The following is a 53,891-nucleotide window of genomic DNA, read 5'->3' as shown; positions in this document are numbered from 1 at the left end:
GAATATAAGACACATTTAACACAAAGTTCTGCGTAGGTACCCCATGGCAATCCATACATCATAAATGCTTTAACGCTGTAAATACAACCATAGAAAGCGACGCATATCTCATAACTGCGCTTTACAAAAAAAATTAAACCATTCCAATATATTTACTTGTACGGTTTTAAATTACAAGTGACACACTGCGCCCACGCGTTGAATGTCCGGTCTATCCACAGTTTTCACGTGCAATCTTGACCTGCTGAGGGGTCAATCTAACGTGACGTGTCCCCCTATGAGCCCGCCTTCCTCCTCTTCCCATTGGACGTTTGCAAAACAATCGTCTAGGACCCGGATCTTGGGATTCGCTGTTTCATACGTCATGCAGTTTGGTTGTAACAAACTACGCCAAACGTGTCCATCTGTGGATCGCTTTACTAAGTATTTCTTATAGTATTGCACCGGTCTGTTTAGCCAGCCGAGGTGTGCTATTTAGCCGCTTTCTTAAAATAGCATTTTTCTTATATACAAGTAGCGTGTTCAGCTCTCCAAACTTCTACACAATGAACAGTATAAAAGATGGTTGGTTCACAGAGACATGTACGCTATGGCCTGGGCAAGCAATGAGTCTCCAAGTAGAAGAGGTCTTGTATCATCAAAAATCAAAATTTCAAGATGTCATGGTATTTAAGAGGTTAGTTAGTTTCTTTATGTGTTTCTTTCATGTCATTGAACACCTATGTAATATCAACTTGTTTAACAATACTGGGTGTATTCCGAAATGATTGTGTCGCGCGCTTTCTACAATTGTATTAACACAGCTCGAGAAGTTATTTTTGTTTTCTCGTCTAATCAAAACTAGTCCTGTTATCAATGGCATTTACCGCTATTTTCAGTAAGTGTAGCTGTTGTAAAACGTTCTTGTCGGCTGGTGACACGCCACCGTACGGGATTGTCAAACCGCGTGCAGTTACATATTGCGTCATAGCGCATACTATAGCATTCGTGTCATTGTTTCAGTCAGGAACATCTTTAATGTGTTCGGCTGGAATGGACATTATTTATTAAAACATAACGATTATGTTTACAACGGACTACATGGATTGTCATATTTTGTCTTGTTTTGGGCGACAGATTGCAGGATGCAGGGCTCAGGCTGTTCATGTTTGAAGTTATGGTTCATTCCTCCGCTAGGTCCCGCGTCCCCCCAGCTAAAATTTACAATCTGTTTCAAATAACTGGATACGCATCTTATGATGAAATGCATATCTTTTTGCATGACGTGTGCATTTGTGTTGGATTTGCTATACGTCAGTATCTCCTCCATAATGATACATCACCTTTAACTTGAGCATTATATACCCAGCGATGCTTGCAGTGAGTGTGTTGGGCTGATACTTGCTTGAATCAATCCATTTTAAAAGGAAAAATATGTTCACTTAAAGAGATGTCAGTGCAGGCTGTGAAGAAAGGAGGTTTGTTTTTGACTTTAAAGCTGACAGCTTACATATCAGTGCAGTACTGCGAATTCGATGTCAGAAACGAAAATGTGAGACTGGTGGCATTTGCTGAAAGATGGTTAAAAGACAGTAAATTTAAAATTTAAAGGGAAATGTTTAATTTTGTGTATTGCTTGAATTTAGAATTGGGGAAACATAATAAATCAACTGATTGTTTGGCTCCATGCCAGCAGAGCAGTGGTGAGTATTCTCTCCTCAACCACGGGAGGTGTCAAGGCTCATGATGAGGTGGAGGATCTGCAGGAATCCGCGGGACACGCTCCACAAAACACTGTCCGGGGGCTTGCGGAATCGTGACAGAGCAAAATTTATCTGCGTGCCGTGCAGTGAATTTTTGCCATGCTGTTACATGCTATTTTAGAGAATATTAGGTTGGTCTTGATCGATAAATAAGCTAGAATTGAACTTCAGCTTGACCTGCTTTAGCCATCTGCAAAATTAGCTGAGAAGTTGTGAACATCCCAAAGAATTAAAAAAAAAAAAATTGCCCCAAAGTCTCCCTTCAATATCCTATTTCCCAGCTCATTCTTAATAGTTATTAAAAACGCATTTTAACAGAAAATGTCATTTAAAAAAAAATCCGGTTTGTATAATGTTAATAATACTAATAATATCCTGTTGAAGCATGTCCTTTTTGTGCTACTGAGGATTTAATTAGGTTTATATTAGCAACTTGGTTTATAAGTTTTACTTCCAAAAAATGGCTTTGACATTGAAGGAGAGGGTGGTTTGCCAGTGCGACTAGAAGTTCTTTGTTCTGTCATGTAACTTGTATCGGTCAGATATCCCATGGAAAGTTTTCTGTGTTTCTAACAGCTTCTCGATGTCACTCTTGTTTCTGTTCCCCCTTTAACCCGTCGTCATCTCCTTTGAATCTCCACAGTAAGACCTATGGAAATGTTCTGGTCTTGGATGGTGTTATCCAGTGCACTGAACGTGATGAATTTTCCTATCAAGAAATGATTGCCAATCTACCTCTGTGCTGCCACCCGTGTCCTAAAAAGGTATTGCAAACAGATGGAGTGTCTGTCCCCCTGTGGGATACTTTGGAATATTGGATATCACTTTGTCCTTTGGGCCTTTTATTGGCACCTAAATTAAAGTTGCCTAAATTATTACTTTTTCAATAGTCATAATTCCAGCTGGGTAGTGGGGTTAGACATTTCTGTTTTGATGCTGCTCCAGTCTTCATGTGTCACTGCCACCCCCAGGTGCTGATTATCGGTGGTGGAGATGGCGGTGTCCTGAGAGAAGTGGTGAAACATCCTCTAGTGGAGTCCGTGGTTCAGTGTGAAATTGATGAGGTGAGGAATGGAGAAGTACGTCTCTCGCGTGGGGCTCCAATGTTGATGTTTTGCTCGGTTACCAGTGCCGACATCCTATAAATCCGTCACTCCCTTTGTCTTCATAGGATGTGATAAATGTCTCAAAGAAGTACCTGCCCGGAATGGCGAATGGCTTCTTCAGCCCTAAGCTAACTCTAAATGTGGGAGATGGCTTTGAGTTTATGAAACAAAATCAGGATGCCTTTGATGTCATCATCACCGATTCCTCTGACCCCGTTGGTAAGAAATTCCAGCTTCGACAGGATGCGCTGCATTGCTTTCTGCTAAACACCATAATTCATACGCTGCTGTTGGCATACGAAGTTGCTAAGCAACCTAACATGGATTTACACCTTCAGTGAATTCTTCAGAGGAATTTCAGACTACAGACGCTCCTCTACTTACGAACAAGTTACATTCCGAACGGCTGCATGTAACTTGAAATGTTCATGAGTCATTATTCAACATCATTTTAAGGGTATACGTAAGTACAAAGAACTAGGATGCTGGGAGTACGCACGCTAGGCTGCTGCGCGGCGGGAGTAGTGGGCAGAAGTCGTACTGGGCAGACATGGCAGAAAAAAAAATTGAGGTAGCGGACAGGAAACAGGAGCCCAAGGAAAGCAATTTGGACTTAGTCCTCTTTGTTCGTATGTCTGAAAGTTCGTAAGTTGAAAGTTTGTAAGTAGAGGAGCGTCTGTAATCACAGTTTAGTGTAAGGGTACAATAGTTTTGGTTTCTGGGAATTTAATTGCTCAGCCCATGACACCACCTGCTTTATGTTTACTTTCATTATCTTTCTCATCACATCCTGAATTTACAGACTTAAATGGTATCTTATTTATGATGCTGCCTTTTTTTTTTAAAAAAAAGGATGTTTTATTTATCATTGCTTTGGAATTGAGCCTGTGTTTTGTCTCCTGTCATTGGGGTCTTCAGGTCCAGCAGAAAGCTTGTTTAAGGAGTCTTACTACCAGCTCATGAAGACAGCCCTGCGAGAGGGGGGGATCCTCTGTTGCCAAGGTAACGTGAAGCTGGGCGTCCAACTTCACCTTACTACACCTGATTTGTGCACATGTTCTTCATATGCTGTTTAAACTCCCAGAGGAATCCTAGAATATGCCCGTTAAAAGCGAGCTAAAAATCTCATGGGCTGTGGCCGTCCTCCAGAGAGTTCTGTTAGCCCTGTTGCCATGATCCCCAGGTTTGGTTATTTAATGCTCGATATAAATAACACTTCACTTTCAATCAGCGATATAAGTACACCTGGGATGTACACTTTCTTTGCTCCCATAAAGGAATTATTGCTACCAAGCAGACCAATCGCAGTTCTTATGGTCTGCGACGCGTACACTTCTTGGAAGGTGCGCGTCAGGCTGCGGCGTAGGGTCCTTGGCTTGGTCGTACTTGCGGCATCTAATCGACTCAGAAGTATAAATCAGCCTTAAGGCTGCATTGGAAGTGTGATTGCATCACAGCGGTGCGACAAGGCTGTCCCGTTTGGAAGGCTCCTTCAGATTTGGTCTGGAAATGCGTTGTCCCTTTTGTCGAGTTGTGAACTATCCGCCCAGTGGATCCACGCAGCTCCTACGCAGCTCCACATATCCCAAGATTCATTGCACAGAGTGCAAGTTGGGGGGTGTCCCTGCTAGATGATGAGGGCCACCCTGTGACCCAAGGGAAGAACAGCTGGTAATGGCCAGACTGTCCTATTTGAAGACGTGAAAAAAATGCGACCTTCAAAGGCGATACTTTTCTCAACCGTGTCTTTCAAGGGATGCAGGCCTCCGGACACGGTCAAGTACTGGGCAGCTGCTTCTGCAGGTTGCAGACCTGCAGCCGTGATGGGGGTGGGGGGGGACCTTCAGTGTACTGCAGCACAGGAGGTTTGCCAGCTTCAGTGTGTCCAGCAGTGTGTCCACCAGGTGCAGGAGATGTTGTTTGTCTGTGCAGCGGCTCTGTGGCAGAAATGCATTTCAGTTTGTCTGGAATTAGTGTGACGAAGGATGTTCTTTACAGGTGAGTGTCAGTGGCTCCACCTGGAACTCATCAAGGAGATGTACAGCTTCTGCAAGACTCTCTTCCCCGTCGTGGACTATGCGTACTGCACCATCCCCACCTACCCCAGTGGTCAGATTGGCTTCATGCTCTGCAGTAAAAACCCGGTGACTGACCAAGATTATATATCTACAATTATTCATACTGTGCCCGTTTTTTGCTTAGTGAAAAATTCCAAGGCTGCCACAGTTTGTTGCGCTGTGTGTGTGTGGTCAGCTCCTCTTCCCCTTTGCTGACGTGTTTCTGGACACTTAGGTGACCAATTTCCGTGAGCCTGTGAGAGAACTGCCCAAGGAGGAGGTGGAGGATATGAAGCTGAAGTACTACAACTCGGACGTGCACCGGGCAGCGTTTGTCCTCCCAGAGTTTGCCAGGAAGGTAATGAAGCCATCGTTAACAGAACGGCAGGGCTGTGGCGTGCGTCTGAGTATCAGGGCCGGATCCAGGTAAAGGTGAATTCGGCATGGGGGGCCCCACACAAAGTCATGCCAAGAAAATGTTTATGTACAGGCAGAAACATTGCCAGCTGAAGGCAGAAGGGGGAGCAGCTCAGGACCCCTGAATTACCAAGTGAAATGATTATCAGTTTTCTTGGGTGGGGGGGCCTCTCGACTAGAGCTTGGTTAGGGCACTGAAAAGATATAGCTAGCAGTGCCTGGTCTAGCTTAACTAGCAGTGCCTGGTCTAGCTTAACTAGCAGTGCCTGGTCTAGCTTAACTAGCAGTGCCTAGTCTGGTTTAATGGAAGTAGTGACTTAAATCTTCAAAATAACAAACCTGAAGCTGTCCTTACTTTGGTTTCTGGACATGGCCTTTAGTTAAATGCTCATTACCCGTCTGCAAGCTCCTTAATGGCCAATCAGGTCCTTCTCGCTGGTTCTTCCTACAGGTGCTAAGTGAAAGCAAGTAAAAGTGGCTCTTTCAGCAGCGTCCGTGGCAAGCACGGCCTTTCATGCAGACTGAACAAAACCTTCACCACCAATGCTGAACTTGAAACCTCTTGGAAGCTGCATCTCTGCCCAGAGCTGACTGGAGATGGGGGACTTCGGATGGAAGTGCTGAAGTTAGGCTGAGACGTGGAAGGTCACCTGAGAGGGAATGGCAACCTCTGTGTGGAATTCAGGTTTCGCTGCAGCAGTAAATTCCAGCCCCTTCCTGTCTTACAGTCTTTTATTGTTTCTAATTTATTCTTCGGGTTTTGACGTCCGTTTCATCTGTACGACCAGTGAGCGACACCTGCTGGGTCAGTCGTAACAGAGAAAGTTTTGTCTTCAAACTGCAGATCATGTTTTTAAGGTACTATATAACTAAAATGTACACTTCCCACACGTGTCAGTAAGTTATACCCAGTGTTAATAACTAACACATCTCAGGATTACACATCTTAATATTAAGAAAATCTATGATGGATTCATTATTCCACTGTTTTATTGTACACTTACTGTTGTAAGGGAGATGTTTTATTGTATTTTTGTTCTGTATATCATCTTCTGGTCGCTTAACATGGTTACATATTACTGGTGTCACAGTTGTTGGGAGGTGTAAAATGATAAAATATAATACTGTATGAAATTCAGCTATGATTATTAATATTATAACATTACTAACTTGGAAATTGATGGAGTAGGGTTAGAAAGTGAGAGGTCTTGTATGAGGTTAACAATCATGCGGATTATAGGATAATTAGTATTAAGTATGTTCTGTATACAACCACTATGTGATGGCAAGGAGCAGGAGTTAAAAGGTTTGCAGACGGCAGAACGTTTTACTTACTTTATTTTACAGTCAGGTGTGATACAGCACTCATGTGGGGGATGGCGTGGAAATGAGGTCATCCAGCCTTGAAGCAAGAAGCCATGATTTCCAGTAAATTTGATAATTAGCTTCAGAGAATGCTAACAATTGCAGCGTGTCTGTGTTCAAGCAGTTCCATGTTGATTTTTGTAAAGTCTTCTACGCTAAATAAAAGGGATGAAAGGAGGACCTCGAATGAAAGCGCTTGGCTTGTTAACCCTCTGGAGCCTCTTCGGAAACAGTCTAATGCGGCGTTTCCCAGTGAGGAACCCGCAGACAGTCCACCTTTTTATGAAGGAGCTGGGAAGAAGCAAAAATGTACTGTGGGTCCTCGAGGACTTGGTTGGAAAAAAACTGGTCCAATGCGGGGGTGGGGAGCTGTTGTGGGTGCAGGTTTTTGGCATGACCTCTCGATCAGCCCATAATAAAGCAGTGGTTCTCAACTCCAGTCTTGGGGGCCCTCTGTCATTGGCTGATTGAGAGGTCATCCTAAAAACCCGCACTGGCCCTCCAAGGTTCCCCACCCTTGGTCTGATGCAGTAAGAGTTTATCTTTGGTCACTGCATTATAAACTGGCCAGTAAAACAATCTGCTGGCCACATTATTTCAGCACTGAATCTTTAAACCAAAGATATTTTTTGTTTTTATACCTAGAAATTCTACGACCCCTGACAAAATGTCACCTTGGTCCCCCAACCTAATTTTATGTATATTGTATGTATATATTTTACATATTAATGGCCCCCTGTCATGTGTTGGGCCCCTTGAATCTGCCAGGGTATTCATGCCCCTCTGACACTCCTGTACCCAGGTTATTGAACCAGTATATTAATTGCTGCCCCGAAAGGTTTGTTGGTAATTAACATTATTCAATTTACCAGTGGAGATTTTGTGGGTTTTGTTAATCTCATTATGCTATAGAAGACTAAGAAAAAGTTTGTATTAAAGTATATGTATCTTGTAGCTGATAATGACTTAAACGTGCGACACTTTGTCAGTATTCCTGATATCTCTTCAATGTGACACATAGCTAATGCAGGAAATGGGAGAAAATCTTTGATGCTTTAACGATTCTGTATTTACATTGTTATTGTTTGCGGCCTATGCAGTTGCTGACAGAGACTTAATATTAATCGCAAAGAACACTAGATTCAGCGTATTTGCTGTTAAATATGACCAAAAACAGTTTATTACGAGGTCAGAGACAAATGGCTTAAATGAATTCTGTAGTCTTGGAATATTTTGTGTTCACCAGTTAACCACAAGATGGCGCCCTCCTCAAATGTGTTTTCTGACACTATTAGCCCTGAATGAGGCGTTTGCACGTCCGTTTATGTTTTCGTGCTACTGTAAGGAGCCTTCATATAGAGTGCACTTGAAGTCACCAGAAAGAAGGCATTTTGCAATAATAATTGTGAGCTGAAATTCCTGTAACCAACATTTATGTAGGCCTATAACTATGCTTCGTTAACCATACGTTTAAATAACGAGGTGTTATATAACCTGTATATGCAATTTGGTTGTTTAAAAGTTCATGCTCAGTAAATATGTCACAGTTGAAAGCATATGCACTTCAAAACATATAGTGCAAGTAATGAGTTTATATAGGAGTTACCAAATCATAAACCGAGCAAGTAAGTTTCTTTACCGGTTCCACCTGTGACTGATGCCTCGCCGATTACCGATGCCAGATTATTCGGTTGTTATACAGCATAACGTAAATTATCCTCTGACGTAAGTGTTTGGCTATGTGACGTCTCATTTTTGTGCATCACTGCATGTGTGCTTTTCCCTATAAAATAATTTGACGTTGCTTAAAATAAGTGCGGTATCCATGTTTGTGGTGATTCTATTTCTGGCTTAATGTCAGTCTGCTGCAGGTGAAGACATCATGCCATTTTGGTTCCACGCACTTTCAAAGCGCATAGCCGGTGCGGCGGCGGCGGTGGCGGTGCCCGCACGGCCCGCGGGGTCGCGCCTGACTCCTGCTATGACGTAACGCGTTTGCGCGAATCGCGCGTCGGCGCCTCCAACTATCATGCCCGATGCTACGGAACGCGCAACTTAAAATCAATTAATTGATGGATAAGGTGAGTAAATCTTTTCCCAATGATTTTCTAATAGAAAACGACAGAATAAACAGAAAATCTCTCGCGCTTAATTATGTGATATGCATTAAACTTTTATCTTTTGTTGACCCAGACTGGTACAGTTATAAAACTCTGTTATCCGCCAGGACAGAATAAATTAGGCTATACGAATAATTTGAACAGGTGTGGCCGAGATAAATGTCAACGTTCTGATTATAAAACGTGGAATCAATTTATACTATTATACTGAGTAACTTCAAAATTCAGTTGCAAACCTCAGCGTTTTTCTGAAGTGTTCGTTGTTCTACACCTTACATCTCAGAAATCACCATTCTTTGCTATTTTCCATTTGCTTTTGGGTACGGATTTATACTTCCTTTCTTACCTTTCATTCCTTTGTTTTTCGTTTTCGATTTTCCTTTGTATTCCAACCAGTTCACTTTGGAGTTTGAAGAATTTTTTTTTCTGTTGTGAAGTGTCTCGGTTTATCTACAGCATACGAGTGGAGCCTTACCTCACTACACAAAAACAACATTTCTTTCAGGGTGTTAAGTGCTATAAACATATAGTGTTTATCCAGGCCTCTGTCTGACTGTTTCATCACAATGCAGACATGGATGAATTCATAAAAATTCAGAAACGTTATTTTTGAATTGCTTGTATCCCACTTAAATTCGACAGTAGAAATACTAAAATTCATCACATTGGCCCTACTGTAAACTGTAACTGAAAATTACCCATTGCTTTCTTATAGACGGCACGAATAGATTATTCGATTTTCTGCACGTTTTATATTCAGCAGACCACTTCGATTCCCCTTTGACTTATGCTCGCATTGACTAAAAAGCCTAATCGACTGAATTGGCTAAAATTGCTCCGCTGTTTCGGTCGCTTTGTCATCCATCAGAAGCGCTTCCACAGGCGGGGTTCTCCTCGCCTGTTTCGTCGAAGATGAACGCACAGTTTCAATCCCGGTTAAGAGCCCAAGTCACCCACAGATAGATCATCTTTGCACGTTGTAGACGTTCAAATTACCGGAAAAAGGCTGAAGTTTCCTGCGGCAACATGATTGTACTCGTGGCGTTTCCTAAGGGGATGTAGATGGCCATCAGTACGCACCAGAAAACCCTTTAGTGTGTTTCAAGCGTTATTCCCATCACATTAGGCCAAGTAAAAATGGTGTGTTTAATCAACAGCTCACAGCCATGATTTTAAGAACAAATTAGTATTTCTTTATCGCTCAAGTATTTTGAGTTTAACTTTAGACGCGATTTGTTTTTAAATGTTGCAGTGCATTAATAAGGCATCGCCGTAATTAATTCCAGGAGAGCAAGTAATTTGTCGGTTATCTGTGACAATGCTTCCAGTGGTAACCTAGTGTTGTTAAACCAAGACTAGGTTACTAGTTTAGGCTACTAACTCGCACCACAACAGCTTCTAATTGTTGTTTCCTGTCATCCCGTATGAGGCGCGTCTGTGCCTAGAATACGGGGCGGAAAGGGGGAGTTCCGCTTTTAGGCTGTACTGCGTCTCCTTTCCGGACGCGGTTTTGGGATTTGAGCATATAGCCGATGGACGGCAAGCCAGGCGGCACTGGAGCAGGGCAAAGGCGCGGCTGCAATCCTCAGCATCACCGATCAAGTCCAACTAATCCGTGAACATCAAGAAAGTCTAATAAAAAATAAGCAAAGATAAAAGTACGTGTAATTAACGAGATTACAATGTAGCCTAATTGCTGTGGTTTTATTTAACTAAATCTGCAATCATATGCCTGTTAGCCTCAATTTATTTCGAAGTATAATTTACTAACTTATAGGCCTACAGAAAATTGGGTATTTAGTATTTCTTGCTGATTTGACGTTACAGTTCACGCCAAAGTTGTTCTGTTGCTCTCGGGGGTCTTGTGTTCACTACAGCAGTGTTTTAATTGATCTCCTCAAATCAAAATATCATCACATATCTTACTTATATTCCATTTCTTGAAATATATTTGAACTGTTGGTTTCATTCTTCTAAATCCACATAGAAAGGGATGTAAAACATTAGGCCTAATTATCAGTTCACTCAATTAATAACTTTCAACACTTATTTTGATCTTTAAAGTAAGACAAAGATTGATTAACTATGACAGATAATCTAAACTATGTTAAGGAGTTCTGCTTTACCTTAAACTGTAGGCTAATCCATTGACAGTGTTTAACTCTATAGGACAACCGTTACAATAATCCAGTATGAAAATAATAAGGAAGGCCATTTTTCCTGGGTAATTTCCCGATTGGCAGACAGAGTCTAAGTCATTCCACTTTATTTTCATAAAATAAGCACATATGTACATATCGCATTTTTTACAGCCCGTGTTCATGTGCCTAACATCCCAGTCTGTGAGCAGTCTGTCTCCTGTGCTGCATGGGCTCAGCTTTGCTACCAAGTGGGTGTTGGTTCGATCCCCGGTTATGGCACTGCTCTGTTAAACAATTTAGGGCTATTTAAGGTGCTAATTGTGTCAATGTTTAGATTTCTTATTGTGCACAAAGACGGAGTACGCTATATTTGTAGGACATTATAGGAACATCTGTTACTTGAGAAAAATAATCTCTCTTATAAATGTGAGATATATATATAAAAAAACGCAATCATGTTTTTGTGGAAAATAGTGATATCTGTAGTCGGGTTAATTCCTTCTGGAACTGAGTATTGACGTCACCCTGGAGCTGTGAATGATTTCTTGTTATCCTTTTAATTTTTGCTCTCTTGGGATTGCTCTACTCGCCTATAAGGTACCTGTTCCAAATAACGATTTCACGCATGTATATAACACACACACACATACACATTCAGTGAGGCACACACATACACACACACACACAGGTTTTGTTGAATAAAAGCGAGCGACCAAACCAGCAGGTCGCTTGACGAGGCCGCTGGACCGGAGCACCATCTCCAGAACATCTGGCAGACTGCAGCTTCCTTCCTTTTAAACACAACACGTTCTCCCTGAAATTTAACTCATGGGCCTGCTGACTGCCACCTGCCCCATACTATCAGATTTTATCTGTGTTTGCTGGGGGGGGGGTTATGTTCATCCATAATTTACTGCATTTGGCGCCCTTGTCATCTCAGGTGCCAGACTGTTCGATTTTAATCTGAAGGTGTAGCTCTTTGCTGTATATCCTCTACCTTCTGCCAGAAACGAAAACCACCCTTGTTTTCTTTTACTGCCAGTTTTTCTCTCCTTGTCTGAATTTCTCACCTTTTTAAATCTCGTTGTTTTGCTTTCACATTTATATTTCACATTTGCTTTCACATTTGATATATGAAGTTTCACATAATATCCATTCATCACTCGACAGCTTTTCCTGAGCAGGGTCCCTGGAGCCTGGGCATTACAGGGCATAAGGCAGGGGTACACCCTGGGCGGGGCAGGGCAGGGGGCCTCCTCACAGGCACAGAGACGCACACAACCATACAACCACGGGCAACTTAGAGATAAGCCTAACTGCACGTCTGCACTGTGGTAGACATCTCAAGTACCTAGAACAAACCCGAACAACAGAGGGAGAACATTCAAACTCCAAAATTTTATGTAACAGAAATAAAGCATAAAAATGAATGGAACATAATGTCCATTTTATTAAACCCGATGATTTAAAGCTCATTCAGTATTTCAGCTGCTTTATTCGCTCAGGATTAATGGACACAGTGTAAAACCACGAACCTGCAGGTTATCTCGAATAAAGGGCTTAACTGAACCAGCGGAATTATTTTTAAACAGTGACTCAAAACAAGGAATGTTTTGTCTTGCCATTCCCGAGTACCTGCGACCTGTAAAAAATACATTTTTACTCTGCTGTTAAATAACAGTTGCTGGGAAATAAGATCTATTACTCTGTATATTGTTATTTTTAATGTTGTGTACTTATGTTTGTTGACCTTTTGCTGATAAGTAGCTGTCCCCGCAACGACGTTATTATTACAAATTACACCGATATTAATAATCAAACAGCCTAATGCAGTGTGTCTATGAATGCTCTAAGGCATCGGGTTTGGGTGCCTGCTCTTCACGACGGAGCGTACTACATTTTCTGCTTTTTTTTTCCACATGAGCGGAATGAGCACAAGAAACAGATCTATCCTCAAAATGTCATTGTTTTACTCTATGATCTTTGTAACAAAATCAATCACCCGCTGAAGCGGATTGAAATTATGCACAGGTCAACAAACAAAAGGAGAAAAGCATGAAACACTGCTGTCCGATCGGCGCGAGCACTAACCATTCTCTGCAATCTGATCCGTGACTTGTTATGCTTTTTGGTTTGAGTTTATGTATGTATGCATTTATTTATTTTTTTCTGCCCCCACACGCCCCCCTTGTTACCCACCCCCGACAAGCCCTGCGTCATCCCCATGTCCAGTCATGGACTGTGAGAGGCTCGTATATATAAAAGCTTTGCACCCTGGTACATGAGCTGAAGCGACCGTCCTAGGAGGATAAGTGCACCTCTTTGCTGGTCTCTCGCTGCATCACCTGCTCCAAGCCTGGTCTCTCAACCTGTATTCCTCTCTCTCTCTTTTTCTCTCTCTCTCTCCCTTTCTCTCTGTCTGTCTTTCAGTCACATCTCTGCACCCACGAGCCACCCCTGCACATCTGCCTGTGTCACTCCTTCTCTCTCTGTCTCTCCACACTCTCCGGCTCTGTCCCCTGTCCCTCTGGTGTGTCAGCATGCAGCTTGCGGCCAGCTTCCTGTCCCTGGTGCTGCTTCTGTACACCGTCAAGGCGGCCGCTGTGCCTGCTGTGGAAGAGAGGAGCTTGGCACATGCAGACAGGGTGAGTGACCACTTGCCACTTTGCTTTGCGCTGATTGTCTGTTTCCTCCATTGCTTCTTTATAGTGCACAGTTATATTATTTCTGTATAAATATATTGCTACAACTTTCCTTTTTTATCGGGGAATTTTAATACGTCACAGCAGGTACAAAATAAGCAACAGCTGTGAGACTCAGACAGGCATAGTGACAGAACATTTGACACATTAAAAAAAATGTGTAGCTCTGTTTTGCATTGCAAAGCCTGAAATGGGGTCCACGGTAACCGAATAAGCCAACTTTCAGTGAGCTCTGCCAAAATATTGCGAGAACAATGCCACATGCAGAATGTCCGAGTTAAGAATCTGCAACAGTCCAATTAATACTGAAACTTTATATCAGCATTAATATGATGATACAAAGTGTCTGTGTGTGTGTGTGTATAAGATCATGTTAAGAGTGATTCTACAAATGAATAGCTGAAAGTGTGGGTTTAACTTGGCGCGTCTCTTCAGTAATGCTTGGGATTTTATTTGTCGTAACTCCATGGGAGTTTGCTGGGAGGATGTATTAGATGCAGCAATAAGATTTTGTACATGAGACAAACTGTCGCTTTTCTGTGAGAATTGCGCCCGGTAATCGGAACTCGTCCTCAGTGTTTCCTCGCTCCCCAAGCAGGAACGCTCCGCCCTCCGCTTCCTGTAAGCCCGGCTCACTGTGTCTCCACAGGAGCGGAACAAGGAGCGCATCCTCAGGGTGGTCTCCAGCCTTTTGGACGGGGTGGACAGCAACATGCTGGGGGTGGATATGACCCCCGAGGGCATGGAAGAGCCTCAGGAGTCTCACCTGGAGGAAAGGGCCATCTACAACCGGCTATCCCAGCTGCCACAGCGAGACCGCAAGGCTCCTTGTAAGAACTTCTTCTGGAAAACCTTCACCTCCTGCTAACAGAGCCAACCCCTCTTAAATCCCGCCCCCTGCCACACCCCCCCCACGGCTCGACATGAACTGTGGCAGACCTGTGCTGTACACACCACCAGCTCCACCCTGCACAGACTCTCTGTGGACTTTATCGGCGCTGTCTTGTTCGTTGTAAAGAATAACAATTATGAGATCTATTTATTTATGTATTTCTTTACTTATTTATTTGTTGATGGTTACAACTGAAATAACAATAAAGCATGTTATGGTACTTTTTGTCCAGTGCGAGAATTCTTTTGGTTCCCTTTTATGTAAGTCCCCTGTTGAATAAAGGGATTCTTCTGGTGTGATTTAACAATAAACTTGTTATTTCATTATTCCATTATGTGAAATGCTTTTCTTTTTTTTGAAATGTTATTTGCATTTATATTTTTTAATAGAACCTTAGTACATTTTTAAACTGCCTTTTTACTTACTATTTGATAAACATTTCTGTTTTTCATGGATGACTTTTGAACAGCACCTTCAGTCTGACTGAGAAAACAAACGTGTTCATAAACCATCAGCAAGATGGACGTAAACACATAAACAGGCCAAACAAACAGGCTACATTTCCTGCTTGGATGTTTGATAAATAATGTATTGATCAAATACGTACTGATTTCAGTTATCATGAGGAATGTATTTATAATATAACCGTAAAAAGCTCATTTGAAATCCCTACCACACTTTCTGCAAAAAGTTCTTTCTCACAAATCTGCTTCCCCACTGTCTCCTTCTGAAATGTTAGTTTAATTATTTGCCCTTAGGACGCGAATGAGGATCAGGGGCTCCCTCATTCAGGACTGAATAGGTCTTATTCTGCTAAACTGTCACTGTATGGCAGCCCTTCTGAGGGCAGGAATCGTTTCTGCTGCTTTTGTCTTTGATTTGCTTTAATGCAGCAACGCCGGTTTCCAGGGACCAGGCAGCTGAGAATCACGCACCTTGCAGTAGGTGAGGTGGCACTGCTGCGTCATAGCAGCCCCTTCCCCTTTTAATTCATGTGCAGACGAATCTGCCTTATAACCGTGATTTGATGAAGAGCAGTGATGCATGCTGGTTTGCGGGGTTAGATGTGTGAAGTTCTGCCTGTATTTGCGTGGATTTTCACGATGGTGTTTCTGTCCAGTGTGTGACGATGTGATGTGATGTCAGTGTGAGATGGGGTGGCACCAGTGGCGTAGTGGTGTCTGGAGAAGTGGGTTTACTGTAAATTTAGCCCCCAAATTTTTTAGCGGCCTACAAAGCAAAGTGCCCCGTTATTGATAGTGACAGTCGTACAGATTTAGTTCCCACTGGAAAGGGACGGTACTATTCACATCTGCTGCCTGACTTCATTCAGGGATCATTATGAGATTAACAAATCGGAGATGCAGATTTTGCAAATCCGTCTGGTTCATACATTACAGTGATTCAACTGCATAATTTTCTTAGTCCATGGGGAAAGTAGATTCAACAACAGATATTGAAGGCCAGAGAGTGACACTATTATAAAATTAAAATGATTTGTCAGTGGCAGTATGTGAAAATTACTGGTGGTACAGAGGCCCATTTCATTAATAGTAGATATTTTAGATAATAGTAGATATTTTTCCCGGTTTAGCAAAGGAATGGCATGTCCCGCCCTACTCTGCCTCTGATTGGCGTAATCCGTTTGCTCTAACCAATCGTTAGTTCTCCCAAAACGTAACAATGGGTAGGTTCGACTTGACCGTGGTGACGTTTTGCAGCGCTGGCTTAAGTCGGACAAAAAAAATGTAACCGTGTTGCATTGCGTCACGACAAGAATGCATTGCTTTAAGCCATTGTTGTAAATGGCTGCATGAAGTCGAACACAACCAATGGCAGAAAAAAATTAACGGGCCGGCAGCACATAAATGCGTATCAATGTACGTGGATGTGTGGACTGAAAAGCGCCGTATGCCCGCACGGGGCATTTACAAGCGTACGCCATATACCTGCGTATACCCTGGACTACACTACTGGATGGCACCCCTTCCAGGAGGTCCTCTGCCTCGTGCCCTGTGCATTGTGGGATAAACTCCAGGTAAGTCAAACAGAATATGGATTAAATTAATGAGCATAAGAATGCTTCCTTCACAGCAAAGGGAGTTGTCTCTGAATTTTCCCTGTGATGCCTGTAACATTAGAGATGACTGTTTTGCATTGAAAATGTTTTACTTACATATCTGAAGTTTAAATTGAATGAACATCAGTATTAAAAGCACTAAGAACCGCATTCAACTGCACCGAGATATGCTGTTTTAACATGCAAACATTATTCATTAGAATGCTATTGTTCAAGAAATGTTAGATTAAACTGAATTCTAGTCTGATAATATTCTATAATTCTCACAGTAAAGTCTATTTCAATTATTTTGCATCGATAATACAATAAATAATAAAAAAAGTTCAATCAATCCAATATTGTCATGACCTGCGCGAGCAGTCCTCGTGTGTGCCACGCCCCCTGATCATCCACGTGTGCTTCCCCGATTGTGCCCAGCTGCTTCCTGTTCTTTTCAACTTTCCTTGTGTATATCAGTCCGCGTCAGTTGCCCTGGTCTGTCATTAATATTAGTTCGTCGCTGTCTGCCCTGCCTTCCCCGTACCCGAAATAAATCCCCGGTTCTCCCCGTAGTTTGACTGCCTGTTTGCCCGTCCAACCCGCGATCGTCACAAATATGCTTTTTTTTCTTAAATGTCATAAATTAATTAAATCGTATTTCCCGTTACTTAAACTATTAACAGAACCTGCTAAAGACTTAATAATGAATGTTAATGAGCAGTCTCAAATGATTGTGTGTCCTATTCAGTAAGCATAGATCCATTTGTATCAGATTGTATTTGTGTTTCTAGACTTCCATTTGTGCATAATTTCTTCACATTGCCACTGGGGAAAATAGATACTTTTAGCTGACCATTTGTTTGGAACAGGCTTCGAACACCATGCTAATGAAGAGTAAATGACCTGAAATTGTGTTCTCACCATAACAGGGAAACCTCAGATTTTGATGTTCTCGGCGATAGATAGTCTCTCAAATAAGTTCCTGACTGAATCTGAGACATTTCCACTGCATAAATATCGTCAGCATTCCAGCCAAACCTCGTTAACAGTAAGGCCATCTGGCGTCATTAGCTTCAGTGTTGAAGCGGTGACTGAGTTTGATTCAGACCTGCAATTTGTCAGTCTTTTTCCCTAATTTCAGCCCAAAAAAATACCCTGCAAAATTCTGGGCATATTCATTCCTGGTCGTGATTTCAGTCACATAATCAGTCAGTCAATCAATCAATCAAATTTCATTTTATATAGTATGTGAAATGAAAATTATTCCCTGTCCATTTCAACCAAGGCCATTATTCCCTATCCATTTCTTTCTTGAAAGAAATGTCCAAAAGTACAAAATATGCCAATGAAACAGTCAAATGAACTCCTAAGGGGTTTGCGGTTAATGGGGTGGCAGGTACTGGGAGTGAGGGGCTGGTTTTATGTTTTGGAAGAAAAATTGAATAGAACAGGAAAATATACAAAAATGTTACTTTATCCCACTTTTGCACACTGGTGCACATGATGACAACTTTTTTCACATAACCAAGTTGAGCTGCTGTCACAGTTGTGTCAGGCACGAGACCGTGGCCCCCCAGGAGGTAAAAAGCATTATTATGTGGATACTGTCCTACGATAATATGTCCGCATCACCAATTCTGTTTGGTCCCAAGGGGGTTAAGACAGCCCGAGCAGGAACCCAAAATGATTTCTTCTCTCAGTGCAATTGCAAAGCGACTGTGGGTGGAAAGAATGCATCCGTACAGTTCCGAAAGCTGTGAGATGACAGCAGGGCAGTGTGTTCAGTATCGCCATGTGTTCCTCAATAGCAGTGTTCAGCATCTGGCCAGGGTGTGAATACTAATCATGACTGCAGTGACATCAAACCACAAAGCAGACCAGCCATGCCTGACATCATCTGTTTATCAGCAAACGGAATAATTCTGTGAGAAAGGCTTCCCCTATAACAGGTGTAATAATATTCAAGTGATTAGACATTTTTCAGGTAACAAAGGGTTTACCACAGGTTTCCGGTACAGGATGTCGCAAATGTGTAAATGTTCAAGTCCATTGGTCATATTCCAGACAGTTTCCGGAATTCGTTAATCCACGGCACACCTCTTGTATTGTAATTAATGTATCTATCCAATCATCATCCAATGGTTTGACCTGGATAGGGGCATGGTCATGGAGCAGCACAGGAGGCAGAGCAGAGGCACAGTGATGGAGCACCACAGGAGACAGGGCTGAGGCACAGTGATGGAGCAGCACAGGAGACAGGTCGCAGGTACAGTGATGGAGCAGCATAGGAGACAGGGTGGAGGCACAGTGATGGAGCAGCATAGGAGACAGGGCGGAGGCACAGTGATGGAGCAGCACAGGAGACAGGTCGCAGGTACAGTGATGGAGCAGCATAGGAGACAGGGCGGAGGCACAGTGATGGAGCAGCACAGGAGACAGGTCGCAGGTACAGTGATGGAGCAGCATAGGAGACAGGGCGGAGGCACAGTGATGGAGCAGCATAGGAGACAGGGCGGAGGCACAGTGATGGAGCAGCATAGGAGACAGGGCGGAGGCACAGTGATGGAGCAGCATAGGAGACAGGGCGGAGGCACAGTGATGGAGCAGCACAGGAGGCAGGGCAGAGGTACAGTGATGGAGCAGCACAGGAGACAGGGCGGAGGTACAGTGATGGAGCAGCACAGGAGACAGGGCGGAGGTACAGTGATGGAGCAGCACAGAAGACAGGGCGGAGGCACAGTGATGGAGCAGCACAGGAGACAGGGCGGAGGCACAGTGATGGAGCAGCACAGGAGACAGGGCGGAGGCACAGTGATGGAGCAGCACAGGAGACAGGGCGGAGGTACAGTGATGGAGCAGCACCAGAGACAGGGCGGAGGCACAGTGATGGAGCAGCACAGGAGGCAGGGCGGAGGCACAGTGATGGAGCAGCACAGGAGACAGTGCGGAGGCACAGTGATGGAGCAGCACAGAAGGCAGGGCGGAGGCACAGTGATGGAGCAGCACAGGAGGCAGTGCGGAGGCACGGCCTGACGGGGATGCCAGGGCATAATTGATTAATATTAATACCAAGTATACATTAGATCTTGGTAGAGCAGATCTGTTTTGTTTTATTGAAAAAACAAACAAAAGAGTAGTATAGTGGATATGGCTGACATAGTGAGGACCCACAAACCACCTGCTCCCGGCCACAAGCTGATGAGATGTTTGGATTGCAATGAAGACTCCGGCTGCTTCTACCCAGAATAATAATAGCAGTGTAACACAGTAACTGTGGTGCTGATTGTAGTGTACAAACAACCTGGGAAAATGGCAGCTGCACAGCGGGAGGATAATAAGCCGTCCTGGGTGACCCCTTTGACCTGGCGGTCGATTTGTGAGTCCGCAGATGCGAGGCGGTGACCCCACAGCGCCCCCTGTCTCTCTGTGATGCTAACACATCGCTGACAGCGTGAGAGCACGAGATTAGAAGGGGTCCAGGCACCGCGCCAGCTGCCAGTGACGGTGCCAGGGAGGGGCCTGGGGGGCTCTAGCCCCTCCCACACTGAGCACTGCACATCCACAGCACTCATTTTTTCCTTTTGAAATGTCTGCAAAATCTGTAAATTACCGCAGTGGAGAAAGACAGTGCAATATCATTATTTTTGATAATGGATATAATGTACTTGCCCCAACAATGAAATTTATCTGCTGCAATCAGACACTCTTCCGGTTTCAAAAATTGAAGTTTGTGTTTCAAGTGACTACAATAGTTTCTGTTATGTTATTATTTCCCATTTCAATATACGCATAATATATATATTTTTTTAAATAACATGCAGACACATGAAGGTGAGAGCATTCCTGTCACATTATTGTGACTTTACTTCCCCAAACCGGCATGACGCCCGGGAGATTGCATGGTCATTTATAAAAGGGCCAGGTAGGGCGGGGCAGTATGACCTCAAATCAACATCACGATTAATTGAACATTTTACCTCGATTATGATTAATGAACGATTATTTCATTTTTTGTTTGTTTTTTTTTTGCCCTTATATTTTACTGACAAAGTCTGGACTGTAAATCTGCCTAACTATTAAAGTTGGGATATTTTTTCTATACCTTTATGATTTTACAGTAATTGAAGGAAACACACACAAATATTTATTGAATATTTCAAACGGCTGAAATCAAAGCACAAATCTGTTGAAATGAAAACGTCTTGTCACGCCCAGCTCGTACGCTCCTCGTGTGTGCCACGCCCCCTGATTACCCACGTGTGCTTCCCTGATCGTCTCCACCTGTGTCCGATTACTTTGATCAGTCTTGTCCTATTTAAGTCTTAGTGTCTCCCTTGTCCCCCTTACGGTGTGGATCTATGTTTCCTGCTCCCCGTTTCCGAAATAAACCCCTGGTTTGCCCCGACTTCGACCCGTTTGCCTGTTCCTTGCCCGCCTACCCGCACGATCGCCGCACTGTTCACCGGTGATCGTGACGCGTCTTATGAAAAAGGTCACATTTTAAAGTAAAAAGCAAGTTCCCTAAAAAGGTAGAAAATTAATAGTTTGCATTTCTTGCAAATAAAATAAGCCATTTATAGTGATCACGTCTGTCTGGGTGAAATTGATCAGCATAAGCTGTTGGTTATTATAACGTTTTTTTTTTCTTTTTATGTCTCAGGCCGATGACTTATAATTGACATTTGTATTTTTATGCCAAGAATATAAGGTAAAACGCATAGCAATGCTATTTACTGAATGTTATTGACTAAAAATACAGTAGAGCTGTTCCTAACGCTTTTCAAATGACAATAATGCACAAATTAAATTACTGAACTGTGTATAATTCACATACGGTATAATACAGTACAGTATTGTACATAAAATATAGCTAATGATAGTTTCGCTGCTGCATCTTCGTGTCCCGTTTTTGGCAGTTAACTTTCAGAAACTTTGATGAGTCTTTCATAATTGACAGACTTTATTACGTCATGATTTCCTTGCATGCAGCATTAGTCTCAGATAGCTGATGAATTACAGCAGGTAAAGTAGGCAAGTAAAAAAAAAGGAATTACCATACTGTTAAATTATTCCATATGTTGTTATGAAAAAAGACCAGAAATGAACACTGTAAACGGACTACTTGATTACCATAAGTAAATTATTTAAATGATATTTGTACAGGAAGGATACTGATCCATATAAGCGGTTGAACGCTATAACCGTGATCACTATAAGCGGTTTCCGCTATTTCGAACATTGTTAGTGTTGAAACTGATTGGTGGTATTACCTTTGACAGCTGAAACTTCTTCCGCAGTACATTTGACTTCTTTTTGTTTGGTGTCGTCTTCAGTAAATCCACAATGTGTCCAAACGACGGACATGATACAGGCAGCTCAAGTGGCTCCGTTGGCTTGGTGTCTGAGTTCGTCTCCATGTTGCTTCTAAATCACAGGCTGGACCGGGCGGCGTCATGTGACAACACACGCGGTAGTATGTTTTAAGGGGACGGTACAGAAACACACTGGGGAAAGCATTAACATAATTTAACAAAGAAAAAAAAACGAAGTAACCGACCTTGGCGAGATTACGTCTGTTAGAGTTTCTGAATGTGGGTTTTGATTAATTTTTTATTAATTGCCCAGCCATAGGGCCAGGTTGTTCTGCTGGGAGTTTCTTAGTTGATATCAGCCGTAGAAACATCGGTCTTCTCTGGAATATATCGGGAGTGAAAGGCATTCTTTTTGTGCTGACAAAAGCGTCCAAAACACATTATAAAGTCTCTTATCAGAAATCATGACCCGATTACCAAATATAATACACAGACTTTGTAGTGAGCAGTTTAACGTAGGAACTATTTTCTTCCACGAACGTCCACACACCAATCGTATCACAAGAGGAGGAGCCCCCCAGCGCTCTCTTCTGCGGAGTGATACATTTGGTGTGCAGAGTTTGGTAGAAGAAAATAGTTTGTACATTTAACTGCTCACTACAAATTCTGTGGATTATCTTTAGTAACCAGGTCGTAATTTCTGGTAAGAGACATTGCTGTTGGATTTTTCACATATATTTTTCTGGTGCTTTGATCACCACAGAAAGAATTCCATTCATTCCCATTTGGGAGAACGACATTTCTACGGCCGATATATGCAAAACCAGGCAACTCTCAGCAGAACAACCTATACTGTATGTATATATGAAACTAAAGCCCTCTAAATCTTTTGGTTCAGTTTTGAGGGGAACTGCCTCTTTAAAGTTCCCATGTTTGTCCTGTTTAAGCAGACCATGAACGGATGTAAGCTGTGTGACGCACTGGGGTGAGACGGCCCTTCTGTTCCCGCCGTCCTGGCCTTGGGCTTGGGGGGTACTGACTCATATTTCTGCATGGAGTTATTTAGCCCTTTTGGTGAATAAGATCAGCAGGGGGGTAATCAAAGGTATACATAATAAAAGAGAAAAAAACGAATGAAAAAATAATGAGTGGATTTATTTATACACTGTATTATCACGAATCATTTTGGATAAAACTCATGAGTCTTTGACGATTAATCCCTGAAGATGTGATTTGCTTAGCTGTGAAAGGTGGTCATTATACTGCTGGTGGCATGAACCTGTCTGTATGTTTCTAGAATGTTCTGTAATGTACTCATTTCCACTAGTGGACTGATGATGTAAAATTGGGTCTAAAGTATCTTTCCGATCTGTTTGTTTCGCTTCGTATTTATAATCTCTGTCCTCAGCCTCCACACTTCACAGGAGAAACTGTTCTACTGTAAAATGAGCACAAGAATTAATAATTAAAAACAGTAATATTATAAAACGACAAGGTGTGCTAACTGGAAAGTGTATGTCTTATAAAAAAAGCAAGTTAAATGAACCATATATATTTGTGGGGGCAGCATGGTGGTGCAGTGGTTAGCACTGTTGCCTCGAGTCTCCCCCTGGGTCACATGTGTGCGGAGTTTGCATGTTCTCCCCATGTTGTCGTGGGGTTTCCTCCGGTTTCCCCCCATGGTCCAAAAACATGCTGAGGCTAATTGGAGTTGCTAAATTGCCCTTAGGTGTGCGTGTGTGAGTGGATGGTGTGTGAGTGTGCCCTGTGATGGGCTGGCCCCCCATCCTGGGTTGTTCCGTGCCTCGTGCCCATTGCTTCCAGGATAGGCTCCGGAACCCCAGCAACCCAGTAGGATAAGTGGTTTGGAAAATGGATGGATATATATTTGCTAATGTACTCATCTTGAACTGATATTTTAGTGGTACCAGGACTAGATAATAGGAATTAAAAATGTATGGATTGATGTATTCAGTCTTCAAAAGGAATATTCAAAGTAATCTTCATAGTAAACTGCTTATTTTAATAAATCATTTTTATTAGTACAGAACTATTTTTTTAATATCAAAAGAAGAGGCCCTGGAATGTTGTAGAATCAAACTCTAGTTGGAGCTTGTCCCTGTCTCTGATTGACATGGTTTTCTAGTTGATCTGCACCTAATTGATGTTTCATGTTTCTGCAACTTATTTTGGCTCACAAAGGGAGCTGGTGCTGGGGGCCAGGCAGTCGGTGGAAGCCTGGGCCTCAAGCTCTGAGTGGAGTGAGCGAGCGAACATCAAAGCCATGGTCTGTGACCAGGCAGTGATGAGCTTTCCTTTTGATCTGTGAAGAGAAGCAGGAGAAGAATGTCCCCCTACTAACAATGCAAATTAAATATATATTTATTCCTCTGTGTGTCATCATTTTTGAGCTCAATTTAGTTTTTTTTTTGTTGTTGATTTTTTAACCTCAGTCTTACACTTCAAAGGAGACCCTTGAGAGACAAAACATCATACAAGAGGAGACCGAGTTAAAGTGCTTGTCTATGTTCTTAATGTCCCTGTGTTTTGTAGAAGGGCAGGTCTTAGAATGTAGCCTCTTTTCATTACACAAGTGCATGATTATCTCAGCACTACCGATTGAGTTCACAGTTTATGTAGCTCTGTCAGTCTTAGCCACACCTGTGTGTGTTTCTGCAGGTTAGGACACAAGACTGGAAGGTCAACGGTTCAAATCCTGTGGTCGGCAGAGTGATGTCACCATCGGCCCCTTGAACAAGACCCTTAATCCCAACTGCTCCAGGGACTGACTTCCTCTGCTTCCTCTGTTGTTTGTTGCTTTGAATAAAAGCGTCTGGTAAATAAACAAAACATTTCTCCTAATGAGTCTGGACTCAATAGATCAGGTGTCTGTGTCATTTTTGCATTGTTTTTCGTCTCTGTGACTGGAGAAGCGCGTGTCCAGGAATGAGTGGCACTGTGTAAGCAGGAGAACTTCAAAGAGAGACGTCAGTTTACCAGACTATTCTTGCTGAATTTACATTTCGGGTCTCTTCCTTTATGACCAGTTTCAGGATTTGTCAGTGGAATTGCATAAAGTAAACCATGTATTCATCCATCTGCTTTTCAGCATCCTTTTATCTTGGGGTACCCTGAAGGTCAGGGTGCTAAGGAACCAAACGCCATTTAGATGGAAATGGAGGGAGGGAACTGGAACGCTGGCGAGAAGCCATGGGAAAAAACACCATTTTAATTTTACATTTCACCCGGAGATGTGAGGTAACAATACCGCCCCCCCCCCCCATGTGTCTCCCTAGGCCAGCTACCACCACGCCCCCCAACTATTGGCAAAATAAATGTGCAAACTGCAGGAGTAAAGGAATAAGAACGTTTGCTGTCTAATATAACAAACATTAAAAGATTAAATGAAACAAATATTATCTCACAAGTATAATATAATCTTAATTCACAGGTGCAGATTATTGTTTCTTTGGTCACTTTAATTGTGTTTGTTTTGATACCAATACCCAATAGGACAATAACATGGACAAAAAAAAAAATTAATTTAATTCCTATAATAATTATATAGATTAGGCTAAAACATCTTTTTTTTCTTTGTATTGTGCTATGATTGTATATGAGATTGATCATCAGTAAAAAAATAACAGTTGGTTGACATCCCTACTGAGATTTTTGGTCAGACCATGCTAACCTAACAGCACCCTTGACATTAGGGGCAGGAGGGGGGACTTAACCAGCTAACTTCACTTTGTCTAATAGTTTTTGCCCCTCAGAAGTTGGAACTTTTGAGATTCACAAAAAAAAAATCCCAGTGGCTGTGTTTGCCTATGCAATTCAGCTAATCTGAATGGAACAGGGGAAAAAGGTAGGCCTACTGCCCTAAACAAAACTCACAAATTGAATTAAATTCTCTTTGAATATCAAACAATATCATTTTTGAAACAATCTCTTACACTGGTACCCTCAGAAATGCAATAGCTAGAACAAACGAATTACAGAATGAGCAAAATACTTTTCTTTTGATTAAAGTAAAACGCTCGCTTCTTTTAAATGGTCTATAATCCTGTTGACAAATGTTTTTCCAGCCAGGGCCGGTCAATCCTATACGCGATATAGGCGGCCGCCTACGGCGCCAACTTCTGAGGGCATGGCGACTTGCCAGCCAGCTTCACCTTTGACGGCGGTGATGCTCGCCCGGGGCGCCACATCGGCCAGGACCGGTACTGATTCCGGAAAATTGAGCTGAAACAATTTACCGCTACGAAGGATCCCCAAAGACATCCTCTTGACGTTATTTGGTGAAGTGTCACACTTATATATGTGTGACAGAAACTGTACGTACATCCGGTGTCGTTCATTGGACAAATGGAAACTAAAACAGAGGATGAATTTAATTACATTTTGAGCAGATAATATTTGAATATTATGGTAGCTTTCACAACAAACGCGATAGTTACAAATAATAGGTTGTAGTAGGGGCGGAGCTATAGGCGGGGCAGGCGGGGCCACCGCCCTCTCCTGGATCGTAGAGGGCCCTCCCATATACTAAACACACATAAAGTTATACTAAAATATTTCCTCTTTTGACAGCCTGAACACAAAATCCACAAAATTGTAATTTGCGATTTTATAATGCTATAATTTTTTGTATACATTCTTATTATGGTGGGTGTATGGTGAAATTTTTAATTTTTAGAAAAAAAACTTGTAAAATCCCAACAACAAACGTAAAATATAATACATAGTAATGTTCTGAAGTCAAACTAAGCTGTTCCTTTTGTATTTCATGATTTTCCGTTTGAGGAATTTGCAATAAACTGCAGTGCATGATGGGTAAGATCTAAAGACTACCTAACGTCGTCATCCGTCTGACGACATACATCAAGGAAGATGCATACCTGGGTGCGTTTGTTGGTCCAGAAAGTAATTCAGTTTCGCCAGGTAGGCTACCTTCTTTAAACTGCGTTTTGTTAGACTACATATTTCGGGGCGTTTTATTGTAGTCTTAGTAAAAATGTTTATAGTTTAGCCTAACCCAGCCACTTAAGGGAGCAAGCCAGCTCAACTAGGTGCCGGTCCCAAGCCCGGGTTAATGGGGAGCGTTGGCGTCAAGAAATGAAGAGTCTGTAGTTTCACTGCATCATTGATGTCAAAATGTGGGAAATATGTGGTTGTATAAATAAATGCGTTAAAGTAGGTTAATGATTCTGTGTTGTCTAAATTGTATAAAACATTTCTAGGTATAGCCAAACAAAACTCCTCCTGTCTGAAAAGGCGTAAAAAACGCAATTTAGCCACTAAAACTTTACAGTTTTTGTGAGGGACAGTCGAATTCTCTCGTTAAGTTTTTTGTGATCCTACACCTACACTTTAAAACTTTTTTCAGCGCCGCCACATACACGCGGATCTTTGCCCCGGTCCTTGTGTGCAGTTGTTCCGTCACTGGGTTGTAGGTTTTTTTTTTTTTTTAATGCCTAAAATGAACAGTGAACATGTAAATATTTCACTAGTTTGCGTTGGATTTGTTTTGTTCATCACGCAAGTTCACCCAGACAGTTTCTTTTAAAGTTGAGTAAAACTCCGGGCATTTCCCAAGCGGCCGATCAACACTGTCAGAAGTAAGTACCCCGAAGTTAGCGTTGCCTTTCTGTTACTCTTCCAGTGCGCTTGCGGTTCATTAGTTGTGAGCGGCCAGTGGAACATCGCTCAGAGCAGGCTTATTTATTTCAGTCAGTCCTGCTCAATTTGTTTACCTGTGACATTTAAGATCCATTGTCTGAGTAGTGCAGCACAATCACGCCATGGGTGAGCAGTTAAGACATTTACAAATCAAAAATGAAATGTCATCAGAAAGAAAAGGAGAAAAATTGAATTCTACTCACTAATAGAAGTTTCTGTCTTTGTACGTTAGATTGATTTGATTCATTTTTACGCAGTTCATTACCCTTTGGCGTTCGCAGGCGTGAAGCGCTCCTATGCATGGCTCGCAGTGAAATGTAGACGAACAGATATTGCTTGATTCTGGACAGGAAAAATGGCTCAGGAAAACATGGGCAATCTGGTGTTGCTCAGGGCAACGAGGTTTCGCAGCACTTGGCATGTTCTTAGGGGTACAGCAACTTTTAAGAAATTCTACTCAAACATGACGTTAATAGATACTTAACGTTGATAAAGCTGCCGTTTTGTCCACAGTCTGCAGGCTTTTACCTGAATTCATCAAACTACCAATTTTGCATGTAGAAATTGACTTTACAGTGCCTCTTATATAGTCAACTTTAACCTGCCCTGCGTAAGGTTTTCGTTTTTTTGTATGAAAAAAAAGAGTTAGGGATCCCCTACCACTGATGTGGGCTTTCTGTGCCTTCCGTTCAGAGCGAAACATTTAGCAGAACATGCTGCCAGTGTCTGCGGTTTAAATCTCTCCTCCAATGTGTGTGGAGTTTGCATGTTTCTCTCAGTGTCATGTGGTTTATTCCAAGTACTTCGGATTCCTCCCCTCCTGCAGTCTAAGGCTGTGCGTGAATTCAGGGGCTGCATGCTTTTAAGACTGCATTCGGAGACCGAATATGTCACAGCCAAGTGACAAGGCTGTCCCATTTCCAAGGCACCTTCAGATGCGAACTAGAAAAGGGTCCTTTTTTGTTGTTGCGAAAGATCCACCATTTGGAGATACAGCCTTGGAATACGCTGGCCTGACAATGACCCATTGGGTGCAGCCTTTGCAAGTCGGCAGAAGAAGGACGCATTTGTAGGCCGCGTTTGAAGGAGCCTTCAAGATGAGAGGCTTGTCGCATCACCGTGATGCATTTGGGCTTCGAACCCAGCCTAAGAGGCATGTCCTTAAATTTCTGGTACTGCATGTCTGAGTGTATGTATGTGTATGTGCTTTGTAATGGATTGAGCAGGATAAGTTGTGAGAAGATTAAAAACTGATTAAATGTTTGTTTACAACTGTAAAATCAGTACATTTTTAAAAGTAATTTAAACAGCAATACTGTCATTATACGAGATGCACTTTGTCTTGATTCAATTAATCTCTGCTTGTTGGCAGCAAATGTTCAAAACCATTAGCAGCTTTTAATTTCATCTTCCTCTACTTCCTGTGCTTGCTTCCCTCCATGGCCCCATTTTTGACTTGTTTTGATTTTCCTGCGCTCAGTATTTGTAACAGAGACAGCACGTTGCCCTGCACAGCTCAAAGATACACCGAGTTATTTGTTGTACATGAGTACCTCACCATAACATATCCGAGTGTAGCAGGAGACGAGTGTCATCAGTGGTGATCCCAAATGAACAGTCGTCTGAGCCATGGTTAAACTCATGATTTGAAAGAGAAGCATGATGCAAGTCTGGTGTGAATTTAAGTGACTAGGCCAAAAAAAATATCACTTTAAGAAGCGTTATGATCCCAGAAGGCAGGTATGAATCTAAACATTTATTTATTATTACGGGCTTCCTACGCTGCCCCCTGGAGCATGGGCTCCCCCTTTGGGTCTGGTTAGGGTTAGCAAACTGAGGCTAGGGTTAGAGTTCGGCTCCTGCATAGGATAGGAAACCAGAGATTTACATACTTTAGTAGCATGATTTCCACTGTCTAACAACCTGGTATGTCACCCTACGGCCCCAAATTAGGTTAGCGAACTGAGGCTAGGGTTAGGGGTAGAAAAACTATGACATTTTCAGACATAAAGATGTGTGTTTTTTTTTTTTTTTACAGTTCTGCTCCCCTCTAGGATAGGAAACCACAAATTATCATACTTTAGTAGTATATTTTCTGCTGTCGAATAACCTGATGTATCACCATAAGGCCCCAAATTAGGGTTAGGGTTAGCAAACTGGGGTTAGGGTTAGAAAAAGTATGGCATTTTCAGACATCAAAATGTATTTTTATCACAGGTCTGGGTTAAGGTTAGGGCTTCCTCTGCTGCCCCCTGGAGGATGGGCTCCCCTTTGGGTCTGGTTAGGGTTAGGGCTTCCTCTGCTGCCCCCTGGAGGATGGGCTCCCCCTTTGGGTCTGGTTAGGGTTAGGGCTTCCTCTGCCACTGAGTACAGCCTTCAGGTGAGGCAGCCTCTGAATCTGGAGACAGCCCATGTAAGTCCAACCTTTGGCAAGCTAAGCAAATTGTTTTTGTTTTGTTTTTTGTTTTTTGTCTGATTCTCCACGTGGCACGGAAACTCCCACTTTTAGTGGCAGCGAATTGGAAATTGTCCCTCCTCAGCTAGCTAGCTGACTGGTACATTCAGAAGAGAGTAACTTAAAGTGAAATTGTATCAAAGAATTTTTTTCCCCCTATATAAACACCCTTTTCACTGGGATAATAAACAGAGGGCAAATACTCTTGGGCCAGACCGCCAAGATTTGTAGATTGGGAGCTGATGGAAGATGAGTTTACACCCAATATTTGTTCATAAGTAGAGGAACTGGGTGATGTTTAGGTGACATTAGTGTTTTGTGTTGTTTTTCGTTTTTTTCTTTTGCTGAGCTGTGAAGTGCTGCTTCAGTTTGTTTGTCTCCCAGTATTCTGCACCCTTTAAAAAAATGTTTTTGTTACCACCAGCCGCCATTGCTTATTAACCCAAAACTTTTTTGTTTTGTTTTTTGAGTTTTGGTGTCCCGAGCAGGATTGGAGTAGTGGTTTCTTCACTGTATCCCAGAACTTTAGCCACGACACTGCCTGCTGGTGTTTGCCTGAAGGTGCTGATGACGGTACCTAAACGGTCTTTTGCTGAGACCCGCTGTGAATGCTTTGCAGGGTCACCGTGGCAGGCATTAGCGTAGCCCGATAGACCAGGGTGTGATTGTGTAGCCCTGGAATGGCCTCAAAGCATATAATTACCTAGCCTCACTTTTCCTGCCAAAAGCGCCCGGCTGAGAAAATTATATGCCACGGCTATGTGGAAGAGCTTCCGGGTTTCCAGTCACCATGGAGACCCTGAGCCATTACGAATGGTGATGGGGGAGTGGCCCCTTGTGATTTTAGGATTAAGCATTGATGTATGTCAGTCAGTCTATAAATCAAATGACTATACTATGCAGCCAACCCAGATTGCTTTGCATTACAGTATTGTTAATCTTCCATAGTGACTCAGAAATTGAAAATAAAACAATAGACTTGAAGAGTGACATCTTAAAATACCCAGAAACTGGTTGTAGTGGTGTGATACTCCTGGGGGCGGGGCCTTATCTATGTACACCTCACATATCCGGCCACAGGCTCGGCGGGCTCGCACATCTCTCAAAGAGCCCGCGAGGCTTTCTCTGTCGAGACCGGCCACAGGCTCGGCGGGCTCGCACATCTCTCAAAGAGCCCGCGAGGCTTTCTCTGTGGAGACCGGCCACAGGCTCGGCGGGCTCGCACATCTCTCAAAGAGCCCGCAAGGCTTTCTCTGTCGAGACCGGCCACAGGCTCGGGGGGCTCGCACATCTCTCAAAGAGCCCGCGAGGCTTTCTCTGTGGAGACCGGCCACAGGCTCGGCGGGCTCGCACATCTCTCAAAGAGCCCGCGAGGCTTTCTCTGTGGAGACCGGCCACAGGCTCGGCGGGCTCGCACATCTCTCAAAGAGCCCGCGATGCTTTCTCTGTGGAGACCGGCCACAGGCTCGGCGGGCTCGCACATCTCTCAAAGAGCCCGCGAGGCTTTCTCTGTCGACCGGCCACAGGCTCGGCGGGCTCGCACATCTCTCAAAGAGCCCGCGAGGCTTTCTCTGTGGAGACCGGCCACAGGCTCGGCGGGCTCGCATATCTCTCAAAGAGCCCGCGAGGCTTTCTCTGTCGACCGGCCACAGGCTCGGCGGGCTCGCACATCTCTCAAAGAGCCCGCGAGGCTTTCTGTGTGGAGACCGGCCACAGGCTCGGCGGGCTCGCACATCTCTCAGAGCCCGCGAGGCTTTCTGTGTGGAGACCGGCCACAGGCTCGGCGGGCTCGCACATCTCTCAAAGAGCCCGCGAGGCTTTCTCTGTGGAGACCGGCCACAGGCTCGGCGGGCTCGCACATCTCTCAAAGAGCCCGCGAGGCTTTCTCTGTGGAGACCGGCCACAGGCTCGGGGGGCTCGCACATCTCTCAAAGAGCCCGCGAGGCTTTCTCTGTCGAGACCGGCCACAGGCTCGGCGGGCTCGCACATCTCTCAAAGAGCCCGCGAGGCTTTCTCTGTGGAGACCGGCCACAGGCTCGGCGGGCTCGCACATCTCACAAAGAGCAACTTGCTTGCTGGTGCTTTTTTTTCCCATGAGTATCTGCCTGATTCTTTTAGATTGTAATATACAGCATTGTCCTAGACATAGTGTATATAGTATAATATACAGTATAGTATTTTGATAGTGATACAGTTTTTATTATTCTGGCTCTCTACTTTCACAATCGATTGGAAATCAATCACTCAGTATGTACTCATAGCGCAGCCTGTCAGCTTTAACTTAAGGCCACTGACAGCTATCCTCGGCTAGCTAAACTGGGCAGGAATTATAACCACTTTTATACACGCAGCTCCCCCCTTTTAAGTACCCAAAAGTGTTTGGACAAATTACTATTATCTTAAAGTTGTCTTTTTTAATACTTGGTTGCAGATCCTTTGCAGTCAATGACAGCATGAAGTCTGGAAGCCACAGACTTTAAAGGCGCTGGCTTTCTACCCTGGTGATGCTCTGCAAGGGACAGGGGGCGGGATATGTGTATGAGAGTGGTCACAGTTCCTGCACAGTCCACCCAGTATAGCTCAAGATGACAGGCTACACTTTGAGTACAGATTGAGTGTTTCAACTGAAATACACTGTGATGGTGCATAAAGCCAGAATAATTTTTTTAAAGTGTCACTGTCCAAACACCTACGGAACTCATTGTAGGCTTTAACTCGAGGACATCAGTGCAGGAATTTAGCAGCAGGAATTGAAGATCCCATGCTTGGTGTTTGTACGGTTTTCAATAAATTGCTTTGTTTCCATCCGAAATCACTATATGACCACATTACTGCTGAAAATGTGAACTTAACAACACATTGGTGACCATGCTTTTATTTATATGATTTTTTAAATACAGTATAATTATATTTTGATGTTGTATAAGTGATTTTTGTAAGCATTATTTGCTTCTCTCCCTAGTGATATTTTAAAATCATTGTGAAGCCATTAAAATTCCATTTTTGGCTATTCATTGGTAGTTTTCATGAAATTAGTCACAGCTCATTTGTACTTTTATTCTCCAGCCCAACCCAGAACCACAAAGTGCGCTTCATTGTTTAGTGCTGGCTGTACAATGGAAGAGTTCCTCACTGGCATGAAATAGCCGCTATGGCCCCCCTGCATGTGATCTCATCACATTAAAACTTAGTTCATGAGCTGTTCTGTTACCCCATCACCGTCCATCAGTGGCATAATTACAGCAAATGACTCCACAAGCCACTTTCCAGGTGCTACCGATCGTGTCATTTGAATGTCGGCAAGCTGACCAGAATTATGCAGCTTCATGAGGGCGTGCAAACCTACCTCCGCTCTGCGCGTGTGCAGTTTGCGTCGTCGTCTTCTTGCATATGCTTCCTCCCCGTACTCTGGTTACCTTCCACAATCCAAGGACACACAGTTAGGCTAACTGGTGTCTCTCAAGTGCCTGTTGGCAAATTGACACATATCTGTGTGTCTGTGTGTGTGTGTGTCTGTGTGTGTGTGTGTCTGTGTGTGTCTGTGTCTCTGTGTGTCTCTGTGTGTCTGTGTGTGTCTGCCTGCATATATGTGCCCGGTGATGGACTGGCATCCCAGCCACACTACACCAGCCCTGTGCCTGCGAGACTCTGTAGGGGCCCAACGATCTCCACAAACAGGTAAAAGATGGATGAATGGGTGGCAGAAAATCTGCAAAGTGTGAAATCTGTTGAATGTCTGACGTTCGTTTTGCAACCGAGGCATTTATGCGTAAAGTAATTAAATTGTGGCATGATCATGGAATGTTGGAGAGTGGATCTGAGGGGGGTCGGGAACGTAGCTGCTGTGCTCACAGTGACCTGCCATTTACTGCTCGCAGATAAACAGGGCTAGAAGGATCTAGAGTGCTTCATTCTGAGCCTCCGCAACATTTTCAACAACAACAACAACAACAAATTTATTTTTATATAGCGCATTATCACAACATTACATTGTCTCAAAGCGCTTTACAGTATCCTCACCCAAAGCCCCCAGTGAGTAAGCCATAGGCGACAGTGGCAAGGAAAAACTCCCTAGAAGGAAGAAACCTTGAGAGGGACCAGACTCAAAGGGGAAGCCCATCCTCCAGGGGCCGGCAGGGATAGTCAAATAGAGAGAAGCACCCCTGACGCTGACATTCTTTAGCTTGAGAAATACCTGGGTTATGTCACACATTCGGTATGACATTCGCAGACCTGAGCCATACCCTCAGGAAGCTCACACCTTTCACAGTGAAAGATCCCCCGATATCCATTTTTTTCATGCACATATACCATCCACAAATTTAATTGCAGTTAACGTTATTTCCTTAATATTCTTTTTGTGGCATATTGTATCTGTGTGCTTTTTAATTTGTTTGTGCCGTCTTTGCATTTTGTTCACCATTATATGTATGCTTGTCTGCACTGTACATACCTTGCTGTTACATGTGCAAGAATTCCATCCTATGACCAGGAAAGTTCAATCTTACTTTATCTCGTACTTCTGACCAAAATGATAAACTTGAAGGCCTTAAGTTTTGTCCAGGTGTGATGCACAACTGTGGGATTTAAAAACATAGCATACTCAGGATAAACGCACCTTCTAAACCACTATCATTACTGTTATTACATGGGAGCTTGAAGGAGTTCCTCTGCAGCATCTGGTGTTTGGCTCGCACCCCTGTATAGGAAAGATGCCCCCCCTTTAGTCACACACACTTGTTTGGGTGAGCAGAATTTTCACGCTGTCATTACTTAATAATCTCTGTTTCAGCCCCAGATTGCCTGCATGGCAGATGAGTCGCAGGTGGGGGGTGAGGCTGGTACCCGTGTGCCACCTCTCATCACCGCGCTGGAGGTATGAATCGGACCGCAGCAGGAGACCGGCCACAAAGAGTGGCACAAATGGGCATCCAGGCTCCACTTAATCACCGTAAAACAGGCTGTGGCGACTAAATTGAAAGAAGAATAGTCTGCTGACGTCAAGCACCATCTTGAATGCGAAGTGCTCACTATCAATTTATCAGGAGCAATTCTTCCTCGTTAGCCGCAGGCTTAAATAAGAAGGAAGTGGGTGCACGTAGGGAGCGGATTCCATGCTGATCCGCTGGAGTGTAATCAGGGTTTCTGGGCTGCACGTCCCCAGCGGCTCCCTTGTCATGCCCCTCCTTGCTGTGGCTTCTGGGGTCAGCGCTCATGTTCCGGACTAACAGGCTGGGATGTCAGCCGCCAACAGGCCACCTTTAATCATTATCAGCCTGTTTGTTTGCTGATTGTCTTAGCAGATATGACTTCTAATGGGACTTGTGGTTTTGTCCAGGTTTCTGTCGTTTTCCATGAAAACCCGGGTGACGGTGGTTAGCCGCCTTCATGGAGTTAAAGCTCTTGGTGAAAGATCCACCTCCCATATGAGTAAAACATTTCTTAACAAAATTGTTGATCATTAATAACCTGACCCGGGTTCGAGTCTCTGCCTATGTCATGTGTGCGGAGTTTGCATGTTCTCCCCATGTCGTTGTGGGGTTTCCTCCGGGTACTCCGGTTCCCCTCCCACAGTCCAAAGACATGCTGAGGCTAATTGGAGTTGCTAAATTTCCCATAGGTGTGCGTGTGAGAGTGAATGGTGTGTGAGTGTGCCCTGTGATGGGCTGGCCCCCCATCCTGGGTTGTTCCCTGCCTCGTGCCCATTGCTTCCAGGATAGGCTCTGGACCCCCCCGCGACCCAGTAGCATAAGCGGTTTGGAAAATGGATGGATGGATGGATTAATAACCTGATTGATTAAGCAGGGCCATTCGGGCTGCTTGACTGCCTTTCCAAATAACAGTATAAATCTCCATGTGAATATAGGTGGAGAAAATGATTTTGGTATAACGAGGTGCTGCCTCTTGTGCAAAGGCACCCATTTGTCCTGTCCTGTGTATTTTACAGACACAAGTATTTCACAGTGGGGTGAAGTGGCAGGATCAGTCAATTGCTTGTGTTTTGTGAGATTATTGTACGCCTGGCTAACACCAGTTACTGCATCACTGTTACTAGGTTGACAAACTGGTTTTACTGGGTGTGCCTGAGCCTCCAGCTGCTCGCTAAGGGGTAGTGATCAACTAACTACTTTTTGACATATGCTCAAAAAGAATAGTGATAAAATTAACGTTTCAGTGAAGGAAACTATTCGAATAAGATGTCTCCCAGACAATATGGAGGACAGCAGGCCAGCCCAGATGAAGCTCCTAACGAGGTGAAGCCCGCAAGTCTATCAGAAGGTGATGGCGTTTGAGCCAAATTGAAAAGACCTTTTCTCTTCACGTTACGTACGGCGACCATATTTTGCTTTGCAAAAAAGAGGACAGGGGCAGGATGCAGAGAGGCATCAAAGCATTGCAAATATGCACAAAGAAAGCATTCTGACTGTAGAAAGCAAATTTTAGCATGAAACAGAGCAAAATCCAGGACATTTTAGGCATTTTTAGGTCCCAAAAAAGAGGACAAACCCAGGCCAAGCCGTGGTCACCCTAATGTTAAAAAAAAAATCAATAATGCATTCGACATTAAATCTTAAAGTAATGATAAAGAACCACTGCTGTAACACAACACTACATTTAAAATGAAAATTTTCACAGTATGAGCTATATTTATATCTAACATGATTGCATGGACTAATGCAATCGTAATGAGGAGCACGTCTGGTGGCCTTTGCAGCTGATCAGCTGACAAACGGGACACGATTCGTGCAGATTGCAGGTGTCTGGTGAAGCTTTCCAGACACCTGCAATCCAAGGACATGCAGTTAGGCTAACTGGTGTCTCTGAAGTGCCCGTTGGCGATTTTACACATATCACTGTGTGTGTGTGTTTCTGCGTATATGTGCCCGGTGATGGACTGGCATCCCAGCCAGACTGTACGCCAGCCCAGATTGCAGGTGTCTGGAAAACTGATGAAGCTGCTTGCAGATGTAACAGCTTCTTTTCCTGGGTTATGTGGTATTTTGCTTTAAATGATGCCCGTTTTGGAAGGGCAGCTGTTAATCAGGTGAGAACACTTAGCAGCTTCCTAGCGAGACCCTGTGCCACTTAGCATACCTGCTCTGCGACGTAGCCACTGTATTTCTCCATTGTTTGTCCATAAGCAAGCAGTAGCGATGGACAAAATGACGCCTCATGAACCATTTGCTGTATTTTCTGACCCCACTAGATGGCGCTCTCGGTTTGCTTTGGGACATGGTTTGTGTTCTTTCTTGAACAGAGGGCACCATCTAGTGGGGTTAAAAAAAAACAGTAAACGGTTCATGAAGTGTTGCTTTTCCCATCACTAGCTTTGTCTACCTCCAGGGGCCTCGATACTCCCTTAGTATTCCCACAACATCCTCTGCCTAAAGATAAATCCATGTATATAAATCTAATTGGTAACTGATTATGGGAGAGGCTGGTCCCCTGATTTTGTCCCTCCTCCTGTGTCAGCATCAGTGTTCTCACTGATACACTTTCAATGCCCTGAGGCCTCATACTCGGGTCCAGCAAAAGTCTCTAAATGCTGCTTGGGGTACCAGAGAGCACAGTGTTATCAGGGTGACTGAGTTGCCCTGCCTGTCATTTTGACTGTAACAAATAGATATATAAACAACTCAATAAGTCCCTCCAGCTCCTCTCAGCACTGAGGTATAACATGGCCCCATTTATTTGCTTAGATATCACATACTTCAGAGCAGTTTTCACAGCATTAGAACCAACAATTCCACATTGTATGGTTTGACACTGCTACATGTATGCAGTTTTAGGGATTAGATGCATTTCTGAGGCTTGAACTTGCCTTATGGTAAATTTTCACGTCACCTGGACTGTCTCCCATATGAGGAGCAGACTGGTGTGAAGGGGCTAGTGAAGTTTTTATTCTGCTGCTCAGAAATAATTTGAGATGAATTGTCAGGTTATTAGCTGATCTGTCTTTTTGTATCTTACACTCTGCTGTCTTTTTTATTTTTTTTTTGCCAGGTGTGCGATATTCATCACTGACGATATTCTGACGGTGCGATATTCATCACTGACGATATTCTGACGGTGCGATATTCATCACTGACGATATTCTGACGGTGCGATATTCATCACTGACTTCATGCACTGCTTACTTTCAAAAGTACTCGTCGCTTAAACTATCATACGCTGATCTTCTGCATGTGGACTAGTGAGTCCCTTCAGGGCCTCAAACGCAGCAGGCCTTATGAGTAGCCAGCGTCTTACAACGCTGATGTGCTCCATCAGCTCGACCTGAAGTCAGGTCAATCTGACCTGAACGTACCAACTTCACAGTCAAGGAGAAAGTAGAAGGCTGCTGTCGCAGGCCTGTCTGATTAATTATGCAGGGCCATGCAGGCTGTTTCACCGCCTTTCCAAATAACAAAAACGCCATACGTCTCCATGTACTAATAAACAGAGAAATGATTGTGGTATAAAGACGTGCCGTGTCTTGTGCACACTATTGTCCTGCGGCTTCTCGCTCTGTTTCCATCGTGCGAGTGCGGCCGAAAGCTGCCGCATACATCCTAGATGGACTCGTTAGCTTCATTAAGGGAACGTGATTGGTCTGTGCCGAACACCCATCTACCAAGCTTATGTGAGACGCTGACTCCATGAATCCATCCACCACCACCACCACCCCCCCCCCCCCATTTCATGACCTCTAGCCCCTAGGCGGGGAAAGTGGGAGTGCTTCACATGAGGAAACGGGCAGAATAGCTCATTACTTGTGAGGAGAGGTCGATGGGGCGGGGGGGGGGGGGTTGTGTTTTTCTTACCTCAGCGTGACAAGGATGCGATGTCTGTAATATGAGCAACACAGCCGCTTCTATGGCAACCGGAGGAACTTTTGTAGTTAGCCGAAGGGGCAAAAGAAGAATGTAAAAAGCGGGGGGGGGGGGGCTGTCACCAAGCGTGCAGTCCGCGTGGGCCGATCTCGGGGGGGGTGGGGGTTGTCACTAAACGTGCAGTCCGTGCGGGGCGATCTATTCTCAGCTTCTGTGGGGGCTCGGGTTTGAGTGACACGTTCCTGATGAGGCCAACCGGCAACCCTTCTGGGAGAGGCGTAACAGAATGGATTCTGCCATGAAGCGTCCAGTCCTGACAGCCATTTAGTGTCATGACAAGGTAACCCCCCCCCCCCCCCCAGCCATACACACATAATCTGAAATGAAGATGGAAAGCACAAGAGACGATTGCAGAAAACTATGACAGGACACTAACGTGACAACAGCTAGTTTTCCGCTCAGGTGGGTAGACAGAAACCTCCTCCCTGCCATCGAGCCAGAACATGGTCCTGGCGTCTGTGGTGGTCTCACTGCAGGCACTTCAGGCCATCTTCTCTGACCGGGATGCCAGACTTTCACTCTGAGCTGGCGGTAGGGAGCACGTGATCACACGATAGCACATATCGCTCCACTTTCTGCATCATTATCTCTGCCGTCTGTGGCCTTTTGCAAATGAAAATGTCCCCATTATACTCTTACTAGCTAAAACAAACCAAAAAACGTACTTTTGTAAACACAAATGCATGACATCACGTCCCTAATTTTAATTGAAGTGCTTTTATTTTTTCTATTAAATGCAAACCAATGGTCCGTTGCATGAAGTCTGTTTCTCCTTGGTGAGGGCTGGCACAAAAGCTTGCACAGACTGTGCCCCCCCAGGACCATGTTAAGGGGGCATTCTCACAAGGGTATTGTCAGGGAAGACACTGCAGCAAAGCTGAGTGTGTGTGTGTGTGTGTGTGTGTGTGTGTGTGTGTGTGTGTGTGTGTGTGTGTGTGTGTGTGTGTGTGTTCATTCACATAATTCAGTAAACAACAGGGAGTTCTTGTTAAGTTCGCATATATTTTTTTAACTGTTTTTTAACGACATTCAACTTCAAGAATCAGTTAACCCAAACCATTCCTGCTAATGAACCTTATTAGCATTATTGTCGTTTTTAAAAATCAGTTACCCAACAAAGATATTTTAAAGGAGAGCCAGACACAGGGTAGTATACATTAAAAACACTGTCAAGTGACTGGATTCTGACTATTGGTATTAAAATTAGACAAATGCTCAGAATAATATGACTGTTTTATGCCACTTGAAGGTGCTTGGGAATCCCAAGGGCTGTGCGGGATCTCTGACACTGGTGCCAGTGCGCAGTGATGGGTGACATATTATTTAACCCAGCAAAAAGCAGCCCACCTACTGCGTTGTTAAGTCTGACAACGGAGCTGCTAGTAGAAAGGGGAAAGATGACGGATACAGTGAAGGTTCAGCAGGTATACAGGAAGTAGAAGAGAACCTTGTTATCTGTGGTGTAAAAACAATGTCTAATAATATTGCTGCTGAGTGAATGACTGACTATTATATATGAACATGAGGTATATTTGGATAAGATGTCAAATATTATGCATGCAGTGTGTTATTTGCCTCGTGTACGTCGCTTTGGACAAAAACGTCTGCTAAATATGTCAGATGTAAACATTATTTAAGGTGTTATATAATGTTTAACTATGGACAATCTTTATTTCTTTATTCCCACTGTTTGTGCATTCATTTTGGTATCTGCGCCAGTCAGGATGCGCTGACCCGCCATGGACCCACCTAACAATTCAAAGCTACAGCAAGACCTGCTGCCCCTTCTGTAAAATTGCCATTCTGTTTTAGTTTTTGGGGGGGGGAGGTGAGGAGGAGCTGTCCTCTAGTTAGGGGGAAGGAGGAGCTATTGTCCTTTGGTGAGGGGGAGGAGGAGGAGGAGCCATCCTTGTTTGGTGAGGAGGAGGAGCCATCCTTGTTTGGTGAGGGGGAGGAGCCATCCTTGTTTGGTGAGGGGGAGGAGCCATCCTTGTTTGGTGAGGGGGAGGAGCCATCCTTGTTTGGTGAGGGGGGAGGAGGAGGAGCCATCCTTGTTTGGTGAGGGAGGAGGAGGAGCCATCCTTGTTTGGTGAGGGGGAGGAGGAGGAGGAGCCATCCTTGTTTGGTGAGGGGGAGGAGGAGGAGGAGCCATCCTTGTTTGGTGAGGGGGAGGAGGAGGAGGAGCCATCCTTGTTTGGTGAGGGGGAGGAGGAGGAGGAGCCATCCTTGTTTGGTGAGGGGGAGGAGGAGGAGGAGCCATCCTTGTTTGGTGAGGGGGGAGGAGGAGGAGGAGCCATCCTTGTTTGGTGAGGGGGGAGGAGGAGGAGGAGCCATCCTTGTTTGGTGAGGGGGAGGAGGAGGAGGAGCCATCCTTGTTTGGTGAGGGGGAGGAGGAGGAGGAGCCATCCTTGTTTGGTGAGGGGGAGGAGGAGGAGGAGCCATCCTTATTTGGTGAGGGGGGAGGAGGAGGAGCCATCCTTGTTTGGTGAGGGGGGGGAGGAGGAGGAGCCATCCTTGTTTGGTGAGGGGGGGGAGGAGGAGGAGCCATCCTTGTTTGGTGAGGGGGGGGAGGAGGAGGAGCCATCCTTGTTTGGTGAGGGGGGAGGAGGAGGAGCCATCCTTGTTTGGTGAGGGGGGAGGAGGAGGAGCCATCCTTGTTTGGTGAGGAGGAGGAGGAGCCATCCTTGTTTGGTGAGGAGGAGGAGGAGCCATCCTTGTTTGGTGAGGGGGAGGAGGAGGAGCCATCCTTGTTTGGTGAGGGGGAGGAGGAGGAGGAGCCATCCTTGTTTGGTGAGGGGGAGGAGGAGGAGGAGCCATCCTTGTTTGGTGAGGGGGGAGGAGGAGGAGCCATCCTTGTTTGGTGAGGGGGGGGAGGAGGAGGAGCCATCCTTGTTTGGTGAGGGGGAGGGGGAGGAGGAGCCATCCTTGTTTGGTGAGGAGCCATCCTTGTTTGGTGAGGGGGAGGAGCCATCCTTGTTTGGTGAGGGGGAGGAGCCATCCTTGTTTGGTGAGGGGGAGGAGCCATCCTTGTTTGGTGAGGAGGAGGAGCCATCCTTGTTTGGTGAGGAGGAGGAGCCATCCTTGTTTGGTGAGGGGGGAGGAGGAGGAGCCATCCTTGTTTGGTGAGGGAGGAGGAGGAGCCATCCTTGTTTGGGGAGGGAGGAGGAGGAGGAGCCATCCTTGTTTGGGGAGGGGGGAGGAGGAGGAGCCATCCTTGTTTGGTGGGGGGGGAGGAGGAGCCATCCTTGTTTGGTGAGGGGGGAGGAGCCATCCTTGTTTGGTGAGGGGGGAGGAGGAGCCATCCTTGTTTGGTGAGGGGGGAGGAGGAGCCATCCTTGTTTGGTGAGGAGGGAGGAGCCATCCTTGTTTGGTGAGGAGGGAGGAGCCATCCTTGTTTGGTGAGGGGGGAGGAGGAGCCATCCTTGTTTGGTGAGGGGGGAGGAGGAGCCATCCTTGTTTGGTGAGGGGGGAGGAGGAGCCGTCCTTTGGTTGGGGAGCCACAAACACGAATGAAGAACAGGGTCCTTCCTCAGCCTCATTTCAATGTAGCTCCAGAATGGGATTTAAAATGAACAAATTAATAGCAGGATGTTTGGTAATGATTTGTACGAGCATTAATCATAATCTAATCTACTTGCACAAATTATTTTTATCATACCCTGTGAAGGACTGGCATTCCCTTTTGAATGTACTACAGCCCTGTCATGAACTGGCATTTTGTCCTGGGTGTACCCCAGCTCTGCACAGGATGACAGCCTGACATTCCATCCTGGGTGTACCCCAGCCCCGTGCCCTGCGGTAGACTGGCATCCCATTCAGGGCGTACCCCAGCCCCGTGCCCTGCGGTAGACTGGCATCCCATTCAGGGCGTACCCCAGCCCCGTGCCCTGCGGTAGACTGGCATCCCGTTTGGGGTCAGTGGGTGGAATATGGGGGGGACCTCTGTGTTCCTACCAGGGGTGTATGAAATGGGGGTCTACGATGGTCATTTGTTGTTTTTCTACGGTTTAAAAAATTCTTCATCAGTTGTAATAACAGCTGAAATAGCATTTAATTTGGCAACGTGACACTGAATTGAATGAGCTGCTTGCATTTCAAAGGCGTTTAAAATGAATTCTGATCTAAAGACAACTGGCACTTGATGCGGTAAAGAGCTTTTATTTATTTCTACTGTTTCCATTGTTTTTCATCATTACAATCTGGTACCATTCATCGAAAACCACTTCAACTAATTGTCTGTTTGTGAAAATCGTGCCGTGAATACCGCTCACCAAGCACTTCTTTGGTGGGGGGGGGGGGGGTTGATACGTCGGTGAGTTGTGAGGGGGGGGGATGCATTTTTCATGCACCCTCTAACGTCATCCCATGTCAGAACATAACGACCAAAATCAGCACAAACTAGTCAACCTCGTTCAGATTCTCAATTAGACTGAATAACGAGGGTAATTGTGCGTCCGTTCCAGAGAGCTTTCCTATACGCTCGCCTACAAGCATTTATATTACTTAATGATAAAGCAAAATGAATGAATGGTATGGATATTGCATGCATTCATAAATATAAACACGGTATTTTTTTGTGTACTTTCTCTGTAAGCGTCTGAGTTCATGTAAAAGTGCTCTATGAATAAAATGTATTATTATTGTCTTTTAAAACAATATGTATTCGGTATATATTCTACTTTTAAAAACACTTAACTATAAATGAATCAGCCGCCTGCCCTGCTAACTTTGTTTGGACACGGGTTCACTAACCTTAAGTGCACAACGGGCAAAGGTAGCTGTCTGGGGTTATTAACGCCGCACGCATCCATGGCCCTTTAGCAGCTAAACGTGCTTTAGAGAGCTTTGGAAACAATAATGGCAAGGTACGTGTATTTAAAACGAGCCGAACTGTTTGTAAGGGACTAGATGCCTTAGTGTTATCGGTGCCTGGATTTATAAAGCAGACAGCCGCATTCTTGCTATTATCCGATATCGCATGTTTCAGTTGTTTTGTTACGCCCCCTGTGTTCACATTTGATGATGGTTTGGTAATTATAATTATTTTAATAATCATTATAATCATTACAAACGACAGCTGTGATCTGTTATGCAGCACGCTTCTCATTAAGAACTGGTAGCTTGACAGAATGTTACAGTAATATTTTATTCTTTTCTCCCCACATTTTGTATTCCAATTAAATGTTTTCTAAATTACAAGTCATTTACCCAAGTAACAAAAATAAATATGGAATATAAGAAAAACAAAAACAATCTCTATTTGTGTCATTGCGATTTTCGCTCACAGGTGCGTACTGAACTGTTGTGTCGGCACCATTTTCCTCTAACTGCGTGAGCCGTTTCCTGTCTGATAAGAAGAGGTGTGGAATGTGTTTAGAGAATTTAGGGGGACAGCAAGGGATCTTTTAAGTCAATTTGGTGCTTCGAATGATTTGTTTTAGTATTGAGGTGGGTTGTGAAATTGGAGGACAATTCTGAGTTGTGTATATGTTACTTATCTTTGTCTTATCTTTTAATCCGTATTTTTCCGTCTTGTCTTGCTGTCTAGGGTTTTGGTGGCTGTCATCTGCGTGTTGTCCTTGTCACTGGTCCTTGGGCGGGAGCTGATGGGCCTTTATGGCAGACTGACGTCACCCGGCTTCCCCCACACCTACCCAGATCACCAGCACGTGCGGTGGAACATCACTGTCCCCGAGGGCCATCGGGTCCGCCTGTATTTCACACACTTTAGCTTGGAGCACTCTGAATTGTGCGAGTATGACTATGTGCAGGTGGGTTTCAACCTTTATTAATAAAATAAGCCTTTTTAACTTTTAAACCAGTTTAAAAAAATTCAGTGGTGATCTTCAGTGAATCGGAAATGTCCTTACTCTTCATATTAGCCAGCGAAAGATCAAATACACGTCAGCAATATTCTATAAAACAATAAAACTAAAAATAAAGGAAAGATAAACCTATAAAAGATTTGTAATCTTAGTTTTGACGTTTATCAATCAACTATGTGTTGCACAAACGTGGTACCCATCAGAACCAGGGTTGAGATCATCTGTTGTCAAGTCTCGGATATGTCAGGTGTGAAACGGGGGACATGGTAACCGAAAGATCTGTACATTTTCTTGTATCCTTATTTAACATTTTGTGCTAGGAATTGTACCATATAGAAACAAAGTGATTCAACTTAAACTTGTGAGCAAAGGTCTGAAATTGTAACAGCAAGGCTCTGGTGCCGTAGCCTAAAGGCAGGTGCAAGACGGCTGTAATTATGCAAACTAGACGTCCCATTCTTCTCAAGTGCTAATTAGCGATGCTTTAGTGGTGCTGCGTTTTGGATCGCAGAGTAATGGAATTGCTTTTGTTACTGGTTGGCAGGTGCTCTCAGGAAGCAATGAGACGCTGAGGTTCTGTGGCCAGACGGAGAAGGACCATGAGGAAACGCCTGGCGGCGCGGTGCTGTACTCCGCCGGAAACGCCATGTCTGTTGTCTTCAGAAGCGACTATTCCAACGAGGGCCGCTTTACCGGCTTCCAGGCATTTTACGCGGCAGAAGGTGAGGCTGATGGTACCCGCTGCCCTCACACGGGTGTCCATGTTCTCCGAAAAAGTGGAGCTTTAGAATGATCTTAAAATAGACGGCGCAGGGATGTCTCGCATTTGGTAAAATTAGCCGAGCTTTTTAAAAGCTTTAATGACGCCATCTTCCCCCGGTTTGGTTAATGATACAAAAATGCGGCTAAGTGGAATGTCCCTGCAGGGACGGGAATAGAAAGCTGCGTGTTTTAGCCGCCACACTGCAGTCAGTCCCGATGCCAGGGAAAGCGGAGTGTGCAGAAGGGGTTGCGAATTGAGCTGGAAAATTGAAAAACGACAAACAAAACAACCCAACAGACAGACAGAGAAGTCAATGTAAGTGTGACGGGTGAAACTATCGTAGGCACAGGTGGTGGGGTGGGGAGGATGGGGGGGTCTGAATTGATTCCAGTAGCAAGGTCCATTTGTTTGTGTCTGGGTGATGACAGCTTGCACATCGCCGCCGGTCCCGCACACGAGCTTCATGCGGCTCCGAAAGCGTCGGACTGACCGCTTGGTTACTGGGTTACGGCTCCGAGCAGAGGGCCCCTGTCCCTGTCCTGCCTGCCCTCTGGCCCCAGACAGCAGCCGTTGGTATTGGGGGCCCCGGGAATGCAGAAGCAGAACATCCTCTCAGCCCATTCAACAAGCGGAGGGTCCATACTGCTGTGTGGATTTAGATTTCGGGGGGCCACTCATAGCCAACTGCGACAGGCGTGGGCACCTGACCGAAAATTACATAAAATGCCTTGAAATAATGTGATAGTAAATACTAAAATGAAATAAGATGTCTTGCTGTTATAATGTCCAAGGCTGTTTCTCAATATCAAGACCGTAAAGATCATACTCGTGTTTTTGGTCTCGCTAACTTCCGAGAATGAACTTGGAGGCGCAGTGAATCATGATGATGTATTGGTGCATTTCAGTGAGGATGCGACTGATGTATCCTTGATATTTGGGGCTGGACAAGAACGACATCCGGGGATTTTTAACCCGCCTACGTACTTCTGTTCTTGTGTATTGGAGCTGGTCTTTGGCAATGGAAGACCATGTATATTGGGTACACTGTAACAAGTACAGGCAAGCATGCATGCTGAGAAACACCTAGACTTCTTAAGTGTAGCGGCCAGATTTAGGGAAATCAAACCAATCAGAGCGGTCAAACAAAATGTTTGGCCAATCAGAAATGTACATTCGCTTAGATAGTCCCATTCTGAAACGGTTTGGACTTCTGACACCCCCCCCCCTGAATTATTTCAGGAAGTAAATAATTCCTCATAGTAGTCTGCACTAAATAAATGATTCTGACTGATCCATTGGGTCTGAGGCGTTTAATCACTAAGCACTAAGTAAAATACGAAAATCAGTGTAATAAAATAACGACAAAAGCTCGGTGTCAGGAATAGGTAACGGCAGGCTCACATTCTGGGAAGCATTTATACTGAATTTTAACCCCCAAAAAAACAAAAAGCTGGAATATTATTAGAATCCCTCTTCAGAGAAGCACCTGTGTTGTAACTGAAGAGTGACGGACCCCCTCCCTCCCCCCCTCAGACATTGACGAGTGCCGGAGCGGCTTGGACGGGGATCCAGCTTGTGCCCATTATTGCCACAATTACGTGGGTGGCCATTACTGCACTTGTCGCTCGGGGTATTTGCTTCATTCCGACAAAAGAGCCTGCACCGGTAAGCCGGGGGTGGGGCCGCAAATGCACCGCGACGGCTGCCGGAGGAGCCCCTGCTGAGCAGCGTAGCTGCTGTATCTGTCCTGCCCTTATCACAGTATTACGCTGCATTACATTACATGCGTGTGTAACCCAAAGGGCAGGGGTACTACTTACCTCCTGATAAAATGTCAGGTTTTACAAACTACTTTAAAACTGAAAGGCTCCTGTGTTTGGCTTCATGGTTGCGTTCATTTCCTGTTTTGACTTGTTTCCTTGTTTGAAAGACATTGCACAGTGATAAGCCTGAGGTTTTGATCATGAGTACCACAGGGCCTCCACGCTTTTTAACTGGCCCGAGACCAGTCAAATGCCAGGCTGTGTTAAGCTGCTGGTGCCCTGTCAGACCGCTGGCCAGCCCATGGTAATTACTCTTGGTAACTTGGGAGAAAGCACTTGTGAAATCAACAGAATTGATACCTGTTTGTGGGCCTAATAACCTTCAGCCGGTAGGTAATTTATCACAATTATCAGTGCAGATGTGGTTTTTAATTGTTGTTTGTTGCTAGAGATGGAAAAAAAATGCCATTCCACGTCAAGTGATGATTACATGGAAATGATGATCTACTTTCCATTCATTCTAATTATATAAATTTAGTGAACCCTGCCTCTCCACAGAAAGGCTATTCATTTACCAGAGTTTGTAATTCTATTAATCCATTATGCAATTAACAGCCTTTTATCTATCGTTAGCTGAATCATGTAAAGTGCTCACAGTTGTTAGAAATAATATACCAGTTAAGAGGTCATAAAAGAATTTTAATGGGCATTTTTTAATTACAACAAATGTGTTTTTACACAGGGATACAAAAATGTTTCATGACTGTAGGTGTGAATGTAAGGACCGCAAAGCTCCGTCCATCTGCCTGGTTTTGTGGGTTGTATGTGTGACAGTCATCCCCTCCCTTCAGTGCCATGCAGTGGGCAGGTTCTGACCCGCAGATCTGGAGTTCTGACCAGTCCTGGCTACCCAGAGCCATATCCTGGGATGAGCCAGTGCCACTTCCAGATCCAGTTAGAGGAGGGGTTCCGGCTGGTGCTGGAGTTCCTGGAGCCCTTCGACGTGGAGGCCCACCCGAACGTCTCCTGCCCATACGACGTCCTAAAGGTGGGCTCTTTTACATATTGTTGCCACCCCTTGCTATGGCTGACAAAAAATATTCTGGTCTGGAGACCAAAAGTTCCAGAAAGAATCTTCTGTTGTACCCTTGGGCTGGGCATATGACTTTATTTAATAAAACCCCAAACTGTGATGAAAGCACTGAAGTAGGATAATACCTGCATTTTCTATAGGCTTGTCGGAGGATGTGCCTGGTACTATCATTACGTTCTTGTGCTTGACTGCAATACAATTTTGATGGCTTTGTTGAAGGCTCCTTTCGAAGGTTCAGGCGTCCTTTTGGGGCTGTTTACTTCTCGCTTGACTGCTGCTTGATTTCGTTCCATTACTCTCAGCCGCTGACCCTTTGTAAACTGGTCATCTTCACTAAAAACCTGTATCTCTGTTCCGGCCCCATCGCAGATCTGCTTACAGAGGATTACGGAGCAGTGTTGAACAAATGATGTGCTAATTTCACTGTCACGTCAGTCTGATGAAGCACTTGTCTTTGTGTGCAGCTTTGTTCATATGGATATAGGAAGGTTGGGCTCATAGCTGTGTTAGGGTTTGAGTGTCAAAAAAAAAGTGAAGCAGGGAACAATGGCGCTTTGGTTCATGCTGCGGTTGTGCTAATGGAGATTCTCACCTGGTGCTTCTGTTTTCCTCCTAAGAGGTATAATTGCCTATTCCATTAGCACATGCAGTGTCCATTATTGTCTTCAATGGAACAGGAAAAGCCAGCACTGCTGTCATGTAGGTTACAAGCTCCCTCAGGTATGTGAGAAGGGCAGCGGATAAGGAGGAAGGGTGTGTGTGGGGGATTTGTTATTCAGGGTTGACGGCAGGCTAATTCCGCTCGTATTTCAGCGTCTCCCATGCAGTCAGAAGTAATGTTTCATATAGACAGGTTAGGAAATTCCTTGACTAATAAAAGAAGCGTCTCCCTCCCAGACAGTCCACGTTTTTGCTCCCTACCAGACAGTCCACGTTTTTGCTCCCTACCAGACAGTCCACGTTTTTGCTCCCTCCCAGACAGTCCACGTTTTTGCTCCCTCCCAGACAGTCCACGTTTTTGCTCCCTACCAGACAGTCCACGTTTTTGCTCCCTCCCAGGAGTGAGCAAAACGCTGCACCATCTGGAGGTCTCCGAGGACTGGGTTGGGAAATGCTGCAGTGCACGTTGGCGCTTTTATAACCCAACATGCAGTACCTCTCTGACCCTACCCCCCTCCCCCTCCCCCAATATTTTTCTCACAACAAGATCCATACTGAGATGCGCGAGTACGGCCCATTCTGCGGGAGCACCCCCCCAGCGAGAATAAAGACAGGAACTCATCAGGTACACGTGCTCTTCAAGGCTGATGCCACTGGCAAGAACAAGGGATGGAAGATCAGGTACACCAGCACAGGTATGTCGTGGCATCGACACGCGAGCATCCTGTCGGTGGTAACCGCGATTCTGACCTCTGAGATGTATTGGTACCGCCATTGATCTTCTCTGCTGATTCTCCTGTATCTCATGGAGAAATCAGAGGTGGGTGTTATAGAGAGAGTTTTCCATATCTAGGATTCTGCAGCCACTCTAGGGTGCTAACACATCTAATCCAGGTCACACAGGGCCTGCCGTTTGCTAGCTGTACTCCGAGCTCAGCCACTGGAAACTGTGGGGTGACCTGTGCTACTGATTTGGTATAAGAAACATACTATATGTGGTCATAGCCCTTGGCTACAAAGCCCTTGGAGGTCTTTGAATAAGTATATCTAAGTGTAAAGTAGAGAAGAAGCTGATGGCAGTTGGTTATGAAAGGGAACTGATAGCCAGGGATGTAGATGATTGTCCTGATTTCTGCTCTGGTGTGTGTTTGGCTGTGCTGACTATAGTTACTGGAAGTGAGATATCGGCTTTTCTCAGACTTAGGACCTGACTCTGGCCATCTCCCCTCCCCCCATGAGTGTCCATTTAACCAATACTTCTCCCCCTCCATGTCAGCCACACCCTGCCCTCACCCTGTTCCACCCCCCCACGGACGCATCCAGCCTTGGCAGGCTTTGTACATGTTCACAGACAGTATCAACGTGACGTGCAAACGAGGATACAAATTGTTCCAGGTTAGCGAACTGTAGTAGAATAGTATGGGTCTGTAACCAAAAATGTTAGTGGCCGTGGGTCATGAAGTGGCTATTTTACCTTTTTGAACAGAGTGATGAAACTGAATTGCAGCATTAATATGGCAATTTGTATAAACCCTTAATAGTTTAAGCAGCACATATAGAAGGGTCTTGAAACAAACTTTATATTTTCTAAAATCCTTCCTTCCTTTATATAAAAATATAACTGGAATTATATATTCTCTATTGAGTAGGGGACAAAAAATCTGACATCTTACCAAGCCGTGTGTCAGAGTGATGGGACCTGGAGCAGCTCGATGCCTGAATGTCACCGTGAGTGCCGGCATGCCAGATAAAGACTTTCGGTCCTGGACACATGAATGCTACAGAATCATTAGCGAATGCTAAACAAGAAGTGTTTAGTTTGCTCACATGCATGCATCATTTTAATTTGATTTTATTATACGTTGCATTAGCGTATATATTTTTTTTATACAGTCGTTGATTGTGGACAACCAGAGGGGATCCCACTTGGACAGGTTTCTGTAACCACAACCACCTATCAGTCATCAGTCCAGTACACCTGCGCACCTTCCTTTAACTTGAGAGGCAGCCAGAATGGTATGTTCCTTAAATGCTACCTTGAATGTTTCACGTCATAGACATAAATGGTACATGCCCTACATTTTGCTGTCTCAAACCTAACGAGATGATGTACAGGGTTTTCAGTACTCTGAGAACACCACTGTAGTAACTGTCTTACCTAATAGGAAGCACCTAAATCCAGTGCACTTAGTTTAATTCGTTGCATGCTCATCTAGTACCTGGGTTAGACAGCCCCGATATAGAGTGAAAAGCCTTCGTGGGCCTTCACAGTGAACATCTCCCCCAAACTTCTGATGGAGTCCCTTCGCTTCTACCTTCAGGAACTTACTTCTGTGCACAGGATGGCTACTGGAGGAACAGCCTGGGCAGCCGGGAGCTACCAGAGTGTAGGCCCTGTCCATGACCTCGCGTCACTGTCACATTTTAGCCGTCTTTCTGAAATGTCATATCTATTAATTAATATTTTCTACTGAAACCTGGACAGAGAAATGGGCAGGTCAAGTATGTCTTCTGATCTTCAGCGTCAGATCCCAGAAGCTACACGCATGATAAACACATGGCACCTGCTTCCCACTACTGCCTCCCCCTGACTCGCTCATCCTAGATTAATTGTTTCTGACTCTTTATTAGTGTCTGTAGCCACACCTGTCCCCGGCAGGGCACACGCACACCTGTCCCCGGCAGGGCAGGGCACACGCACACCTGTCCCCGGCAGGGCAGGGCACACGCACACCTGTCCCCGGCAGGGCAGGGCACACGCACGCCTCTGGTTGGCCTGACAGCCATAACTTGCAGCAAGTTGACAGTGGGCATTGTTTTGCTGTGCAGATGGAGGGGCTGCAGGGAACATGAAATGTGGAACAGTGGGGTCTCCTGCACTATTTCTAGAGCCACTGATGCCTAGGGGAGGGGCGGCAGCTAGTCTACGGCAGTAACGGGCGTCAATACCATGTTCCTCTGGGAGCGTGAGCAGGTAGAGTAATTCAGTAACTAAGAGTAACCATGTTGTCCTCGGCTGGCGTTTTATTTGTGGAGCAACACAAACATACTGTGAACGGCTCGTGGCTAACAAATATCCCGTGGTGTGTAGCTCAGTGGTTTAGGGACCTGTGCGTGTGTCCAGAAGGTTGTGTGTTCAAACCTTGTAGCCAGCGGAATGATTGTATTGCTGTTGGGCCCTTGGGCAAGATGCTTAATCTCAAAATGTCAGCTAAATGACTAAGTGTGTTGTTTTTGTGGACAAGAACTACTACATCTGTGTTAAATAGTTCACTGGGCCTCATTGAGAAACTGGTGTTTGGAAACAATACATTTGTCTTTCAATGGTATTAAGCACCAGTGAAGATCACTGGTTAGACTCGGATTGACATCAGCCAGTATCAATTAGTCTTTCACATTACGTGTCCTGACCTCGGACTGCAGCTTTTCTTCTGAGTTCGGCCCCGATGATTTCCGAAATGATCACCCCGCTAAACTGCATGGAGTTCTGGCCAGCGGTACATCAGCCCTCTCAGGCACCGTTAGAGACTCTTCTCACCCAGTTATATGATCCTAAAGTTGAGCAAAGTAACTACAGCCATAGTAAATGAGAGCTGCCAAGCTCTCTTACACTGGATTGACTTATGTACACAGTTGACATTTGAACACAAAAACACTGGGGAAAAAAAAACTACATCCTAATCAATCTTGCATGAAAAGTTATTTTCTCCTTGTCAGAATGTTCGATAATGTATTATTTAATTAGTGATACTAGTCTGCTTTTTTGGAACATGGGTGTACTTGGTAGGCATAAATCCATTTACTTGTAAAACCTTTTTAAAGAAAAGTCAGTCTGCGTATCTACACAAAACTAAACTTCATATACAAGCATAAATGTACTGATTGAACACAAAATACATTGTATATAATATTTTTCTGTTAATAGGCATCTCACCTTCACTCATGTACAAATAAATTTGCAAATAAATCAGCTGAAATCTATACTTTGCTCTCATGTATTAGATCCATTTTTACATGAAAAATCTCCCGTTTGAAAATCTTAATAACTGGACAAGCTGCTAATGAGTTGAAAGTTAAATGTTATAAATATTCCAGCAGTATTGCTTTGAGGCCTTCAGGGGATTTTTATGCGTAGGGTAAAAAAATCCTCAATATTCGTCTGAGTGGCATGACGGCTCATCTCCGCCAGGTCCAGGGTTCGAATTTTGCCTTGAGTTCTGAGTCCGTGTGATTTGAGTGGCTCCCTGGGTTTCCGTCCTTAGTCACCAAAATTAGTAAAAATGTAAGCTGTGTTTCAAGGGGTAAATCATTTGCTGAAGCACGATGTAATGTAATGATGGCATTTTAAAATGTCATAGAAACAATAATTAGATATTACTTCTCCCACGTTGGCTGGTGCATTTTAAACAGCTTCGAGGACTCCAGAATGCAGCAGCAGCCTCTCTCTCCTTATACGTAATAATCGCACTAACCCCCTGATTATATCTGAAAGGTCGAACACTTACATTAAGTATTCGGCTCACGATCAAAGACCGATATGTTGTACCACAGAGCTGGGCTCATTAAATATACACACATAATGCTATAGAGCCATGGGTCCGATTAGCATCTGATGAAAACCTTGCCTCGCCTTTGGAATCTGGCATGTGGCCATGAGCCAGCTGGGGATGCAGAAGGTGACGTGCTGTAGTCAATGGATGGGCGAGAACCCGGAAACAAAGCCCAGATTGTCACAATGGCGCCTTTGTCATTTAAAAGGGTAATACCCATAATTATCTCGCAGCTCACAGCAGGAGCATTGGAAATCTCGTTAATGTGTCTCTTTCCCTTTAAGTGTGTTTAATTTTTTTCCCCCACCACAAAATGA

General features: G+C 44.5%; 3 protein-coding genes across 9 annotated transcripts; all 3 read left to right on the top strand.

Moving 5' to 3' along the window:
• Positions 1-344: 344 nt before the first annotated feature.
• Positions 345-6,865, top strand: srm (spermidine synthase). 3 transcript variants are annotated; one of them, XM_049017571.1, is made up of 8 exons: positions 345-676; positions 2,386-2,506; positions 2,714-2,806; positions 2,914-3,067; positions 3,767-3,850; positions 4,847-4,992; positions 5,141-5,331; positions 5,774-6,865. In XM_049017571.1, the coding sequence occupies exons 1-8, from the start codon at positions 546-548 to the stop codon at positions 5,778-5,780; spliced, it is 927 nt and encodes a 308-aa protein (XP_048873528.1). In that variant the 5' UTR covers positions 345-545; the 3' UTR covers positions 5,781-6,865. The 3 variants fall into 3 exon arrangements, with proteins under 3 accessions (XP_048873528.1, XP_048873529.1, XP_048873530.1); XM_049017572.1 differs by having other exon boundaries at positions 346-676; positions 5,141-5,263; XM_049017573.1 differs by lacking the exon at positions 345-676 and adding an exon at positions 683-1,682.
• Positions 6,866-8,615: 1,750 nt separating this feature from the next.
• Positions 8,616-14,868, top strand: sst7 (somatostatin family member 7). 3 transcript variants are annotated; one of them, XM_049017575.1, is made up of 4 exons: positions 8,616-8,768; positions 13,158-13,225; positions 13,379-13,593; positions 14,300-14,868. In XM_049017575.1, the coding sequence occupies exons 2-4, from the start codon at positions 13,183-13,185 to the stop codon at positions 14,516-14,518; spliced, it is 477 nt and encodes a 158-aa protein (XP_048873532.1). In that variant the 5' UTR covers positions 8,616-8,768; positions 13,158-13,182; the 3' UTR covers positions 14,519-14,868. The 3 variants fall into 3 exon arrangements, with proteins under 3 accessions (XP_048873532.1, XP_048873533.1, XP_048873534.1); XM_049017576.1 differs by lacking the exon at positions 13,158-13,225 and having other exon boundaries at positions 8,622-8,768; XM_049017577.1 differs by lacking the exons at positions 8,616-8,768; positions 13,158-13,225 and adding an exon at positions 11,522-11,545.
• Positions 14,869-26,806: 11,938 nt separating this feature from the next.
• On the top strand, positions 26,807-53,005 carry masp2 (MBL associated serine protease 2). Of its 3 annotated transcripts, none has more exons than XM_049016393.1 (10): positions 26,807-26,854; positions 44,469-44,691; positions 45,290-45,467; positions 47,042-47,173; positions 48,123-48,319; positions 49,572-49,719; positions 50,301-50,419; positions 50,674-50,752; positions 50,918-51,040; positions 51,346-53,005. In XM_049016393.1, exons 2-10 carry the CDS (start codon positions 44,527-44,529, stop codon positions 51,426-51,428), a joined length of 1,224 nt encoding a protein of 407 aa, XP_048872350.1. In that variant the 5' UTR covers positions 26,807-26,854; positions 44,469-44,526; the 3' UTR covers positions 51,429-53,005. The 3 variants fall into 3 exon arrangements, with proteins under 3 accessions (XP_048872350.1, XP_048872349.1, XP_048872351.1); XM_049016392.1 differs by lacking the exon at positions 26,807-26,854 and adding an exon at positions 43,653-43,785; XM_049016394.1 differs by lacking the exons at positions 26,807-26,854; positions 47,042-47,173 and adding an exon at positions 43,653-43,785.
• The last annotated feature ends 886 nt before the right edge of the window (positions 53,006-53,891 follow it).

The sequence above is a fragment of the Brienomyrus brachyistius genome, chromosome 6 (assembly GCF_023856365.1).
Source record: "Brienomyrus brachyistius isolate T26 chromosome 6, BBRACH_0.4, whole genome shotgun sequence".
Taxonomy (NCBI): domain Eukaryota; kingdom Metazoa; phylum Chordata; class Actinopteri; order Osteoglossiformes; family Mormyridae; genus Brienomyrus; species Brienomyrus brachyistius.
Note: the sequence above shows the minus strand (reverse complement) of the source record. Positions and strands in the feature narration are given on the sequence as shown.

Bases quoted from the DNA above. Each gene is read 5' to 3' on its own strand.
- sst7 (XM_049017575.1), top strand. From the start codon at position 13,183: ATGGACTGTGAGAGGCTCGTATATATAAAAGCTTTGCACCCTG. The intron at 13,226-13,378 runs GTACATGAGCTG...TCTGTCTTTCAG, and splicing joins TATAAAAGCTTTGCACCCTG to TCACATCTCTGCACCCACGA. The intron at 13,594-14,299 runs GTGAGTGACCAC...GTGTCTCCACAG, and splicing joins GCTTGGCACATGCAGACAGG to GAGCGGAACAAGGAGCGCAT.
- srm (XM_049017571.1), top strand. From the start codon at position 546: ATGAACAGTATAAAAGATGGTTGGTTCACAGAGACATGTACGCTATGG. The intron at 2,807-2,913 runs GTGAGGAATGGA...TTGTCTTCATAG, and splicing joins TTCAGTGTGAAATTGATGAG to GATGTGATAAATGTCTCAAA. The intron at 3,851-4,846 runs GTAACGTGAAGC...TGTTCTTTACAG, and splicing joins GGGGATCCTCTGTTGCCAAG to GTGAGTGTCAGTGGCTCCAC.
- masp2 (XM_049016392.1), top strand. The intron at 44,692-45,289 runs GTGGGTTTCAAC...ACTGGTTGGCAG, and splicing joins GCGAGTATGACTATGTGCAG to GTGCTCTCAGGAAGCAATGA. The intron at 45,468-47,041 runs GTGAGGCTGATG...TCCCCCCCTCAG, and splicing joins GGCATTTTACGCGGCAGAAG to ACATTGACGAGTGCCGGAGC.